The sequence below is a fragment of the Lygodium microphyllum genome, chromosome 15 (assembly GCF_053477565.2).
Source record: "Lygodium microphyllum isolate KBCC chromosome 15, Lygodium_microphyllum_v1.1.10, whole genome shotgun sequence".
In the NCBI taxonomy this organism is placed as follows: Eukaryota; Viridiplantae; Streptophyta; class Polypodiopsida; order Schizaeales; family Lygodiaceae; genus Lygodium; species Lygodium microphyllum.
This window is the reverse complement of record NC_141149.1, coordinates 73541727-73613815: the sequence shown is the minus strand read 5'-3', so window position 1 is coordinate 73613815 and position 72089 is coordinate 73541727. Positions and strand designations below refer to the sequence as shown.

The following is a 72089-nucleotide window of genomic DNA, read 5'->3' as shown; positions in this document are numbered from 1 at the left end:
ACCTTCAAGTATTTGATAGTAGTGGCCTGCAAAATGGAGCTAAATTTTCCCTAGCTCTAGTTGTACTTGGTGCGATGCACTATCTACCGTGTATTTCATAGTTTTGCAATGCTAAATCCAATATGTGATATTCTATTTTGACAATGTTTCGCATTGTGTGAATTTTCAAGTTTCCAATTTTGTAAGTAGTTTTGTTGAGGATAAATTCAATGTGCAACCACGTACACATCGGTGATCGGTTGTACATGGGCGGATGCACTATATCCTTACTATATTTAGTGGTTTGGCAACAGTATATCCGATATGCGATATTCCATTTTACCCATGATTTATTTTTTGTCAATTTTTAAGTTTCCAATGTTTCGCATTGCGAGGTTGACAATACATTTAATCTGCAGTTGCGCACACTCATTATCAGTACATTTAATCTACAGTTGCGAGGTTGACAATACATTATCAGTGCAGTATAATGCATTTAACGCATTTTCAAAAAAAGATTGAACCGTCAAATTTATAAATCGGAATCTGGTGAAACTTCACCCTCATGCTGGGCATTAGAAAAACTCATTTATATTGAAAATTTGGCCCCATCAGAAGCCTCTGGGTCACCTGTCCGGAGGCTCGCGTCTGGGGCCCTGAATCTGGGCCTCCGGACAGGTGATTCAGAGGCTTCAATTGGGGCCAAAAAAATTTTGGGTGGTTGATGTGTCCTTGAGGAGCCTATAGGTAAAATTTCATGTGAATCGGAGCACTGGTGATATTTTTCCAAAGCATGGATTCATTAATTAAAATTTTAGGGTTTTTGAAAAGTTTGGCTATAAGTTTAAAGTTTCACCTCATTTTACACATTTCACTATTGAGTTCTGAGTTCTCTCTCCTAGAAGACATGGTACGCACCAAGCAAGTGGCCCGGAGATACCCCCCTGGAAATTCCATACGGCAGCCACGTCCTCCAGCTCCACCACCACCACCACGATGCTAGCATCGCAAGCGTCGATGGAAGCCAGGCACAGTGGCTCTTCGCGAGATCTGCCACTACCAGAAGACCACTCACATCTCCTGATACCGAAGGCTCCATTCCAGAAGTTGGTGCGGGAGATCATAAAGGGCATACTGATCAAGAACAACAGGACCTAGTTTCCAGATACATCACGCACGAAACAACCGGATCGTTGGACTGCCCAGGCCCTCCTCACACTACAAGAAGCTGTGGAAGCCTACCTCATCGACTTATTTGGAGACTCAGTCTATGCAGCGGTGCATGCAAGGAGGGTCATCGTCACCGACAGGGATCTGCGGATAGTCAAGTTCTTTCGGCGATGGAAAGATAGTCCTCGCGGAGGTCAGCAAGGATAGAGGTGTACAACTCAAAAGCACATGGAATGTAGCTTCTGAAGACATTTTATAAAGCCTTGGTTGTAATGGACCCCATGTAAAATTGTTATTAATACAAATACAAAGTTTTTGGTGCGTCTTATTTTTGTTTAGTCGCTTGATATTTATTTTATTTACGTCGTTGAGTTATCGTTACATGCGTTCGAACAAATACATGTTGCGCACGAATTCGATAAAGCACAGTGTATTAAATTTAGGGTACGAATCGTGTTACATATAAATTCGACAAATAAACGTAACATTCAAGTAAAAAACAACAGTAAATGACACGTATCACAAACTACATTGCACGCGAATCCAACAAACATCGGTTTTCATTACTTGAAGAGAAGATTACAAAGTGCAGTACATCAGTGATGCGATATCAATAGGCAATAAGTACATCTATTCTCTCCTAGGCTTCTTCGAGCTAGGCTTCCCATGGTTAGAGCTATTCTTGATCATAGGCAACAATACATTTTGCCCCAATAGTTCCTGTCTAATGACAGTGGGGTCTTCAACACCGGCAACCATGCCACGGGCCACTATGGAGAAAAGTGGGCCAGACCTAGTACTCATGAATAAGTAGAGTAGCTTCGAATGTCGAAGCAACACTACTTTCTCTAGGCTCGAGTTGGTCGGGATGGTCTTGAAGGGCCCAGCCTTTGTTAGTGCCCTCAACTTCAAGAAGTTCTCGGCAAAAGCAGGGGAGCATGTCTTATGAAATACAATAATGTCGTTGACAAGCTGCCCAATGTACTCCTTCAATGCCGAGTCTTGCACCCTTCCTTGGCTACCAGATCGGCCACCCTGCCTAGATGAAAACTCATCTATATAGACAATCTCCTGCAACACACAAGTTCAGTATCCGACTCACTATGCATGGAGTGTGCTGAAGATATATAAATCATATTCATATGAAACTTAACCAGTAGGGGCTCTAGGGCATCAGAAGCGCACACATGCATTTTTGTCGGGATCGGGCCCCCAGATGTGCCCTGGCCGGAGGCTCGCGTCTAGGGGCCTGAATCCACATGCGTTTTTGTCGGGATCGGGCCCCCAGATGTGCCCTGGCCGGAGGCTCGCGTCTGGGGGCCTGAATCTACAAGATTATAAGATTCATGCCCCCAGACGCGAGCCTCCGGCCAGGGCACATCTGGGGGCCCGATCCCGACAAAAACGCATGTGTGCGCTCCCGATGCCCTAGAGCCCCTACTGGTTAAGTTTCATATGAAATCGAGAACATTAACTTCTATGCATCATCTATCTGCTGCTGTAATGGAGTATCCAGGTCTGCTACTGCCCACTAGGCTGCCCTCATCTCTCTCCTAGGTAGGCACTGCATAGTCGGGTCGAGGACCAAAAAGGCTTTCCTGCAACCGCTCAAACTCCTCATCAGAGATCTGATACTGTGGCGCCGCATCCTCAATCTGCTCCTGGATGCTCACAATGGCAGAGATATCATCAATGCTCGTGCCATCATAACGAGCCACCTCATCAACATGTGGTGGGGCATCCTGTAAATCAAAATCTATGAAATCACTAGGTGCATCACGCACCATGATACATTATAGTTCTTCTTCCCTAAGCTCCAACAACTCTAGCACATCCTGCATGAGTAGATATTCCACCCCCTCGATGGTGATAGCATGGAGAGAAGAGAGGGGTGGCTCTTCGCTCGTGGGCATCTCATCAAGGCAGGGAGAGGGGTGCACAATGGCCAAGCTCTATGCTGCCTCAACACTCAGATCGAGAGTGATCTCCTCAAGCTCCCTCTCAAAGTACTCTAGTAGTGGCCGAGAGGGTGCATCGATGTCCTCGTCACTGTCCTCTTGCACCTCAGTGCACATAACATATATGGCAAAGGCGGCATCCCTCTCAATGAGATCCATCGTGATGTGGTCCTGTGACGAGGTGGGCACTGCTCTAGCGCAGAGATGTTGCCCCACATGCACTAGGGCTCGACTTATCACCTTTGCATGGCTGGATCCGGCACACAAACTATACAAAAAATCCATGGGAACCCACCTGAGAGTGGAGTCGGGAATAGAGCAAGTGAGAGGGTTCACTACATCACAAAACGATGCTAGTATACTAGAGTCAGGGTCTACAGTGAAAAGCGAGCTCTCTAGACTCAAGGTCATGTAAAACCTAGGGTATATCTGGTCCCCTATGTGCGCGTAGCATGTGGAGCTAATCCATGCGGCGAAGGCGGGAGTGGTAGCCATGGCACACAAAGAGAGAAGGAAGGAGAGCACGTGTAGGGAAGTGGAGAATGAAAGTGAAAATGAGTTTGGAGTTATAGCTTTTATGTGTCTAGGGTTTTAAATAAAGGTTCTTTATAAAGTTATTAACTCTAAAGTTTCAAATTAAAACTCTTACCTTAGTTTCTTTATTTCAGTACTTTAAAGTCACTATTAAAATTACTCATACAGACAAACGCTTCGTTCTACATTATTATATCCTCGAATATGTTTGGGTCGCTAAGTATATTCAAGTCTAACGAGAGAAAATATATAATTTTTTAAAGAAAATAAATCTAAAAGGCCTTGAAATTCCCTTTGGATCCAATTTAATATTAAAATTTAAGAAACGAGCAGCAGAGATGCGCTACAATATATCATTGTGCAAAGACAATATTCTCTAGATTATAGACCTCTAACCTGCAATTTAATTATGATTTTTAACTGCACGATTGAGTAATTACAGTATGTATTATCGCACGCTTGGATCACAGTAAACTAAAATTTAAAGTACTTAGAAGTTCAAAAAAGGTATGTATTCGCTCTTTATAAAGTTTTTTTACAAGGATTCCACTATCTCAAGGATATGTGGAGTTTACATGTCATGGATTGCTCACTACGAGTCCTGACTTTTCTATTATCTAACTTGAAATAGAAGTTGTAGAGGGGCTCACTGGACATTAATTGGATTTCTTGTCTCAGAAAATAAATGGGCCAATGACTCTCTGCGCTGACTACGAAAGGATTATGACCACTCCACAAGATTACCACATCTATGAGCGCTGTATGTGTGTCATCTCGGATATCTTGATCCAAACTGATCCACTCCCCTCGCAAAAGTCGCCATCTTCTATATCGAAAGCGAACACACAGAGTTTGTCTAGCAATGAAATACCTGTAATAAAAACAAAAATAATGGTAAGTGATCAATGCGACTAACATAACAATTCATCTAAGCAAGACCTATGTCAATTAAATCAAGGTATGCAAAGTAGTAAAAAAGTTTTACCTGAATGTAATATCAGATTGGTTGACCCTGCACTCAATCGTCTCATCAGAATGTGTTCTTTTGACTTGCCAAGACTCACCCAATAGCTGACTCATCCATTCCTCGGATGGACACTTGCATTGATAAGTAATCTTTGTTTTCTTCAAAACATCACATGAACCAAACAAATGTGCAAACAATGAGAATGGAATAAACCAACTAAGATGCACATCTTTGGAGCCTGTGGTGGGTTTCATAGCACTATTGATGTCAGATTTTATCTTCGACTTGCAAGCTCCTGACAACTCCAAGCTACCAATGAACCATTCACCACTAGACAGTGGCGGCAATGGGACATGCTGCAATCTCTGGCTTTCTACCACATACAATGAATTATAAAAAAAGATATTTTGAGTGGCAAGTTGACTTGCAGAGGTATTATCATAGATCAAAGAACCTATCTCTTCATGCCAAACATGTATCTTGCCGCTTAAACATTCCACATTTTGCCATTCATGCAAATTTGATGGATATAGAGCTGTCAATCAAACAAGACCGAATTAGAATACTGCAAAGACTTTTAAAAACAACTCTGATACAAAAGAATAATCAATGATAAAATTTAACAACTTACTGTTTTGTTTATAATTTGCAATGTTGTTCTCGTCATGTACAGAGATTTGTTTATGCGTATAAACATGTTGAATCAACACTTCTGTTACTGCACTTGTGCCATTAAACACTTTTCTGAACTCTAGAATTCTACCTTTCCAATGTTTGCTAGGGTTTGCAACATCCGTGTGCTTGACCTTGAAACTCCCTCAAGTACTTGGGTGCATCAAAATCCAATCCAACTTATAATACTTATCACAAATCCAATTACCGCCATTATCTTTCCTGTTGAAGACCTCTAGTGCAAGTATGCTACTGATATTTTTCCTCCGTGAAGACATTTGTAACAACCAAATACAAAAGTTACCTATCAACATGTGTATAATTTGCAAATATTCTCTCCAAATGAAATGAAATTTAAATGGATCAATTTAAAAAAGAAACATTGTACCTGTAATTTATTTCACAAAGATCCCTAGATATGTTGAACAAGAAGTTGACTTATTAGCAAGACCATTGTTCCTTCACTGGACAGATTCCTGCAGTACAAAAACAAAAGAAATCTTGGGTCAACGCATACATATAACTTATATAGGCTTTGTCCAAATGCGTTGAAATTTAACCATGGAACAGTAGTAAAAAATGGCAATATACATGTGGCTTTCTCTGCAAAAAATCCCAAAGATGTTGTAGAAGTTGAGTTCTTAATAAATCATTGTTCTTCACCCTCGGAGATTCTTGGAGTAAAAAAACAAAGGAAAGCTCAGTATGCATGTAACTTGTATACATTTTGTCTAAACGAGATAAAATTTAACAATGGAGCAACAAAAAAACAAGACAATATACCTGTAACTTTGTTTACAGAGAAACCCTAAGATGTTGAAGAAGAAGTTGAGTGTTCAAAATCCCAAAGATGTTGTAGAAGTTGAGTTCTTAATAAATCATTGTTCTTCACCCTCGGAGATTCTTAGAGTAAAAAAACAAAGGAAAGCTCAGTATGCATGTAACTTGTATACATTTTGTCTAAACGAGATAAAATTTAACAATGGAGCAACAAAAAAACAAGACAATATACCTGTAACTTTGTTTACAAAGAAACCCTAAGATGTTGAAGAAGAAGTTGAGTGTTCAAAATCCCAAAGATGTTGTAGAAGTTGAGTTCTTAATAAATTATTGTTTTTCACCCTCGGAGATTCTTGGAGTAAAAAAACAAAGGAAAGCTCAGTATGCATGTAACTTGTATACATTTTGTCTAAACGAGATAAAATTTAACAGTGGAGCAACAAAAAAACAAGACAATATACCTGTAACTTTGTTTACAGAGAAACCCTAAGATGTTGAAGAAGAAATTGAGTGTTCAAAATATCACTATTCTTGACTGTAAGAGACTCCTAGAGCATCAAAACAAAAGAAATTACATGTCAAAGAATGCACATAACTTGCACAGGTTTTCTCCAAACGAGATAAAACTTTACCATAGAACATCTATGGAAGAGAAAAATATACCTGTAGAGTTTTGTGAAGAGAATCTTAGGGCTTTGGTAAAACAAGCTCTGCTCTCATAAAACACATGAAACTCTCTCTGTGCTTGTGCAAAGCAAATGAAATTTTACAGGGTTACAGACAGGGCAAGCAACAGTGAGGCTGTAAAATTTCGTCAGGAAAGAAGAAGTGGGGAAAGAGATATGACAAATTTGAGTTCCGCCTAAGAAAGAGGAGGAAACTGGAAAGGGGAGAAAAGAAAAGTCAAACATAAAAAATAAGAAAATGAAAATTCGAGGCACAAACTTCCAAGAAGTGACAGCATTGTACTCCCCACATTTTCCCTTATTTTATTGCTAAGGGAAGATTTGGTCCAAGATATGGCTAGAAGATTCATGTTACATGAATCTGGAATCCCAGCTCTCTCATTGGTTAGGCCTATATTTGTTTATTCACTCCTTAAGGGGCAAAAAAGAGAGTCCATATTTCTCCTAATGGCCCTTGAGAAACACTCCTTTCTGGATTCCTTCATCCAAATGATGATTGGTCCATCTCTTCAAGATGGATTCCATTCGCGAGACATAAGCTTCTACTCTTTCTCCAGAGTACTGACTTAAATTCATGAACTCCTCTCGCATCCGCTCTTCAAAACCTTCATGCCTGAATTTAGTGAGGAAGGCCAACTTCAAGTCGTCCCATGTGCCAAAAGTTCCTGCTGCTTGTCCTTCAGAATCTGATATGCTGATGAATTCTGCAATAGAATAGACGAAGTTGCTGGACGTGCGAGGAGAAGAGGACGAACCCTAGAGGTCTTTGAATGTTTTCCACCTTCATTATTGTCTTCAATTGTGTGGTGTGTGTGTGTCTGGTTAGCAATTGGCATGCTCAAGGGCTACTGACATAGCCAAGGACTATATCCAAGGATGACTTACCCAGGAATATTGTAACGTCCGAGAATTTGAATGCTTGATAGCTGTTCCTGAGACAACCGTCAAAAGGGGCAATCAATATCTAGTCGGGCCCATTGTTCTTGGATTCTTTGTTTTCGTGGTTATTGGTTCAGCTCTTTGAGAGCGAACACAACAGGGCCATCGTAATTCAAAGGGAGCCTGTCCAGCCATGACGACCTCCAAGTGCCTTGAAGATGAGGACCGAATCCTGTATCTCTTTGGTGAAGAAGATGACGTTTTGGAGTGGTAGATCGACTCCTCCGATGTTTCTTGGATGAGAAGCGGTTGAGTAGTTTAGTGTGAAACCTGAAAAGCTGGTTAGTCTAGTGCAAGACCATCAAGCTGAATACCTTGTAGAATTGGGTGGAGTTGGAGGCATTGTCTATAGGTTTCAAACCAATCTCAGTAAGGGTATAAAGAATGACCTCACAAAGTGGAGTCAGGAAAGACAGTTTTCAGGCCCAATTCTTATACCAGCCCTTTCTTTAGGCCTAAGTATCAAGAGTCATGGTGTTGGGGAAGGCTGGTATGATGGTATGAGCTTTACCGTTGCTGTTCTGCTTGTTATTCTTGTTACAGCTTTCTTGTTACAGCCATCAGTGGCTACAAGCAGTCTCTCCAATTCAGGGCTTTAAGTGAGATGTCTAGGTTCAAATTATCAGAGGCAGATGAACGAAAGTAGTGTCTATCTTTGATGTGGTAGTGGGTGATATTGTTCACCTCATCATTTGGAATCAAGTTCCCTATGGGTTTATTGTTAAGTATGTGGATCCATAGATCCATCCTTTGGCTGATGCTGCTGAAAGGACAATGCTGAAATTTCTGTCTGTAGTTGCTAACCAGATTTATACTGAAGGTTCCTATGTTGAAGGATGAGTTCTATGCTCAGCTGAAAACTTGCTTTCGGTCCTATCATTGCTGCATAGACGAGGTCTCGTTGGGAACTTGGCAGATCTATTACTGCTCACAAATCCTCTCATCTTGCTTATTTGTATGATTGATCTTCTATCCTGAAATTAGTCAAGGTCCTTTATGGTTGCGACTTTGCTTTCGAAAACCCTTCGACATCTTTGGTGAACCCGACGTAAAAGCGTCGCATAAATTTCAGGATGGGAGATACTTCAGCATCCATTTCAGCCTCTTCTATGATTCATGTTGTGTCCTCTACTTCAGCTCCATCATTGGCTGCTGCTCCAAGTACTTCAACGGATGATCTAAAGTAGATTTTGTAGAATATGTCTATGTATATGCAGCTTCAAAATCAGCAGACACAATTGTATATGCAGCAACAGCAACAATTGCATCAACAATAGTTGTCTCAACAAAGGCAACTATATTCGGAGTAGGAAAATGCAATCAGTGCAACTAAGGCGATTGAAGCAGTTGAGAAAGAGAAGAAGCTATTTGATGGCCATAATGTTTCAGCTTACTTGAAGACGTATGAGATCAAGATGGGATTTTTTGGAGTACTAGGTGGACTTATGAGTAAGTATTTCCTTTGTTTTGTCACACCCGCCTTGAGGGCAAAAGTGACTGATCTTTTTATTCAAAATTCACATTAGCAAGATTTTAAGAAGGCCCTGAAAGAAGAGTATTTCCTTGAGGACTTTGGGATGGCTACACGGTGGTCATTCCGAGAGTGGGTTTACATGCCAAACAAAGGTTTAACTGCTTCAGAGTTGATACGAGAATTTGAAGAGAGGTATAGTCAGCTTAATGCCATTGAACAAAGAGCATTGGATGTTGAGAAAGTTGAGGTTTTCTTGCAAGCTACAGATCCTGCACTTCAGGAAGAATTAGGAGAGCTTCTTGAGAATCGCACGAAGCCTATGGGTCTTAAAACGGATTGGCAAGATGCCCAGGATGCAGTCTCGACTTTGACCAAGAGGAGGATATGGAAGACTCACCTACAGAATGGATCCATGACACCGATGCCGTCTTTTGCTCCTATGCCTGTTTCTATCCATGTTATTTCTTCTCTTCCTCAACTAGTTTCTTGGCCTATGCCAGTGCCTACTGTTTCTACTCCTCCTATTCCTCCTGCTCCAAGACCGATGCCGGCTCCTTCTGCTCCAAAACCATCCACTTCGTCGGTGCCTTCCTCTCTTGATGATATAATCAAAGACATAACAGATTTGACACTAGAGTCAGTTAAAGCAGAATTGGTGGGAAAATTGAAAGAGCAGTTTTCTTCGACTGCACCTACTATTTCTTCTAGTGCTCCTACTGCACCTAGGAGTGCTCCTAGTGCACCTAGGAGAGATCGAAGATGTATTTGGTGTGATAGTACGGACCATCAGCATTGCAGGGATTGTGAATCTTTTCAGGATGAAAGGAGGAAGAATTTGGTATTTTGGGGACAAGATGGTAAGATTTGGTTGACTGAAACAGGAGCTCCGCTTGCTACCAATTTTGGGAAAGGCGGAATGAAGAAATTAGTGGATGACATGGCTGCGCGTACTTCTTATGTGGCAGCTAGAGGAGATGCTTCTGCATATGGAGTCCAGATTGAGAAAGGATCAGAGAATCAATCAGCATTATGGACTTATGCTATGGAGATGACAAACAAGGGAAAAATTCAGCAAACTGTTTTGACTAGTGCAGGCTCTAGCGTCAGATCTGAAACAGGTTGGGATTCGCCTGTTGACAGGTACACTATTTATGACTACTTGGCTAAATCTCAGGGAGCAAATGTACTTGTTAAGGAGAAGCGTAAGAGGGATGAAGAAAATCCAAGTGCAGCTAAAAAGACTAGAGGGGGTGAGTTTGTTACTCCACCTACTGCAGGACCGTCTTTGAGACCAGGGCAAGAACGACAGATGGAAGATGCTCAAAAGAAAGAAAAGAGGCAAGAGCCTAGAGAGAGAAAGCATCCAGGGTTTAGATTGATGTCCGATATTGAGACATCTACGGACATGAAGAAAATCTTTAATGACAAGATACTTGGCAGTGAGGTGACTTTTACTATTTCTGAGGTTTTGGGCATCTCAAAAAGAGAGTTTCAAGATCAGTTCCAAGAGGTCCTGAAGAGGAAAAGATATGCATTGCCTAGTAGTGATACACAGGGAGTTTTGATTGGGGAGTTGCATGAGGATGAGGATGAGGTTATGGTTGAGAATGCTTCTGTTCTTCCACAGATAGAGAAGAGGGTTCAGCCTATGCATTATACTGAAACTGATGAGCCTGTCTTGGTACCACGTAGTCACTTTTCGGGGAGTCATTGGGCTAGGGCAACTACAGAAACGATGGTAAAAATTGGAGAGAAACAGGTGCCTTATGTTGCTTTGGTGGATCATGGTTCAGAGATTAATCTCATAGTTCGTGGAGTTTATGAAAGTAATAGATGGCCTATGGATGTAGAGCATGGGTGGCATATGAGAGCCGCCAACAACACTGCAGGTGATTTGTATGCTGCCTGTCCCAGTGTCAGGGTTTCTATTGGAGATGTAGAGGAGGATTTTCATTTCTTTGTGCAGGATTCATGCTCTTATCCCATAATTCTTGGACAGCCATTCATTACAAAGATGCGCATGGAAACAAAAGTAATGGATGATGGATCTGCTTATGCACGGATTCACAGTAAAGATGGTATGAGAGTAGTTCAGTTTATGACTGTGTGTGTGAACCATGTTAGAAACAGGGATACTCTTAGAGATGCACCTTTGCCCACTGTGAGGGATTCGGGTTTTCATTAGGTACCGCTGTTTTGCAAGACGACGGTGGTACAGAGCAGAGGAGATTGGAGTTCTCGCCTCCTGGTAGCAGTGTTTTCTCCTCCAGTTTTGTTGGAATTTCAGCAAACAGTTCGATGAGTTATCAGAAGACTTCTAAGTTGCCTAAAAGAAGCTGATTGATACATGTCCAACTAATGTGCTAGGTAATTAAATAACTAAAAAAACCCGAGGAAAGTGCGGTGGATGTGGCCATAGGTCCGTCCTACAGATGGGTGGTCCCGGTTGGCCGGGAACTTTTCTCAAATCACGATGGATAGCCAGAAGATCGTCAAGAACACGCACAACCAAATCGTTGACCTAGAGTTATGATTGATCCCGATTTACGCTGTTTAAGGAGAACGGAATGGGACTATGCCTTATGGCAGAGAGGTCGAGCCTTGCATCCCTCTCGTTTCCCATTCTCCTTGAACCAAGTGCAGCGTGAATCAGCTTTGGACCTGGCGTTTCTGCATAAAGTAGTTTGCTTGGGTCTCACGCTAGTTGCTGTTAGGAAATGACCAATCAAGAAAACCCTAATTCAGATCGATTCTAAGTGGGAATGGCCGGAATACTTCCGCTACGTGGCAGACACGGAAAGCCCTAGATCGCAAACCCCTAACATTCCATGGGAGTGCCGGGCGGAGCTTTCTAGACATCCTTTCCGATGGACTGCTAAGACGTGTCCTGAAAATATAAGTGGACATGTTACACAATTTATGGCCTGTTTTCAAAGAAGAGCCAAGAAATTTGAGATTTGGTTTAGGTATGGATGGAATCAATCCATTTGGCATCAAAAGCACATCATACAGTATATGGCTAGTGGTATTGGTGAACTATAATATTCCTCCATCCATGGCAATTAAAAAGAGACATGTAATGTTGTCCCTTCTGATTCCTAGAAAGCACAAGGTAAAAAACATGGACATTTACTTAGAGCCTTTGATTGAAGAGTTAGAAATGTTATGGGAAGATATTGAGGTGCCAGATACAAGCGCATCTGCATCCTCTAGAGATTTCACGTTGAAGGCCATGTTGTTGTGGACCATGCATGACTTTCCAGGGTATGAAGAGTGTTCAGGTACATGTATATAACTTTATATTTGAAATTCAAGACTTGAATCAATTGCATGTTATTAATTCACTTGTTTGTTTAGGTTTAACCACATCAGGATATCATGCATGTCCTATTTGCGGTCCCTCTCTAGTTTCCTCTAGGCCGACACGTTTAAAGAAGGTTATCTATGACAATCATCATCGATTTCTTCCTATTTACCATCCCAAATATGTTCTCCCTACTAATGAAATGACTCCACAATCTCTAACCATTCGAGATTGGAAGGAGAGATGGATTAATGCCGACAGCCACCCTCCACTCGGCATGAGTCGGTAAGAAGTATATTTCTCTCGATTGACTTTAAAGTATTTAGCATGATGAATTGTTTACATAATATATTGTTTGTTTGTTAGGTTCTCTATATTTTTTTGTCTTTAGTATTAGACTGAACCCAAGATCAATCACCTATTGGAACCCCATGCACATATTCAAAAATGTTGTATCTACATTATGGGATCACTTGATAGGGGCTCATGATTCAGTCAATGTAAAGGAGGATTTACGTAACATTGGTCACATGAGATGAGCCTGGCCACGCATTGGACCTAGAGAAAAGATTGAGCTACCCCATGCACCTTGGATGTTGTCAAAGAATGAGGAAAAAATAGTGAAGGAACAAATATGTAGCTTTCGAGCACCCACAGGATGTATCAGATGTCTCAAGGGAGCCTTCATAAAGAAAAAGAAAAGAGGTGTGGAGCAACTATCTCGTTTGAAGTCCCACAATTGGCACAAAATGATTCAAGTAAGGGTATCTCTAACCATGAATATAGTAATTAGTGGAGTAACTATGTGTAAACTTTGGGGTATGATGACTTTTTCCTCAACTAATCATTTGATCTATGAATATTATTTACATTCAGTTCGTACTTCCTACTAGCATATCCCATTGTGTATCCAAAGATGTACGTGATATCATTTACCATTATATATTGCATACATCATATAGTGAACCTCTTTGAATTTCTACACAAAAATAAACAATTGTCAAATACATCCTGACAGATATGTGAGCTCGAAGGAAATTGATCCAAACACATTGCAAGATGCTCGAGTATTATCTGTTGAGGTGGTTTGTTTGGTGGAGGAAATTTTTTCTCGCTCCATTTTGACTACTCAATTACATTTACTCGTACATTTGATTGATGAGATCGCACTTTGTGGGGCAGTTCATGCAAGGTGGATGTTTTTTCTTGAGCGCCTCATGAAAACCTTGAAAGATTTTGTGAGGAAAAAAGCACGGCCTTAGGGAAGCATCGCTGAGGGTTGGTTACTGCAATCATTCCTTGTTTATATCTCTAAATATCTTGCTAAAGTGGACCCCTCTCAACCACGATTATGGAAAGATGATGAAGACTTGAGGATGACCTCTATAATACCTCAAGGAAATGGAATGAATAAAGTGCCAACAAAAGAAGAACTTCGTAAGTTAAATAGTTTTTGTGTGCTCAATAGTGATGTAATGAGCAAATGGGTGACACTATATAATGAAGCAAGGGCAAGAAGAAAAAGCAAAAGACAAGCATTTCGCACCAGATATGGACGTAATGTCTCATTTTTAGATCATCTAAATGCGCTCCCATGTCATATTAATATAGATTGGTTACATGAGGAAATGGAGAGAATGGAAAAAGAGGAGGAAATTAATATATCTCAAGAAGAGTGGGAATACGCACAAGGTTACTTATCACAGGTGAGACATACTATCAATTAATTTGTTTCTAGTCATATTTTATAGATGAAAAGAGAAATACCCAAGGTTGTGGTATCCTTGCTCACTTCGAGGATGCCAATGGTACCATGGAAGGTTATTGTGGCTTGATCCAAGATATTCTGAAGCTTGACTTCAGACGATTCTTTATATATGTACATGATGTGAAGTGGTTTAAAGAAGTGGTAACAAATGGTGAGCATTGCACAATCAGACATCATCCAACTGGTTTTGTAATCATTGACTCTACAAAATTTCACCAAAACAAGAATGACACATTAGTACTACCTCAACAATGCGAGCATGTATATATGTAAAAGCTAATTTTTTTATATGTATACATGTGATACATATACACAATATAATAAGTATTTAAGTTTCTTGCTTTTGTTTTTCAAATATAGGTTGTGTATCATCCAATGGTAAACAATAACCGATGGTGTTATGTCATCCATATATCTAATCGTTCAAAACCAATATATGGTAATATTACCGACATAGAGATAGCAGATGACAATCCAAGAATTAATGATGATATACATGATGACACCATAATGGATGATATGCGTGATATAGTACAAGATGAACCTCGCGAGGATGTTCAAGGAAACGCAGAAGATGACAATAATGTGGTTGACGATGATGAAGTTATTGAGCAATATAGCAACGCATCTGATAGTGGGATAGACTTATTTGTTTCGTTACCTCTTGGTAACATAGACCTAGAAGTGGATAGTTTAGCAAGGGCTGATCTCATTTAAGATGAGATGGATCATTTATTGTAACATACTTAATTCGCTTAATGATTCAATGTGTATTCTTAATTCTATGGAAAATATCATACGCACATGTGCATACTCAAGAATCAATAGTCAAGTTTAAAGCTAAATTGAATTTTCCATAATAAAAAGAAAGTATTTTTTATCATCTTCAAGTAGAGAAATTACGAGATACATGCAATGTTTGCTACTAATTGTATAATAAGGTTTGTGTCGCTTGCGCTAATTACTTATATCAGGCTTGTCGACTGGAGGAACTGCCATTCATTAGAGAGCAATGCAAAAATAATTATTAACTCTGGTTTTTTTATTATATTAAGTCCAATTTCAAGTGGTTAAATAATTGCACGTCTGCAAATGCGTCTATATTCACGTCTATCTGCGCGGTAATATAGATGCAAAATTTGCGTCTATTCACATGCTCTTTTACACGCGCATATAGGCGCAATGGTAGACGCGCCCGACTTTGCGTGTCGAACATGCACGTCTATGCCTTGTTTTTGTTATGGTGGATAAATACCCCAAGTGCTAACTAGGGTTTAGCACGTTAAGGATTTGGCCTAGTTTCACACTTGTTGCCAAGTCGAAACCCTCATACCCAAAGGTCCAACCCACATTCACGGAATGTAGGGTCAAGAGGATGCTCATGCAAGTAACGATCTAGGGTTTCTACCTTGAGGATCATTCGTTCAAATGTTAAAACTCGGTTTGAGTTTGGAAATCCCTAGGACCGTGTCGACCTAGTGCAATTAGGATTGGATTGGGTAAGAAGACACCCTAGACCCTGCTTCTTGTCTAATCATAATTCCTTGACCTGAAAACACCGTTCAATGGGTGAATCAATCCCTTGGAATAGATGCGACACTTGTGCAGCAAATTGCAATGTCACATGATCTTGTGGTTTGATCACAAGAGAATTGCAATTCCCTTGAATGAGATTGGTAGGTTCTTGTGCAAGTTTAACTTGCAAGAGGATGAGTAGTCATCTTGTTATATCACCTTTCTTGGGAAAAATTGCCAAGTTAAGGGAAATTAGGTATTTGCTTGAAAGCAAAGAATCAATCAATAATTTGGAGCAACATCGCCAGGATTTACTGTTAATAAAACCTAAGGTATTGGTTTAGTTGGGTTAAGAGGGTATGGCTCTAACCCAAGGACAAAAGGGTGAACAAACAAACCCTTGGGGATCTTGCCAAGTCGCAATTGATCCTGGATCGAATGCTGGATGCATTCGGAGAGAAGGATTCACTCCTTAGCAGTTGGCCAAATAAACGACCACTGGAATTGATTGTGCTTGTAACAGTTTAGGAGCACTGTTTGCATTGTTTACTCAAGGAACTAAAGGATGGAAAGATATTTAATGCTTCACGTTGAAGGCCTGAAGGGAGAGGCAGCTTCAGTTCCCCCCGACTGTCTATGTGACCCTAACCAAGGGGGTTGTTAGCCGCGCCGGGACGTGGATCGAACCCGCCACCTGAGGTCTCTCCGTTGAGCGCTACTTGGAGCAAGAGGATGCTTGGGTGTCAGGGGGGGCTCTGGCCGTAAATCCCTTTCCTTTGGGGCCCTGCACAAGAGGCCAACATGACTCGGGATTGGATCTTCAGGCTCCCATACTAGTCTACGGGCGGAATCTTGGATTAGTAATCCCTGTGGATTGCAAGATAGCTTTCGGGTGGATTATGGATTGTCTTCAGGCACATTATAGATTAGCCTACGGGCTGGATTTTATGGATGTATTCCAAAGATAAGTAAAATAACCTGTTGAAAAGGAACTTGTTTGGCAATATTTTTCTATGTCAAGTGCTAAGATTACGTGAAGAAACCAGTGTCTAACTAGCTAATTAAGGAAGCTGTTTTATGCGTGTCTAACTAAATGTGGTAGGTAATTAGACAACTAAAGCAACCCTGAGGAAAGTGTGGTGGATGTGGCTATGGGTCCGTCCTACGGATGGGTGGTCCCGGTTGGCCGGGAACTTTTGTCAAGAAAAATGGACACCAAGGAACTTTCCTCGAAGGAAATGAACAGTAGGCAACGAGCACCTAGTGTTTATGTTTCTAGAATCCCTATTTATGTTGTTTTAGGGGGAACAGAATGGGACTATACCTTATGTGCAGAGAGGTCGAGCTTTGCATCCCTCTCATTTTCCATTCTCCTTGAACCAAGTGCAATATGAATCTGCTTCGACCCTAACGTTTCTGCGTAAAGTAGTTCACCTGGGGTTCGACGCTAGCTACTCCCTAGGTACTTGACCAATAGGGAAACTCTGATTCAGGTCGGTCCTAAGTGGGAATGGTCGGAATACTTCCGCTACGTGGCAGACATGGAAAAACCCAGATCGCAAACCCCGTAACACTCCATGGGAGTGCTGGCCGGAGCTTTCTAGGCCCTCTTTCCGTTGGGCTGCTAAGACGTGTCCTACGTGCAAACAGGTGGACATGTTACAATAATCATCAAAAAATTACAAAGTACACATCTTTTTAGACGAGCAGTTATACGCATCTATAGATGCAGAATATGAATATATCTACTTTTTTATAAATATGATTATATATTTATGGAGCACGTCAATACGCGCGTCTATATGCGCGTGTAGTTTTTACTATAAGTGCACTTGTAGACACGAAATTTGAGACGCGCTAGTAGACACAGTAATAAACGTGCCCGACATTTTTAAACACAATTCAAATATTGCGTCTACAAGCGCGTCTATGGAGTCTTTTTGTTGTAGTGGTATGAGTAACCACCTCTTCTATGGACATCTCTATATATGGTCAGAACGATCTTTATAGTTAATTGGGTGAGATAGAAGCATTGCATGAAAGATTTATTTCTCTTGCGCATCTTAATGAATTCAATTGCAGGCCTTATTACATCAAGAGGTAGGAAAGAAGAGAATGAAAGCCCTTCATGACCTTCGGGCTAAGAAATATAAACTTCTGAAAGGCAATTTAGTGATGTAATATGATGCTCATTGTGAGCTATTTCTTGGTAAACTAGAACCCAAATGGGATGGCCCATATAAAATTGTACATGTAGGCGAGAATGGCTATACAAACCTTTTAGCAAATGTGCAAGATTTTGAGTTTAAAAATAAAGTTAACTTTAATAAGTTGAAGCCTTGCTACATGTAAGGGTTGACGTCGAACTTGGTGCTTGTGCAAGTCCTTCATGATTCAGCTTTAACTTGCAGTAAGGTACCAAGACAATCGGATGGGAATAATCATTCCTTATCTTGAGCATCCATATTTAGAGTAGTGTTACCACCAAGGTTGAGTGATCTAGTGGAGCAAAGGTTATCAAGTTATTGAGTGGCAAGAAGATCCTTCACATGGGATATTAAGGTCTATTTCCACCATTGTCAAAGGATTCTTATGAGTATTCCTATTTGAGTTCAGCAAGGAAGGAGGGAATGTATGTGCCATACATTCTCTCTCTTGGCTTTGACTTTGATGATCATAATTATGAGTGAGCTTATCAGTATGGTGTGGCCTATCAATATAGATTGTATTTTGACAGAGCTTCTAGAGAGCCCCCGCTAAACATGCGAGTGTTGGCGTAATCATTAAAGATACCCGAAGTAGGGTTGTTATAAAAATGGGAGTATATCTAGGACACTCTTTTACTAATAGGCACAATACAAGGCCTTGACTATAATGGGGCTGAATATAGCCCGACGTGGTGGTATTAGCTAGTTATTGGTGAAAGGTGACTCATAGTTATTGATCAACCAATCAAATGGGACCTATAGTTTGTGGGATCCCATCCTACGGATGTATCATCATGTAACCTTGGATATGTTGCATATTTTTGAAACGATGACTTGTCAGCTAGTTCCTTGACAACCGAATCACTTTGCAAATTCCTTGGCCAAATATGCTTTTGTTGAAGATGTCTTTTTCAATTGTGGTCCAAGGGAGCTCTGACCATTACCTTCTAATATTAGCCCATGCCTACTTTGGGGGCTTTTTGCTGACACGTCCTATTTTGGCCGTCAATGGCTAGTTTAGATAATGAGTTAGATAGTGATTGAGCCCTTCTTATTCTGTCAAGAACACATAGGATCATTTATCATCATATCTGTCAGACACCCCTTGCTATTTATGCAGGTGATGCCAACAGGCATATTCCACCATGGATTCCATGAGACCACGGTGGTTTCCTTGAGATTTTGCGGTGGATTCTGTAAAATTATAATTATTTGTTGGGGCTCGTACATAAGGTGGATTCGTTGTGCAACAAGTTGATGGGGATGCCTGTCCTTTTCGAGCGTCATGTTAAGTTAATGTTTACGTAGGTGATTCCATGGGAGGTGATTCTGCAAAATACATATTTAAATTAATGGAAGTTTATGAGTTTAGACTGCACTCGTATTAAGTTGAGGTTAGGACATAGTTCTAACCTATTTATTTATTTTGTAGCTGAAGATTGCTAGGTATTCACTTTTTTTGTTTAATTTTATTATTTTCTAACAATTGTGAATGCTTTAGTTTACGTGTAGAGTAGGCAGTGGTGGCGTTGGGAAGCACCGGCGATTGCGTGTATTCAGATTACTTAGAAGAAATTATCAATTTTGATGGACGTGCGCCTTATCATTAAAGGTGTGGCGCTAATATTTATTTAGGTGCACTTATTTATTAAGTGCTTGACAGAAATTTATTATTTTGTATGCGTATAGGCGCTCAGTTTAAATATTTTGTTATCGGACATTGTATTTGGGCATAGCCCAACTTCTGGGGCATCCAACCGCTTTATTCTTTATTTGGACAAAAGCAAACAAAAAACCTAAAAGCATGCTAATTGTAAATTGGGCTATTTTTTAGCTTGAAGATTAATAAATTTATAAATATATGCCTTGTGGAGTGCTCACAGAAGGCATGGGGGGAGATTATACCCAATTTGTCTTTTTGTCTCATGTCGTGCAAACTCTCTTCTTGATTTTATGAAGTTTATGTAGAGTTCTTTATTATTGGGGACCTTTCCATACTCACTATGCACGCATCCAGCATCTGATTTGCGCACTAGTGGTATCAGAGTGAAGCTGAGATCAAGGGCTTCCAATCACTTACCATCTAACGCGGAGGCGAAGCTGCTGGAACGAACAGACTCTACAAGTAGTCTCGCGATGAACCATCAATACCATCGTGTTCTTGGCGGTGAAGAACCGCTTGCTGTGTTGTCCAATCCTGAAGGACCACTCTTTGGCGGTGGAGGATCACTTCCCAAGCTCTTTTATGAACATGTTTTTTTTTCAGAGTTAACAGAGAAGAAAAACTTCATTAAGTTGAGCTTAGCTTACAAAGCTTGAAAGAAAAAGCTTAAGCCTCAAATTCAATCGTCAACGGCGGGAGTATGATTTGAATGACGACGAGACTGACGTCGACATCCCATTGCCTGCGCGCTACCAATAGATTAATTGAAGCTTTTTCTTTAAAAAATCTTAAAGCTAAGCTTTACTAAAGTCACAATTCAATATTTAAATTCCCTTCCTAGTGGATGTTCACATTGAGTTTATCATGAACCAATTTTGCAACTCCAACAAGCCCCTGTTTGTACTTGCACCTTGGTAGAGACAATTTCCAACAAGCAAATTGTCATACGCATACTATATAGAAGACGTATATGCTTGGAAGAGGATCTTCATCAATTACCGTACTCAAAAAGAAGCAAGATGGCAAAAATACATTTTTTAAAAAAACCTTGTAAACCCAAACTTGAGCCACGCTCATCCCTCTAATGAGATTTCGAGTGTGTGAGATTGTTTGAGATTTTGCAGGATGTCCGATCAAACCATGGAAGATTTTATGGTGAAAGATGATTTACCGGAACCAATCATGGAGTAAAAATTGGACCTAACCATGATGCAACTACAAGAGGAATGAAGAGCATGCCAAACTTTGCAAGCTCAAAGGGCTACTCTTCAATGATCCATTACTGATCAAGATGGACGCAACCTGAAGATATTATTCGACATACGATCGATGTGAAACTCGAAGCACAGTCTCTTAGGAAAGAAGCCAAGATAAGTAAAAGAAATGTAAAATTTTGTACTTTTAATGGGCTATGTGATAGCAAAACTGTTCTCGCTTTTATCAGTTAGTTTGATGATTATTTCCATAAAGAGTAGTATGCTGAAAAAGATAAACTCAAATGTGCCACTATAACCATCTAGTGGATAGAGCATCGTTATGGTGGACTATTGTCCACAAGAGTATTGATTGTCCTACTACTTGGGAGACCTTTCAAAAGAAATTAATTTGCAGAATTTTCTTCCACCTCAATTCCATGAAACCCAACAATCAAATAGTGGGATCTTCTGCAACAAAGAGATTGTGAATCCATACCACAATACACTGAGCGTTTTTGGAGTGTCTTATTGCAACTTCGAGTGCTTGAAGATGTTTCTGAGGTGATCCACAAGCACAAGTATATGTCTGGTTTGCTTGGTTAGTTCTATGCGAAAGTGAACATGTTCAAGCCAAAGACTTTGGAGGATGCAATTTCTTCAGCCCATGATGCTGAAGATAAAATTTGTGGACAAGAAAAGCAACAACAATAATTTCAAACTAACGATAACTTTGGTATAAAGCAATTCAATTCTAAATTTTGAAGATTCAATCAAAATTGCTTTGTTTCTTCTTCTTTTCATAAATCCTAGACTTGATCCCCTCCTTTACCATCAAACACAAATTCAAATCTTAAGCTATCTTTCCAACCAAATACCAATATACCCAAACTTCCAACCATTACCAATAATATTTTCAAAGCAAAGTCTATAGTTTTCTTCAAGTGTCATCAACCTGGATACTTAGCAATGAATTGTCAATCCACGAAGCTAGTTGTTCAAATCAATTACTTGGGAGCGACTGAAGATGAAGACTATCCAGATATGCCAGATTTCACGAAAGATGATGAAGATATCAGTGATGCTTTAGATATTGTACCTGGTATGCCGAATCCTCATTCATTATTAATGATGAAATGTCTTGTGCATGGTTAGAAAAAGATTATTTTGCATAATGATGGAACCACACATGATTTTATTTCTACAAAGTTAGTAAAAGAATTGAATTCACCTACTGTTCCAACTCATTATCACATAAAGGCTGCATTCTTAGGCACTATATACAATGATATCCAACAAGTTCATGATTTAGAAATTAAATTTGGTGATTATGTTGAGTGCAAAAATTTCTTGGTTGTGCCTTTGCAAGCTAGTGACATTATTTTAGGATTGCCTTGGTATCACAAATATAATCCCGATATAGATTATTCCACACATTCCATAAAAATTCATTCTAACGGAAAACAAATCATATTACCTGAAACACACACATTTGATAATTTTTCCTTGTTTAGTCACACACATGCTAAACATGCATTGAGAAAATATAGCAAATCATACTTAGTATGGGTGAATGAAATTGAAGCTAAGAAAAATGAGATGTATCCTAGGCATGCACAACTTCTTTTACAATTTAAAGATTGTTTTGCTGCTGACTTACCACCTAGTTTACCACCTACAGGTCCTGAAGATCATAAAATACACTTAATCCCAAGTTCTCAACCACCATGTAAAGCACCTTATAGACACAATCAGATTAAACAAAAAGAAATCCAATCACAAGTTAAATAATTGTTAACTCGAAGACTCATTAGGCCCAGTAGTTCTCCTTTTGGTGCACCTGTCCTATTAGTGAAGAAGAAAAATAATACCTATAGGATGTGCATTGACTATATTCGTGCCTTAAACAAGATCATTGTTAAGAATAGATATCCGATTCCTAGGGTAGACGACCTCATGAATAAATTACAAGGAGCCACTATTTTTAGTAAGATAGATCTTAATCAGGATATCATCAAGTACGATTGGATACACCTGATATTTTCAAAATTTGATTTAGAACTCAATTTGGTCATTATGAATTCCTTGTTATGCCTTTTGGTTTGACCAATGCACCAGCTACATTTAATCGTATGATGAACTGAATATTTTTGAAGTATCAACATTGTGTATTGTTTTCTTTCATGATATATTAGTTTTTAGTAATAATGAGAATGAGCATTTTGGTTTGACCAAGGCACCAGCTACATTCAGTTGTATGATGAATCGAATATTTTTTTACCAATGCACTAGCTATATTATGAATTCCTTGTTATGCCTTTCGGTTTGACTAATGCATCCACTACATTCAGTCGTATGATGAATCGAATATTTTTGAAGTATCAGCATTGCGTAATTGTTTTCTTTGATGATATATTGGTTTTTAGTAAGAATGAGAATGAGCATTATGAACATCTATCTTTGGTTTTCAAATTTTTGAAAAAGAATCAATTGTATGCTAATCCTAACAAGAGTGAATTTTTCCAAACCCACATAGAATACTCATGTCATATTGTTTTTTCTGATGGTATTCAAGTTGATCCTAAAAAGATAGAAGCAATTTTGAATTGGTCAATCCCTAAAAATGTGCATGAGTTACGTTCTTTCTTAGGTCTTGCGAGCTTTTACAAAAAATTTGTGAGAAATTTTTCATTGCTTGCATTACCTTTGACAAAATTATTAAAGAAATGTGTTGTATATTAGTAGTCTGATAATGAAAAAAAAGTATTTTAAATTATTGAAACATGCTTTAACACATGCACATATTTTGTAATTACCTAATTTTAATCAACCATTCTTTCTAGTAGTCACACAGATGTTAACGAATCAGGAAAATGAGCTGTTCTCATGCAAGATTCACATCCCATAGCCTATTCTAGTTACAAACTTATACCTTTTGAGTTCAAGTATTCCACCTATGATAAAGAATTGCTAGTTATAGTTCAAGCCTTATGTCAATGGAAACACTATTTGATGGGTTTCGAATTTATGATTAAAACTAACCAGCAAAATATCAAACATCTCCTTAGTCAGCCACAAATCTCAGACAATCATATAAAATGGACTGCTTTTATCCAATATCAACCCGAAAGAGAGAATGTTATTGCTGATGCATTGAATAGAAGACCAAATATCCATAATATTTCCATTCTATTTTTTGATTCCCTTATTCCTATGAAGGATACTTATGACCATGACACCAGTTTTCAAGGTGATTGGAACAAAGTAGTTACTAATAACTGGATTTCAATTGATTCTTTGTCTTATTCTGATGGATTTATATTCTATGAGAAAAAATAGTGTGTAACTGTTTCATTTAGATCATTTGTGTTGCATGAAATTCATTGTTCTCCATATCAAGACCATAGAGGTATTATTTTCACTTTAAGAACATTGGTTGAATATTTTTACTGGCCATAAATGAAATTTGATCTTTCTAACTTTGTTTCTGAGTGTTTAATTTGTCAAAGAGTCAACTGACACAATGGTAAGAAATATGGTTTTTTAATGCCTTTACCAATTCTTGAATGACCATGGGAACATATTTCAATGGAATTTATCACTAGTTTACCTAACACACAAGCTAATCATGATATGATTTGGACTATTATAGATTGATTTAGCAAAGAAGCATATTTTCTTTCATGCAAGAAAACATTAACTGCATCTCAAGCTGCACAACTGTTTTTAAAGACTGTTTTCACTAACCATGGTTTGCCAAAAGTTATTATTTTTTATCGTGATTCTAGATTTTGCAATAACTTTTGGACTACTTTGTTTGCTAATTTAGGTACTAATATTGATTTTTCATCTTCATTTCATTGTAAAACCAATGGCAAACATAAGCTACTAACAATACAATTTTAGATATTTTGTGTACATATAAAATTTCAAAACCACAAACATGGGATACACACTTGCATCTACTTCAATTTGCATACAATAATATACTACACACAACTATACAAAAAGAACATTTTGAAATCATTTATGGACATAGATTGTCTACACCTATTACATCATTATTGAACAAAGTTAAAGTTGCTGATGATATTGCCAATATGCATGCTACTATTTAGGGGTATGATGCCAAGAGGTATATTCCATAGTGGATTCCGTGAGGTTTTTATTCCATGGTGGATTCTGTGAGGTTTTGCAGTGGATTTCGTAAAACTATATTTATTTACTGGGGCTCATACACAAGGTGGATTCCTTGCTAACGAGAACGCCTATCTTTTTCGGGCATCATATTAATTTAATGTGCACATAGATGATTCCATGGCAGGTGATTTTACAAAATACATATTTAAATTAATGAAAATTTTTGAGTTTAGAGTGCATTCGTATTAAATTGAGGTTAGGGCACAGTTCCAATCTATTTATTTATTTTGTAGTTGAAGACTGTTACGTATTCACTTTTGTTGATTTAATCTTATTATTTTCTAACAATTGTGAATGCTTTAGTTGATGTGTAGAGTAGGCAGCGGTGGTGTTGGGAAGCACAGGGCGATTGTGTGTATTCAAATTACTTAGAAGAAATTATCAATTTTGATGGACGTGCGCCCTATCATTAAAGGCGTGGTACTAATATTTATTTAGATGCACTTATTTATTAAAGTGCTTGATAGACATTTATTATTTTGTGTGCGCATAGGTGCTCGGTTTAAATATTTCATTATTGGATATTGTATTTGGGCACAACCCGACCTTTGGGGTATCCAACTGCTTTATTCTTTATTTGGAGAAAAGCAAATACAAAAGCTAAAAGTATGCTAATTATAAATTGGGCTATTTTTTAGCTTGGAGATTAATAAATTTATAAATATATGCCTTGTGGAGCGCTCACAAAAGGCATGGGGGGAGATTGTACCCAATTTGTCTTTTTGTCTCATGTTGTGCAAACTCTCTTCTTGCTTTTATGAAGTTTATGTAGAGTTATTTGTTCTTGGGGACCTTCTAGCACTCACTATGTGTGCATCTAGCATCGGATTTGTGCTCCAACAGGGGGTTAGCCAATAACTTGATGCATTTAGTGTAGGACCTGAGGAGCCCTTATCCTTAGTCGGGTCTTATGCTTTAGTGGAGTTATGTCAGGACCAAGGGTTTCTTTCAGCAATACACTATTGAATGGTCGTTTTGTGGATTATTTCATTAGGCCAAGAGGGCCAGTCATTTTGTAGTGAAATGTGACATTTCATTAGGCCAAGCGGGCCATGTGTCTATTGAGTGCAGGTGTGGGTGCGGGTACGAGTGCGGGTGCAATTAATGGGTATTGTTTTAGTGTTGTGCTAGATAGATTTTGTGGAATCTTGAGGGAGCCTCTTGCTATGTGGAAGCTTCTTCTAGCCAAGTCGAGATGATATTTTTCCTTTACGAGTACTTTCTCTCCATGCTATATGTATTTATATCATTTTGGAGAAATTTTCTTTTTTTTAAGATCAGCAATCAAGGCATGAAGTCCAGTGTTAGGTAGCATATATCTGAGGGAGGTTCGATTAGTTGTCTATCTGCTGTTAAGACATTGTTAGACATTCTAAGACCTATTTTTAGAAGGCAGTCCTAGTGATCCTGTTCCGCTAGCCTGCTAGGCAGTTTTTTCTTGGAGCTTTTGTTAGTGTGAGGTAGTTAGACACTACAAGGATACAGGTGCGTAGCGATGTGGTTTCTAATGTAAATTAGTGGTGTCGCTATTTGTGTCGCAAATAGTGATGATACTCAAGCGAAACAACGTGGGTTGAAACTCGAGTACATCATTTTGCACAAACGAACAAAAGAGAGAGCGAAAGGGAGAGCAAACTGCATCCTGCATTATAGAGAGAGAGGGGGAGAAAGAGGAAGAAGGAAAGCTTCTCATCGCCACCGTCCTTGCGAAGAGGAGCCGCCGAATCCATCCTCGGGCCTTTGCGGTAAGTGCATTGTTCCTTCTTGCTTTGTTTTTGTTTTTTTTCCTTTTTTTTTTGCTTGTTTTTGTTAAGAATCATGTGTATTGAGAGAGAAAGAGAGAAAATGAGAGAGGGAGAGGAAGAAACAAGAAAGAGAGGGAGAAAATATTAAACATAATAGAGAAAGAGAGAGAGAGAGGGAGGGAGAGAGGAGAATGAATGAATAAAAAACAAAGAGAGGGTAAGATTATGTTCTTTCATTTCTTATTTTCTTGTTTGTAGTGGTAGTAGTAGTAGTGGTGATAGTAGTATTAGTTCTTTGATTTCTTCTTTTCTTGTTTATAGTAGTAGTAGTGGTAGTAGTAGTAGTTGTTGTTGTTATTGTTGTTGTTGTTTTATTTCTTATTCTCTTTTTTCCTTTTTTATTGTTATTATGGTAGTGGTAGTGGTAGTTGTTGTTGTTTAATTTCTTATTTTCTTGTTTGTTGTTGTTGTGATAGTCGTAGTAGTAGTAGTGGTAGTGGTAGTGATAGTGATAGTAGTAGTAGTTGTTGTTTAATTTCTTCTTTTCTTGTTTGTTGTTGTTGTGGTAGTCATTATTTAATTTCTTCTTTTCTTGTTTGTTATTGTTGTGGTAGTCATAGTCGTGGTCCTAGTTATCGTAGTTATGGTTATAGTAGTAGTAGTAGTAGCAATTTTCTTATTTGTTGTTATTGTTATTGTAGATTTTTTTTCTTTTCTTGTTTATTGTTGTTTAGTTTCCTTGTTTATTGTAGTAGTAGTTGTTGTTTCTTTTTTTCTTTTCTTGTTTATTATTGTTTAGTTTTCTTGTTTGTTGTAGTAGTAGTAGTTGTTGTTGTTGTTTTTTTTTCTCTTTTCTTGTTTATTGTAGTGGTAGTGGTAGTGGTTTGGTGTTGTGGTAGTTGTAGTCGTCGTAGTCGTGGTTGTAGTAGTAGTCGTAGTAGTAGTAGTAGTAGTAGTAGTAGTAGTAGTAGTAGTAGTAGTAGTAGTAGTAGTAGTAGTAGTAGTAGTAGTAGTAGTAGTAGTAGTAGTTTTCTTGTTTGTTGCTATTCTAGTAGTAGTAGTTTTTCTTTTTTTCCTTTTCTTGTTTATTGTTGTTTACTTTTCTTGTTTGTAGTATTAGTAGTAGTAGTACTAGTACTAGTAGTTTTTTCTTCTTCTTCTTCTTTTTTTTTTGTAGTAGTAGTTGTTGTTGTTGTTTTTTCTTCTTTTCTTGTTTATTGTAGTGGTAGTGATAGTAGAGAGAGAGAGAGATGTTTAGTTAAAGGAAATGAGAGAGGGAGAGAAAGAGAAAAAGAAAGAAGAAACAAGAGAGAGGGAATAAACATTTAACATAATAAATAAAGAGAAAGAGAGAGAGAGATGGAAGGAGAGAAGAGAATGAATTGATAAAAAACAAAGAGAGGGTAAGATCTTGTTCTTTAACATCTTCTTTTCTTGTTTGTAGTAGTAGTAGTAGTGGTGGTGGTGGTGGTGGTGGCGGCGGCGAGGTCCAGTACAATACTACGAGATGGAAAACACTTCAACATACGTTAATTTGTAAATGGGTAGAGATTTTGCATACGTTAATTTTGTTGAGTTACAAGAGAAAAAATCCATTCTCAAACAATATTTTAAGAAAGAAAAAAAGAATGATAACAAGAACAAATTGTTTGTCGTAACATAGACCAAATGGAAAACAATAAAGGTTGTGATATTCAAGATCGTGAGGCGTATCTTAATCAGCGTGTCCTATGTCCTTGCTCTCAATGTAAGCTAACAATTAGATGAAAATGTCGATTGTCTATAGAACACGTACGATGCTTCGATGAGTTTCAGTCAAAGATCATTGATCAGGCAATCTTAGATTTTGAGCAAATGATAAGAAAACTGTATATCAATCATTCATTGTATTCGCAAGCTAATTGAATATCATATACAAAAACATTGGGTGTGGTTGGCAAATTTTCTATCCAAGGAGGTGACGTCTCGTCCCAAGAAGGAGTGCACCCTTTGCGGCTAGTTAGAAGAGTTCGTGGGTATGCGATGGATGGAGTGCCTGAGCCAATCCACTACTTGGAAGGTACTACCCAATCTATACCATCAATACTAGAGGAGACATGCAGCCTTCTAGACTTTCCTACAATCTTGGAGCTTGAGACGGAGATAATGACTGATGCATTGATACCCATGGATGTCGAGACATATGATCCACTTAGAGAGGAAGCAGCCATACCATTATATGATGGGTGCCGTATATCTCACCTGAAGACACTGCTTGCACATCTAAGTGTACAAGCAAAATATGGGTGGAGTGATACGAGTGTGACCGAGTTATTCAGGTACCTTATATGTATGCTTTGTTGATTTCTTTTCGGCACTATCATAAAAAACATGTGCTTTTTCAAGGTATTTTATGATTTTTTTTTCAGGTTACTGAAGTATCATATATTACCACTTACAAATACCATGCCTGAGTCTCGTGATGATGTGCAACATGTTTTACGAAAGCTTGGCATGGACTACAACAGCATCTATGCATGTATCAACAATTGCACATTGTTTCGAGAAGAATACGACGCTACAAGATATGATCCTTATACCAATGTTTAAACCGATGAAAATATTCATAAAGAAAATTTTTCCCATTGTTGCAAAAAATGTCGTTATTGGCGATGCCATAAGATAGTCAATATTAGTGTCATTATTATTAGTAATATCTATGGAATAATGACTTTTCGGGATTCGGAGAGTATGCAGGTAAGTAGGCTTCTATTCTCGTTGGTAATATCTATCATAGCTCATTTAAGTTTGTATTCTTTGGATAGAGGTGTTGGGATAGGTCTGGTTACCTCAGGTTATTATGCATCTCCATTGTGTGGGTCACAGTTAGACTCTCAAAGGTCACAAAACATCAAGAAGATGGTATATCAAGGTCACACTGCTTTCTTGCCAGAGAGTCATGAACTCAAGGAAGGTTTTCTTGGATGATCTCCAGCACGTATGAATGCCCAAAGTTAGTACGAGCTGAATATGGTCCACATGGACTCACATCCAAACAGAATGCGATGGTTCTCAGTTTTCTATGAGTTGTCGTATATTGGACCCACTTATAGATCAACCACTTGTTGGATCCCATGCATATATTTCAAGAACGTGGGTAGCTTACTATGGGACCACATCACAGGAAAGAGAAATACTATAGGGGCTTGAAAGGATTCGAAGGAGGTAGGTAAGATGGACGCGCTTTGGCCACAATCGAGTGTTGATGGTCGCTTACAGCTACCTTGGGCTCCTTGGGTTTTGTCCACTAAAGAAGAGTGCATTGTGAAGCAAATAGTCAAGTCTATCCACACTCCAACGGATATGATGCATTCTCTCAGTTCCACGTTTTCTAAAGACGACCAATTATCAGGGATAAAATCCCATGATTGGCATAAGATATGTCAGGTTTGTACAATAAATGGATTGTAAGTGACTTGCATATTTTTCTATTTTGAGTGTAGTCGTTGTTCATAATGCTTCCTCGTTAATGACAATTTGTACTACCGATTGCAATCGCAGGATACCTTACTCTAGAAATATGTGGGGTGATTTATAGGTTGTCAACTTTAGTGTAATGGATCTCACATAAGAAGATTAAGATATCCTCTATTGAATCCGCAAGGCGAGAAGCAGTGAAGATGGTCTGTCTCTTTGAGAAATGCTCATAGAAGGACCTATCCATACGCGATGGATATTTTCTTCTTAGAGTGCTTCATGAAAACCCTAAAATTCTTTGTGCGACAATGAGCTTGGCCAGAAGGTAGCATGGCTGAAGGTTGGTTGGTGTCTGAGGCGTTAGTGCATATTTCACAATGGCTACCAACGATGGATTCAGACAACAATATGCTATGGTCACTGAAGGACGATGATAGATGACTGGAGATGTGGTGGTTGGAAATGGGTTATAAAAAATAATGGATGGTGCAATGGAGGAGAAAGTGAATCACTTTTGTATGTTGCACCATGCTTCCTTGGATACATAGCTCGCTAGGTACCACCAAGCTAGGAAAGATCAAGCGGAAGTGTGATCTAAATTTTGATGTAGTATGCGCCATCAACCAATTCAATATCCCGAGTGCATTTTATGTCAACACGATGTTTGCATAGACCTTTGATTACAACATCTCATGAAGGGGCGGAGGCCTCACCCGAGGAGTGGGAATTCTCGAGAGGATGTAGTCCAAAGGTGATCACGTGTTTAGGATTTGTCGTATCTATATTTTATGTGCGATAACTAATTGATTATTTCAATATACACTATAAAATATATAGTGTAGCGTGGTTGATATTGCAAGGGGTGGAGGCCAATGAAAGCTTGGAGCATGTAGAGAAGCCAGTATCGGGTAGCAATGATGGAAATACAAGAGTCCAAGAACTCTTTGAGAATGAGCTGGACTCATCCTTTTGTGGTGATATGTTTATCGATTTTCCAGTGTATGCGGAGTTGTGTCAAGAGATTGACATGGGAAATATAGGGTATTTAATACTTGGAACATCCACCTACTCAATTTGTTGACGAATCGCTTATAAGGGTACATAAGATATGCATTTTAAGTAAGATGATTTTTTTAAGATTTATATTATTATGCTTTATATGATCTATATTGATTATGCTAACATCAATTTCTGTCTGTGTATATGACCTTTGTGGATATTTAGATCAGCACGATGAGTCAAGGGATGAGCGACGAGGAGCTATATGAGATCTTCATGCGTATGTCTCTAGATTAGATGGCTTGATTCAAAGATATGGTGGACTAGGGGCTGTCTCGAACACCATCAGGCCGTTCTATTAGATCTATTTCGGTGCGCTCTGATGCTTTAGTTTCCAACCGCTGAGGTCGATGCTCCAAACTTGGGCCAGACGGAGGGAGTGGTCTAGGGGGATGCTGTGGAGAGTGGATATAGTGAGTCCGCGATCGTCTCGGAATACATGTGCTACTCCTTGCTCTCATGGCGGTTCCAGAGAGCGTGGCTCAGGTGGTTGTTATGGAGGTACCGATGCAGTGTCTCCGTCTCGTTGTTCTTCTTGAGTTGCGTCACCCGTAGGATTTGTCACACCTGTGGGGATGTCTACTCCAGTCTCTCTAGCCGTCCATTGGTGGCACCCCTATGGGTGTTTCTCTGAGAGATAGTATCCCCGTAGGTACACCAGATGTACAGGGCTCTCTTGGATATGCCGAGGAGTGTGGTCGCAGAGAGGACACATCTTAGGCATACCCTAGAGGGGTATGGATACCTTGTAGATGATAGGACAAGAGCCATCATCATGAATAATGAGGGGAGGAGGGTGGTGGATCGTATGAGAGAGTTGTGCCAACGTTTTGGGCACAACGTCTTGGATCATTGGAAGAATATACCGGAGGGGAGAAATGACTATATAGTAGCATCTGTGCATGAGGAGTTTCCGGTACTAGAGCCGTATAGCAGATAGGTTTTTCATGGGTTGGATGATGAAGTACATACGTACGTACATGTCACACATGTTAGCTATATATAGTCTGTCTATATATAGCACCCCAGGTCCCCTCTATATATTCCTATCATATGTGCTCAGTTGACACACTTTTGAGGTTTCACTTTCGGTGTGTCATATCTCTCTTCTCTCCTCTATTCCTTTCGTCTCTCGTCTTCCTCGCAGTTTCCTACATGGTATCAGAGCGCACAAATATGCCCGAGCTGGAGGAGAAGGAACGAGTGCTCTCCATCAAGGGCCTGCTCGACACTTGCTTATGCGGGCCGTGGGACTCCTCCCCGTCCATCTTCATGGCCTCCTGCCCCCTCTACAGCCTCAAGCATGATGCCTTCGTTTTCGAGGTCGTCGCCATCGGCCCGTACCACAGCGAACTCGGCCCCCACCATAGCTCCTTCCTGGACAATTAGGAGACGGAGCACAACAAGGCTGTCGTTGCTAAGGAGATGGAGAAGCACAAGGTCATGGCTTGCGCCTTTGTCACCAATTCCCTCCCCTCAGGTAACTTCTCCCTCCTTACCAACAGGTTTCTTTCTATCATACCGAAGGTCAGGGCCGAGTATGACACTGAGATCTCTTGTCAGACAAACAACAAGCTCGTTGCCCCTTGGCGTGGCCTGGGTTGTGCATCTCTCCAACCTCCACATCAGCTCTTATCATCCCAACAGATCCCTCACCCTCAAGCGTATCGTGGGTCCTTTGCTTGCTCTCATCAACCCTGCCCTTGTTCTCATCACAGGAGACCTCACAGATGGAAAAACATTGGATCGTGCCACTATGCGGCAGGATGAAGCTCAGTGGATTCAATACAATGAGGCCATTTTTTCTATTGTAAGCAAAGTGGTCTGCCACAGTATGCATTTTTTGACATGCATGGCAATCATGACAAGTTCAAAGTGCCAAAAACTGGGGGTCCCTTGGATTAGTTCTCCAAGTACAGCATCAATGCCTTGTAGAACCGCATTGGAAATATTTAGAGTATCACATTGCTGGTGTCGTATTGCTTACATTCACAGAACCATTTTTATCAAAGGAAAAGTTATATATATGTCTTACAATAACAACTTGTTAATGTTTTCATATAACAGCCTCAAGTTGGCTGTATTTTCTAGTGCAGAACAAATGATAAAATTTGTATTAAAAATATCTCTTGTCAGACGGATGACAAGCTCGCCTACATGCTGCCCCTGGATGCCTCTTTTGTGGTGGAGGTCTTGAAATACTCTGCTCAGGAGAATGGTAGCACCATCCTGTCTGGTTATGCGTCATATTACAACCTTCGGTTCCCTCGCCCTTTGCGAAAATCCATCCTCCAGGACTTTTTCCTATTGGAAAATCAAATCCCTATGTTCTTGCTTCTGGAGGTCATTAGAATAAGCATGACAAAGGACAACAATGCGCAGGACTCAAGTGCAGAAGCACTCAAAGTATTGGGAAATTTGGTCACCAAAGTAGCCTGTGAGGTTCTTCCATTTTATTTCAGCTTTGAGGAAAGCTTCCACGTTGTCGACAACAACATACATAGTCGGAAGCACTTGCTAGATTGCCTGTATGGCATTGCCACTCAAGGCTCCCAAACTCAAAAGCTTGTGGAGAAGCCAACCCACTTCCCATCTGCAGTTGATCTTCAGAATTGTGGTATCAAATTCCAACTTGTAGCACCAAGTTACATGAACTCATTCAATTTCTATGCTAAGAAGGCCATTCTGTATTTGCCCAAAATAAGAGTGGGACATGATACAGAGAGGTTGTTTAGAAACCCGGTAGCTTACAAGAGCCACTTAGCAGATAAGCTTCGTCTCTCTCTCTCTCTCTCTCTCTCTCTCTCTCTACATTTCAACATCAACATTACTTTTGGATGTTGATATTGCCATGCTTCATGATGATCGTCCTCGTTCATTATTCCATTGATGAGCGTACATTTCAACATCAACATTACTTTTGGATGTTGATATTGCCATGCTTCATGATGATTGTCATCGTTTGTTATTCCATTGATGAGCGTCTATATTCTAGCTGATGATACATTGTTTCATTTAAATTCTTTCCAGCTGATGAGCATCTATATTCCAGCTCATGACAAATTGTTTTATTTAAATTCTGTTCATGGGGCCCCATATGTGTTATGTTGTCTATAGAGCGGCGTCGCAAACCGTCTCTATAGACCTTGTGTTGTTCTAATGTCACTGTAATGTTTTTCTTTAAGTTTTGATGTGACATATATACTACTTACATCCCAAGTTCAGTTGAAGGAATTTCTTGGAGATTTTATCTTTTGCAGTGATGTCGCTTATCCTTATTTTACTCCTTATTTTACATGTTGTATATTTAGGAGTGATAAAGCTCTTTTGATGCCTCTGAATAAGTTGTTGTAGTTCAGGAGTGATGTAGCTCCTGAGTGATGTAGCTCCTTCTCCATTGATGTTGTCATTCACGAGTGATGTAGCTCCTTTGATGCCTATGAATAGGCTCTTGTAAGTTCAACTTTGTAATTTTATATTTTGAATATTAATATAACTACAGGCCTATATAGAGGTGTGGGTTTTTCCCTTGAGCCCCCAAGGGTTTTTTCATCCATAGTAAGGGACCTTTATTTGAGAAGGGGTGTTAGCTATATATAGTCTATCTATATATAGCGCCCCAGGTCCCCTCTATATATTCCTATCATGTGTGCTCAGTTGACACACTTTTGGGGTTTCACTTCCGGTGTCTCATATCTCTCTTTTCTCCTCTCTTCCTTTCGTCTCTCGTCTTTCTCGCAGTTTCCTACAACATAGACGATCGGACGCACGCAAGACACTTAAGAGTGGAACCTCAAAGCCCAAGTGGCTAGACGCAGACATCTAGCGCGGACTTAGGGAGGGGACTAGAGATTCTCCAGGACGTTGGAGACAGCAACGCGAGGCAACGAGGGCACGACTAGAGGCAGGAGTGGTCCATCATCTTAGGAGTGGTGGCCACAGGACATATCTGGAGAACTTTGTAAGTTTTTCTTTTTTTCTGCTTGCTTATTTTTTTGCAATATCCCTTGTGGTGACAATCGTGTTTCTCACAATTGTATTTTGTTTTCTTTGCAGCACTCCATTACAAACCGCGATCCCACCAGCCTAGAGAGTCGATATGCAGAGAGACACAATCTCACTGCATTGATCGACTGATTGTATGGACGCGGCGGCCCTGTAAGTCACTCATCTTTCTTGTCCGTAGTTACTAAGTTTAATTAAAATGCATTATTATATAGTGGACTGATATGTAGTTGTTTCTTTTTTTGCAGAGTCCGTTCGATGCTCCTTTGCGGCACGATGAGGTTTAAGATGGCGAGGATCTATAGCTCGCACTTCGATCTCTGGAGCTCACATACTCTTCTTTTTTTGTCACGTGATTTGGGTAGGTATTTTCTATGTAGTAGTAGTATCTTGCCATGATTGTACCGGTCACTTTCACTACGCGATCATGTATTTATTTAATGTATCAATGTTATGATTCAAGTACACTTTGCCTTTATTTACACGAGCATTGTACACATTACTGAAACTATTTGTATGGCCCAAAAAAAGCACGTAGTGCTATTTGTGGCACAACAGCTTGCTGCATTGCCACAATTTTTTTTTTCTCTATTACCGTCGCTATTAGTGTCTCAGATTTACTGCAGGCGTCGCTATCATCATCACAACATGCGTCACAAAGCATCATTATCGGGTCGCTATTTGCGGATATGGCAACGTTGATACCGACTGTTCTATGGCGTCGCTAATACCGGCGTTTTTTGAGATGACGGGGGAAAATTTCTTTATGAAAATTTTCGTCGCTATAAACATTAGTAGAAGGCCTGTATCTTGTAGTGAGAGAAGCATATTACAATAAAAAGAAGAGACAAGTACGAATATACTTGCAATATAAAAAATATAGAGGAGTGTAAAAAGGGATTCTAACCCCTAAAATAGAAAAACAAAATGAAGAACAATTTTAAGAGAAGTTGTTCGTCACCTTACGAAGGGTTGTAGGTAGGTTCCTGGGGTCGATGCCTTGTCTTCCTACGGATGGTCTATTATTGGAAAAGAAATACTAAGAAATTTTTGAACTAAAATAAAAGTGAGTGAAAGAGAAAAAGATTAAAGTTGTCGCTTTGTGAGAGCTTGGTAGGGTATTGAGTTAGGAGACTTAAGGCCGATACCCTATTCTTCTTGGGTCATTATGCTTATCTCCCTTCTTTTTACATGCCTGAGTATGGAAACCTTGAAAGAAAAATGTGGTCAAAGAAAATTTATGATGACGAGGCTATAGTAGTCCTCGCCTAGTAGGAGTTCTTGGTCTAGTTATCCTTAGTTGGATCCATAGTTTAGGCCACCACCTAGGATGACTTCTTTGATGGTTCTTTTTAGCCAATCTTCTGTGTTGGAGCACGTATTTGGTTAGCGACTTGCTATGGACTTTTGTTAGATTATGTTGGGCCTATCACTTGAGGATTTTTATGCCTTGATTTTCAGTCAGGGGATAGGGTGAGAGTTGTGCTTGTGCTTTGTTATGTATTTTTTTTTTGTGGTAGCTTGATGCTTGTTATGGTTATTTTTTTATACAAATCAGTTTGTGGGGTTCAATGTGCTGAGTCACCCTATCCCATGGTTGCCAATGAGAGAAAAATTTAAACACCCAGGAAGTGTAGAAAAGGAGCGGAATGATGCAAGTTTAACATAGGAATTCAAAGCTGATGAAAGTGGAAGATGCGAATTCAACCATTTTAAGAGACTCTGCAGATAGGATTGCAAATTTTGACCATTGCAGCGGTTGTGGATTTTTCATAATTTTTTTGACGATTGGGACTGAAGAAAGATTACTTCTCAGCTGTTTGGGACATCAAGCCAAATGCGTCAAATTTTTCAACTTGTCAATCAGCCATCTGGCCGGACGAAGAAATTATAGGAGACTAGACATCTCAAAGGTCCAAAATTCACCAAAATGAAAAAAAAAGTGGGCATGGGACTTTAGAGAGTCTAAAGGCCGCTAATTCTTTATATGGGAGGGGGGGATTCAAAATGACATGATCAGACACGCCGCTCCCCCTACTGGTGACGATTTGGTAGAGGGAGGATATAGAGGTTGAAAGAAACCCACCAAACAGATGACAATAATGAATTCCCTAAATGTCTTGCTCCAAATCACATGTTCAATCGCGCTCAAAACTAGAAGCTTTTAGTTGCTCAAACATGGAGTAGAAGGAATGAGAAAAGATAGAGAGATGGAGCTTACAAAGATGCATATACAATAATGAAATGCTTGTGTCATTTTACACATAGTGTCATTAAAGACATAGTTGCCACTTATCATTCTTAGCTTCACTTTAATTTGCTATTCTTTACCTTTTATTTTAAGTGTACATGCTTTGTAGAATATTGCGTTGTGTTTTGAATGTCGTTTTGTTGATTATGTTGCATTTTGATAAGGCCAACGAATAGGGTCTTGTTCCGATTGCAATATGGGATATTGTTAGGGACAAAAACAATGGTAAGGAATTAGCCGCACACATATATATATATATATATATATATATATATATATAGCTACTTACAAGCTGATTGAATAAGTTTGATAAGTTATATCATTTGATGTGTAGCTGGCTTGAGGGGATGCTAGGAACTCTTTCTTTGCCCACTTTCTAAAGCAAGGGACAAAGGTGTACTTTTTGCAATTGCAGCAAATAAAAAATATATATATTTATCACTTTTAAGTTCTTTTAACAAAATCTATCCTCTTGGTGCATAAAAGTATTATTCACGTCTAACTTCAAAAAGTGCATTCATCATCATTTGGTGTGTAACCAGCCTCGATTATTTGTGATGCAGTGGAGTCGCCGAACTTCTACCCAATGTTACAGTTGGAAAGTTGCAAAGATACTTGAAATGCACGTAATAGCGTTAAGCGGGAAATAACGGGACCTTTTTCTTCCTTTTCTGGTTTGCTTTCCATTCCACGGTGACGACATTTCGAGACGTCAAATACGCGCAAGTCCACTTTTCTTTTAAACATCGCGGGAAAAGCAGACGGCTCGATTGCTGCTTTTTGGCCTCATTTAAATACGTACATCGCAGGAGAAGCACGGTCGAGGAGAAAGAAGCAAGAGTTGAAAGGCAGAGTCAGAAGTACTTCTACAGAGCAAGGTCTGCTACACAAAGTACTTCTATCGTCTTGATGGATATTAATGGTACTACGAGGGACGTCTATCATAAGACAACTGACATGGATAGCCATGCTGCTCGTGCATTTGATCTCATGAAGGAATTCACTGCTGCGGCGCCACGTCATGGAGACAAGAAGGTGCTGGGCCGACACGATATTGATCAAGAACCTCGTCTGCAACCAGCTGCCAGATATTCGTCAGGGGGAATAAGTCGGTCACCGGTACGTACTACGCGACGGCGAGAGTCTTGTGAACGTAATTATAATTATATCAATGGTACGCACAGGCGACGGCGTGATTGCCATACAACCAGAGGTAACAAAAAAACCAGTAAAGTACATTTACGTAGTCGAATAATTAGCTGCTATTTCGACCATGCTAATCTAAATGATGACCGTCGCTCTACCAACCATCAGCAAGCCAGCACGGTAGAAGGTAAGCAGATCAGGGAGCTGGAGCCCAACGCCTGTAGTCAAATTGATATGGATGGTACCCAGCCCAGCTTAATGGCGCCGGATCGTATAATAATTCCGGAGCCGCGCGCCGCCGGCCGGACCTTCAAGAGGCCCAAGGTCAGGCACTCCAGCAGTAGTGTGATGCAGGCGCGCAGGACTCAGGCACGCGAGGCCTTGTTGAGGCTGGAGGAGGAGTACAGCAGCAGAGGACTGGAGCAGGTGATGAACATGTCGGCGTATGAGGTCGAGCGTCACATGCGCCTCTGGGGCGCCCGCCCTCATCGCTACCACCTCACTCGTCTCTTTGGCCTTGTCCTCAAGCAAGATCTCGATTAATGCTAGCACTAAGTTACTATTGCAGATCATGGCCATGGCCAGGAATGGCATTTTGAAGTCCTTGCCATCAAGCCGTGATCCATGACTAATGCCCTGAGACGCAAATTTTTGGAAAGCATAGAATGATTATTCTGTGATTTATTATTCCAACTATATGGAAATCCTCAAGTAGTCGGGCCATTTAACTCGGTCAAGGTTGATGTATTACATGCTTCCCCACATTCGACATAGCTACTTAAGTGAGTATTGTGTAAGAGGCTCTCTTGAGTACAAAGACCTATAATTTTCTATCTTTCACTTGAGGTCCAAGTCTTTATGCTTTTATGTTAATGGATAGGCTCTTGGATAATATTAGCATTCAATATTGCATTCTAGAGGCATTATAGTGCTCGGGGACAACTATTAATGAAGAGGATTTTGTAGTTGGTACTTCAAGTTTTCGTGGTAGGGTTTGAACTTGGACGATCTTGGATTGTTCATTTGCACCTTAAGCTATGGTGGCTCATCTACCAAAGTGTCATCAAATGAGGGCAATGATGTGGCTATGTTGGTGATTCCAGTAGTGGTGCTTCTTTTGTAGGAGCAGTGTAAGAAAGTAGGCTAAGGTTTTGAACATCTTTAACTAAATGGCCTATTTGAATCTAGCTCTCAATAAGTCTCCTTGTATGGCCTCTATTCTTCTTGAGGAAGTTGAGAAGTGGTGTGATGGATGGGTATCTATAAAATGTATGCTTAAGTATTAGGGTGTCCACATAGAAATGTTGCATCACACTCCTTATACGTATCTCTTTCATGAGTCATAATTGTAAGATCATAAAACAACTTGATACAAGATGCTTGTTTGCGTCCTCCAAACCTTGTTGCTTTGTCTTGTAGGTCTTCTTTAATCCTTCAATGCAAACATTGAGTGATTTCTTGAGCCCCTTCATTATTAATAGAATCTATTAATGCATTTATTTATGAGATCAATCAATTATATCAGGGTTTTCTATCTCTCTTACACTCACTCTAGATCTACCTTTAGTGTACCAATCTCCTAATTGGCCTCTTCCATAATTTTATTGCGAGTAGTGATCTTCATCTTTTATCCTTCTCTTTTTCTTCTAATTACTACTCTGTCTACTTCAACGCTATAATAATTAAGTCCTTCCTATCAAGAACCTCTTGCAATTGTGTTTCATAGAGATCTAACACCTCATGGACGTTGTCCAACTCGTATGATCTTTAATGAAAGCTAGATCACCTTGAGCTTTCCAATCATTTTATTTTTTCCATCAAAAGCTTTGTTTAGCTTGGATAAGGGTAATGATTTATTCCTGAGGGTTCAAGTTTTTGGAGGTATGATAAACATGGAAACCATCTCTACTAATGTCTCTTTTACTCTCTTCAATTTTCCCATTAAAGTATGGACTCCAAAACATCTTTTAAAGAAGATATTAGAGGGAGGATTACTTGTTCAGATTGGTTAATATGGTTGAACTGAATGCTATGATAATAGAAATGTTGGTTTTCTCCATGAAAAGTGGTGGTTTTGGATTGCAAACCACGTAAAGAGGCTCCTCTCTTGATAAATTTTATTATAGGCCACGTGTCCTAACAATATGGGTCCTTAGATTTGAATTTTGAGATAATTAACAATATGTCTCATTTTCGCATTCGAATTGCTACACTGTCAAGAAGAATGGGTATGAGCTATTGATAAATTAATGCATAAACTAAAAGAATTTTATCATGCCCAAAGGCGTATGGTTTATTGGAACATCTCATGCACAATGTTGTAGAACATGTGGTCTTTAACCATTGGCTTGTACCATATATACATACAAGCTTTCTATTGGCGTGTGGTACTGCCCGCCTACCCAAAATCATAAAGGTAGCTGGAACATCCCATGATCACAATCCTATTCATATAGTCTAGGACCTTAGCATTGAACTAACTCTACATAATCATAGGCTAGGTTTTCCTAGGGTCACTAACATAAACAATACAACAACTTATATATACCTATAAGTGAGTTACTAATATATGCATGGTGATGGATCCATAATTTTTGCTTTAAAACATATTGCATGGAGATAGTTAATATTATACACAATAAATAATTACATTTCCATTTTAGGTAGAATGAGAGGTCCGTGATCTTAAGCTCTAGTTAAAGCTTTTACCTTGTATATATTGTTGACTTTCCCAAACTCCTTAAGAGCTACAAGCATTTCTCCCTTGATCCTCAACCACTTCTTTATCAAGATTAAGGGATCTTGATTCTTTCAAACAACCTCTCATTTCCTTCCCACCTCTATCCCCAAAAAGAATTATTTTAGTATGCATTTTTTCATGAGATCCATATCTCTAAACCTGTGCTTGAATTTTCCTCAACACCCTCTTGATCTCATAACATTCTCAAACCAGGTGTCTGATAATTTTCTAGCTCTTTTCACAAAAAAGGATGATTGAGGGATAATAAAAAAATTATCCATTTCATTGTCGAGAACTTGTTAATTGTCACCTTCCATACAAAGGAAGTAACACTATAACAAAAAGGCTACATAGACGCACTTGTAGACGCAATATTTGAACTGTGTTAAAAAATGTCGGGCGCATTTATTACCGCGTCTAAAATTTCGTGTCTACAAGCGCGCTTATAGTGCAACCTACATGCGCATATAGATGCGTCTATTGACTCGCTCCGTAAATATATAATCATATTTATAAAAAAGTAGATATATTCATATTCTGCGTCTATACACGCGTGTAACTGTGCATCTACAAAGGCATGTACTCTGCAAATTTTTGACGATAATAGACATACAGTTTTCCTGCAATTTAGACGCGCTGATAGACATACAAAACAGAGGTATAAAAAAAAAACCAGAGAGCATGTGGCTTTGCAAGCCACATGCTCTCTGGTTCTTTTTCCCCCATCAACATCAAATTGTATGCTTAGAGAAAACAGAGAAAGATTATTTCAAAGATTTTTGTACCATTAAGCAAAACAATGTATGTAGAATACGAAATTTCATATATATAGATGAAACTTTTTTACATGATGAGTTCTAGTGCTTGTGACCTCAAGCATGGTCATGGTCGCAAGCACTAGCTGAAAGTAATACATATCAAAAATGAAAACTACAAGCCAAGGGGAGGCATACATGCATGGGGCTCCTCTACATCTCCTCAGAAGAGGCATCATCATCGCTACCACCACCGATGCCGGTGCTACTGCTGCTGCCACCATCGCTATCCTCAACTGCATCAGGGTTCGCCTACACAAAGGATTAAGGTATATAAATACCATTACAAACAATAACTTAGAGTTACCTATACTTTTCATGTAAAAAATAAAACATACCTCTTCTGGTTGTGGAATCCTCATGGCACGATTATATTGCTTCTCCGTGATGAGTCCCTCCTCATAGAAATGCTGCCAAGTGGACAACCGGTTATGACCTCGATGGTAGCCTACCTCTCTAGGAGTAGGCATCCTACCAACAATATTATACTATAAAATAATTTGAACATACAACGTATTAGAACACACTACATGATAATGAATTGAAACAAATTACAAAATTTAATTTTAAAAAAGAAATCAAATAATACTTACAAACTCAGCCTCCCATGACTCCCTGCCACTCGATCCACAATGCGACACTCCCACGGTTGCCATCTGGATACGTCACGCCTCTGCATGCTGGCGCCTTGTCCTTTTCTCTACTGCTCTCTTCTTGGCCTCTTTCCACTCCATGTAGTGGCAATTGGGTGGTTGGCCATATCCAAGGCGCCCCTGCTTTTGTCTCCGCAATGACTTCTTGGTGCGCGTCATAAGGTGAGACCTCTTGTTATGAAGCGCGTCTCTCACCTTTGAACGTTCCTAATCATCTGAGAATCATGAATTCTCGGGATTAGGGTACCTTCTATGTACTGCCCACAGCACCTCTTGCCACAAACCATTTTTTTTGTGCTTGAAGGGGATCATACAATCTTTGTATGTGGCATGCACGACACTCCTCAAGTAGGCTATCACTTCTCTCCCCTCACGGTTATGCAAGAAACCACCAACATCAGTGATAGAGTAGTATATTTGTGGAGGCTCACTTCTCTCATTTCTCAGTGAAGGGAGATCAAGAGCCATCTCCTAGGCAACCCCCACAAAGCCCTCGACCTCCTCATCCTCCCACAAGACTCTCCCTCCTCCCTCGACGGCGGGCACTACCCTCTACCTCACTCGATGCACGTGCTTCTGCAGATGCACGTTCTTTGGTCGATCCATGTACTTCAGCTAATCCCTGTGCATCAGCTGATGTGTGTGTATGCATAGTGCGTGGAGTACCTGTTAGTAGAGGTGTACCAAGGTTTGCTGTTTGTGCGGTAGTGCTGGGCAAAGATGTGATAGGTGTGCCATACATGACACTAAAAACCTCCTCTGCAATGGGAGGGCAACCAAGAGAACTGGTCATCTCCGCTAGAATTTCTCCTTATTTGAAAAACCTCCAAAAAAGCTACTAACACCTCTAGAAAACTCCGTTAAGGTGTTGTTCATGCATTCCAACTCAGGATCAGTGCTGGAAGATCCAGGATTCCACATCTACACAAGCAAAAATCCATTACTACCCTGTGTAGATAAAACATATTACATACTGTGTCTATACCTGTGTCTGTCAGCGTGTCTATTCCTGTGTCTATACGTATGTCTACATGCCATCTAGATACGCTGATAGGCGCGCACAATTGGACCACATTTTGCAAAATGTTATAAAAAACGCGCAAAAAAACCTCCATATATGACAATCTAAAGCATGTAAAGAGAGAGAGAGAGAGAGAGAAAAACAGACAAAGATAAAGCAAACAAGATTGAGAGAGAGAAGAAGAACTCACCTTCTTTGCTTGTTCCGATGGGTGGCAGGCTAGATTGCAAGCTCCTTGTCCTCCTTCTCCCTTCCCTTGGTAGGTTGCTTGATTCTTATTCTCTTCCTTGCTGTTTGGCTCTTGTTCTTTACTCTTTGGCTCTTCCTTCCTCCTATCCTCTTTTTACTCTTATTTCCTTCCCTCATTGTCTTCATGAAGTGATAGATAGACATGATTAGTGATGTCGAGCTCGAATTGCAAAAAACGCGCAAAAAACGCGAAAAAGCACTGGTTTGAAAAGAAATCCACAACTTTTTTAATATATTTTTTATATTTGTGTGGTGCGTCTGTAAGCACGTATATATGCGCAGATAAGACATATTACACGTGCTAATAGATGCGCAATTACAATTAAACTGATTAGATACTAGCTCTTGGTTATTTTTGGATCAACATGACTTTCCTAGTCTTTCAATATCAAAATGTTTGCCTCCATGTTATAAGTATCAATGCATTTAGGGAATATGACATATATACCAAATGAAATCATATATGTCCTTATGATTCAGGTGTAATTATATCATCATCTTCTACTAGTATGGGACATGTTGAGTCAACAAACAGTACATCCTCCAGTGAGGATGAGACATTGCGTCTTCACAATTGAGACACTTGGCTACGACAGAAAAGCAAATGTATGTGTGATCGTTGTTGAGGATGTCTTTTTCGAGCACGTCGAATCACAATGTCACACCTCAGCATGTACGAAGAGTGGGACCAAGAAAAAGACCCAATAATTTTTACTACTTTATTTACAAAAATATTATTGGTCTATGTTGCATCTTCACCATTAAAAAAAACCTCACTTTTTTAATTGAGCACGATGCGGTACCACATCCTCAAACGGTACCACTTTTTTAATTGAACAAGATGCGGTACCACATCCTCAAGCGGTCCCTCCAAGGCATCGAGAGGCTGCAAAGTGTCGATGCAAGAAGGCAGAGTCCTCAAGAAGAGTAGAGACTGATGACGACGATATCAGGCCTCTTCAAATGCCCCATCAAGTTTTGGAGGAAGATATTTTGGACAATATGGTGCACGATTTATTTTTCCATGAGGTTCGGGGGGAGGGCACCACTAGAGAGACAGATGACCCGCTACACATAGCATCGAAAAATCCATTGTATGAAGGTTGCACCTACTCCGTTCTACGTGCGTCTCTCGAGATACTGAACTTGCAAACCATTTATGGATGGAGTAATGCTAGCTTGAATGCATTATTCAAGTATGTATCATTTGATATTAATTCATAAATGCTTTTAGATAACATTCACGGTTTGTTAACTCTGTTTGCACAATATATGTATGTTATTGTCACAAATGCTTCCAAATGGAAATAAACTACCAACTAGAAGGGAGCAAGAAAGGTGTTTCTTGACATCTCTTGGAGGTCTCGATTACATTAAAATCGATGCATGTGCTAATGATTGCATCTTGTTTCGTGGGGATCATGCATCTGTACGACAATGTCCTATTTATGGTGAACCAAGATACAACCAGGAGATGAAATCAATGGATGTGCCTCGTAAGGTTTTGGGACATTTTCCTATTATTCCACTTATTCAACTTATGTTTAAGTGTGAATCTATTGCGAGACTCATGTCATGGCATGCTAGTTACCATTCAAGTGATGGAAAGTGGAGAATTCTTTCAGACACACCAGCTTGGCAACACGTAGACAATTTGTGGTCTACTTTCAAAGAATATGCCAGAAATTTGAGATTTGGTCTAGGATTAGATGGAATAAATCCATTTGGCATCAAAAGCACCTCATATAGTGTATGGCTAGTGGTATTGGTGAACTATAATATCCCTCTGTTCATGGAAATAAAAAAAGGACATGTAATGTTGTCCTTTTTTATTCTTGGAAAACACAAAGAAAAAAACATGGATGTTTACTTAGAGCCTTTGATCGAGGAGCTAGAAATGCTATGGAGAGGTATTGAGGTGCAAGATGTGAGTGCATCATTGTCCTCTAGAGATTTCACTTTAAAGGGCATGTTGTTATGGACCATGCATGACTTTCCAGGTTATGGAGAGTGTTCAGGTAGTTACATACTCTATTTTATTCATTCTTATCCTTAATCAAATATATGTCATCATTAACCCACTTGTTTTTACATGTTTAACTACATCAGGATATCATGCATGTCCAATTTGCAGTCCCTCTCTGGTTTCTTCTAGACCGATACACTTGAAGAAGGTTATCATCTATGACAATCATCATCGTTTTCTTCCTATTGACTACCCCAAATATGCACCCCCCACTAATGGAAGAACTCCACAATCTCTGACCATTCCAGATTGGAAGGACACTTGGACACACTCCACTATGAGAACGAGAAATAATATATTGTTTGTGCCTTAGTTTCTCTATTTTTTTTGTCTCCCATATTGGACTGAACTCAAGATCAATCACCTGTTGGACCCCATGCATATATTCAAGAATGTTGCCTCTACATTATGGGATCACTTAATCGGGGCTTGTGATTCTGTCAATGTAAGGGAGGATTTAGGTAGCATTGGATGTATGAGACGATCTTGGCCATGCATCGGACCTAGAGGAAAGATCAAGTTACCGTGTGCACCTTGGATGTTGTCGAAGACCGAAGAAAAGATGGTAAAGCAGCAGATATGTAGCTTTCGAACTTCCATAGGATATATGACACGCCTCAAGGGAGCCTTCATAAAGAAAAAGAAAAGAGGTGTGGAGCAACTATCCAGTTTGAAGTCTCACGATTGGCACAAAATGATTCAAGTAAGGATTTTCATAGCCATAAATATATTAATTAGTGGAGTAACTATGTAGATTAATTAAAAATGTATGAATATTTACATACACTTCATCCTTCCTATTAGCATATCCCATTGTGTTGGTGGATGTTTTTTCTAGAGCACTTTAAGAAAACCCTAAAAGATTTTGTAAGGCAAAATGCACGGCCGGAGGGAAGCATGGCTGAGGGTTGGTTAGTGCAATCATCCCTTGTACAAATCTCTGAATATCTTACTAAAGTGGACCCCTCTTTACCATGACTATGGAAAGATGATGAAGATTTGAGGATGACCTCTATAATACCTCAAGGAAAAGGAAGGAGCAAAGTGCTAATGAAAGAGGAACTTCGTAAGTTAAATGTATTTTGTGTGCTTAACAGTGAAGTGATGAGCAAATGGGTGACACTATATAAAGAAGCAAGGGCATGAAGAGTAAGCGAAAGGCTAGCATTTCGTGCTAGACATGGATGTAATGTCCCATATCCAAAACATTTAATTGCGCTTCCATGTCATATTGATATAGATTGGCTACATGAAGAAATGGAGAAGATGGAAAAAAAGAAGGCGATGGATATATCACAAAAGGAGTGGGAATACACACAAGGTTGCTTATCAAAGGTGAGACATACTTATAATTAAATTATCTTTAGTTATATATGATATAATAATTTCACATGTTTCATCTTTAACTAAATCATTAATATGATCTCAACAATGTACTACTAGTGCACATTGTTCAATGCTATTTGGTGTGAAGGTAAACATCAACATATAGATGATAAGAGAAATACCCAGGATTGTGGTATCCTTGCAAACTTTCAGGATACCAATGGCACCATGGAAGGTTATTGTGGCTTGATCCAAGATATTTTGAAGCTTGACTTTAGGCAATTTTTTATGTATGTACTAGATGTGAAGTGGTTTAAAGAAGTTGTAACAACGGGTGAGCATTGCATAATTAGACGTCATCCAAGTGGTTTTGTAGTGATTGACTCTACAAAATTTCACCAAGGCAAGAATGACACATTTGTACTACCTCAACAATGCGAGCAGGTATATTAGAAGCTATTTATTTTCATAAATATTACTTCTTGATACATTCTCAAAATACAATAAATATCTAAGTTGCTTACTTTTTATTTTCTAAATGCAGGTTGTGTATCACCCAATGGTAAACAATAACCGATGGTGGCACGTCATCCCCATATCTAATTGTTCAAAATCAATATATGGCAATGCTACCAACATAGAGATAGTTGATGACAATCCAACAATCAATGATGATGCATATGATGATGCCATGATCGATGATATACACGATGAAGTGCAAGATGATCCCCGCGAGGATGTTCAAGGAAGCGCAGAAGAGGATAACAATATGGTTGCAGACGATGATGAAGAAATTGAGCATAGCAATACATCTGACAGTGAGATAGAGTTATTTGTTTCATTGCCTATTGGTAACATAGACCTAGAGGTAGATAGTCTAGCAAGGGCCGATCTCATTGAAGATGAGATTGATCATTCATCGTAGCATATATAATTAGCTTTGAATGATTGGACGTATATTTGTAATACTTAGAAAGAAGTAAAGTTGGTAATGTATTCAAAAAAATACTAGCTGTTAAGATGTTTGATCATAGTTAGGGACTTTATGAGAAATGAAAAATATGTGTGTTTATTTTGCATCTATAAGCATGTTTAAAAACGCGGGTATATAGACGCATTTTATATAATAGCGCCAATAGACGGTTGATAAACGCGCCCACTATTTCTCGTGTACAGTGCGTGTCTATAGGGCCTTTCTCTTCTAGTGTAAGTTAGTAGTCCAAAGCATTAGAGTTCTCCTACAACAAGTCTTCTACCTAGTTTGTTTTAAATTAAGAGGAGTTTCGTAGTTGGTGCAACAAAAAAAGAGCAAAAAGCTTGTTGATATTTCCTTACTTTCAAAGTGGTACACTCAAATTTGACTATATCTATGACTCATGTTATGAAATCAACTTCAACCAAATGGGAAGACTTCTTGAATCCCTTCTATAAACATGAAATCCATTTGACCCCAATCAAAAAATCTTATCCTTTTTGGAAAAATCATTGGATTGCTCACACATCAACAACTTCCTAGCTACTACTACCAAAAAACTACTGTTATTGCCTTCATCAATTATTGTCAAAGTGAGCTACTCAGATTTGACTTTGTTTATGATTCTTGGTATGAAGTGAGCTTAAATATTGCTCCCAAGTTGGAGATTTTCTAGAATCCTTTCTTTAGACATGAAATCCTCAAATGCGTAGGACTTAATGCTTATATATTGCAACTCCCTGAGAACCTAAAGGCTCACAATGTATTCCATATCAGCCTATTGAAGAAATATGTACCTAGTCCTAACCATGTACTTGATGACCAACAAGTTGTAATGGCTAGTTAAGGAGTCCTTGAACTAAGGCTTGACAGGATCTTAGATGTTAGGGAGAGAAAATTAAGATCTAGAACCTTGAGAGAATGCCTCGTCCAGTGGAAAGATTATCCCAAAGAGGATGCCACTTGGATAGATGAAGGCACTCTCAACCATCAATATCCCCAGTTTATCTCGAGATGAGGACATCTCGATTCCTCTAAGGGGGAGAGAATGTAATAACTCCGAAAGGATAAATAGAACATTCGTATATGAAACCCTCTTAAGGGTAGGATAATCATAGGGATAATTCCTTTTAATGATATGAAAGAATTTATTTTTAATTTCCCCTCTCCTCCAGCCGATAGACGTCGAGCTGGAGGAAGAGGTGGATAAGTAAGTAGGCAAGCTCCTTGCTGGAGCTTTCCAAGGGCATTAATACATGCCCGTTGACACGTTAGGAGAGGGAAGCATTGTAATGGGAGTTGTGCATGAGCACACTTCAACCACGAAATTTAGCCTATAGATAGATCGTACATATGGACCGTATAACACGGTAGCAGGTGGGAGCTATAAAATGAGGCATGAACATCTACCTTCCCTTAGATTACAACCATGAACTCAATTTACATGTTTCAAGATTTGTTAAGAGTGGTTGTCTTACGTAGCATTAGTTTATCCATGACTATTAGACTTTGTAGGATAGTTGTTAGTCTCATGCTTTAAACATGGTAGTGTTTGAAGACGCCAGTAGGTTAACATGGTAGGGCCTTCTTAAGGAGGTTTTGGCCTAAACAAACATGCATACATGGCTATGGAGTGAGCATTATCAAAAAGATCGCGGAAGACGAGGTAGAGGCTGCCGCTTGATGTGCCACAAGGAGGAAAGTCCACATGCTGCTGACGGAGACACCGTGACGATTAAAGAGGGAGTTCGCTACCGTCGACGACGCCTTCCTCCTTTCCACGTGCAGTCTCAAGAGGCCTTGGAAGCTTCTTGGAAGCTTCCAAGGTTGGCTTTTTTTGCCTCTATTACCCCCCATCACCCCCTCCGTGTTTTAACCCTTAAGCCCCCTTTCCCTTGACTTTGGAGTCACCCCCCTCCCGTTTTAACCCCCTATAAGCCCCCTTTCCCTTGAGCCTTGGAATCCCCCCCCCCCCCCCCGGTGTGTAAATTCCCTTATCTCCCTTCCCTTGTGGCATATTGAGGACCCCCCCCCCCCCTCTTGTTTAATTTCCCTTAGCCCCCTTCCTATGGGTTTTAGGATTACCCCCTCCTCCCTCCGAGTTTGTCTGTAAAGGCCCTTAGGCCCTTTCCCTCATTCCGAAAGGTATAGCCTTTAAAGGCTACTTTTTTTCCTTGGAAGTTCTCTCTTAAGATTCTATAGGGCCCATTTTCTCCCGAAGAAAATTTCACCTTAGCCCTTTCCTTTCCCATGCAAAATACCCTTGGAGCCTTGTTTTTTTCCCCACTCGAAAAAAGAAAAGCTCCACGATTCTTGATGCTAGCTCAAGCATCCTCAAACCACCTTCATCTCCAAGCTCCATCCTCCATAGCCGCGCGCGCAAGAGAAGAGAAGAGAAGAGAAGAGAAGAGAAGAGAAGAAGAGAAGAGGATATGGTGAAGAGCTTCACCCTCTTGATCCCTCACTCCCACACACACTCACTCCCTCACACACTCACACTCCCTCTCTCAAGAGCAGACACAAGCAAGAATGAGAGAAGAAGAGAGGAAGAAGAAGACTCTTTTTTGCCACACACCAAAAAGAATGAGCTTCTCATTCACTTTTCAACTTTATATACAAAAACCCTAAATCCCTTTTGGGCTGTCATCCCCTTTTTCCCTTTTTTACATGGGCGACCATAGCCTAGGCCCTTTTTCCCATTTCCCACCACTCTACTTTTATCCTATTCCCAACTAATGCGTACAATTTGCACAAGAGCGAGCCTGGTGCTCTTTTACAAGGATGCGGGAGCGCTTCCATATTTAAAGGTGCGCCTTTTACTCTTTTGTTGTCTTGGGGCGACACTGAGACTTTTTGAGGGTCGTGCCCAAACATTTAAATTTTTCAAGGTTTAGTTACCGGTCAAGGCGCCTTTTTCTGCTTTTATCCTGCGCCTTTTTTGCTATTTCCTTTTTTCCGTTTTCTGCTCCTCTGTGCTGCGGGAAAAACGGTAACATTACCCCCCTCCTAGCCAACTGTCAGTCCCATGGCACTACGGTGGGAAGTAGTGGCTAGTTAGGTCTGCTGCGCTAGGCGGAACTGGTAGGTGGATGACACTGCTTCCAAGGTGGTTGTGTGAATGAGAGGTGATGGAGTTTAATGATGATGACCAGGAGAGATTCAGGCTCCATAAAGATACTTGGCATCTTTCACACAGTTGTGGTGTCTGTTATGTAGCCGGTCATCCCTTGAGCACCAGAAATGCTTGAAGCAATAAGCAATCCCTTAGAAGGATGGTATTGGAGGGATTTATCCTGGAGAAGCCCCCCTCCCCCTCCGAACTCCGCCTTGACAATGATATGGTTTGTCTTCGCATTGAAAATCTGTGTCTTTGATTTGAAGATCTTTGTCTTTGAGTTGAAGGTCTTCAGTGCTGCATTGAAGATTTTCAACCTTGCATTGAAATTCTTCAGGCTTGTAGAATCAATAAGTGATCCATAGATCTTGAGACGTTGGGCATGCATCTTTGGAAGATGAGGTTCCAAGATATATGCCAATGGCAGATCTATTACTGGGTACTCCTTTTGCTTGATTTGGTTCAATCATGGTAGCCATCAGTAGGTAGATGGTTAGCGGCATGAAGCACATTGGTCCGTCCACTCCAATACAGAAAAGCTCCTGAAATAGCAGCAATGGTGTCATGTCCGGCATATGGAACAGATTTTGGTCATTCAAGGATGCCGTGGGGTATCTTCTTCGGCTGAGTAGCCAGTTCCTGAAACTCAAACATAACCTGCAAGAAAAGTTGTGCACTCCCTAAGGGGTGTGTCTACCTCTCAGTGTGGTGCGTGGTGCCCGTTGGTAGTGGAACTAGGAGATGGGTCTAACCTTGGGCAAGCCCTTGGTAATGTCCCACACTTGAAGGACCCAGTTCGTGTGTCGTTGGAGGTGCGGTGCAAGTCTTAGGGTGACAGGTTTGAAAGTCCTGCTCTTGATGTGCCCTAAGTGTGAAGTGGGGAGGGGGCTAGGGAAAACCCTAGGTGCAGTGACTGTGGTGCACTTCTCTTTTTTCTTTTTCTTTTTCTCTTTTTTTTTTTTTTGAAATGATAAGCAGGCTTAATTGTCTTCATCGGAATGAGGAGGGGAAGGGGGTGGGATAGATTTGCTCAAAAACTAGCGACTTTGCATGTAATCTTTCAGATTCATGTGGACATGAAGAGAAGTGGTGGAGAGGAAAGGGTGATTGCACCTAGTGAATTGGTTGTCATTCATATCTTCTAGGAGGGCTAGGCAAAAAGATGGAAGGAGACTAGCCCTCATCATAAAACGAGCCATGGCGCAGTTGTCTATAGCGTTAGGGTCAAAGAATAGGGGAGGTAGGCCGCGCTCTTGTGGAGTCGGGTCCTGCTTAAGGAGTAGCCTAAGTAACCTAAGATAATTACAGGTTGTTACAAAAGCGGGGTCAGGACATGAGGAGAAATCCGCAAGAAAGTGCATCATAGATTCATCTAGGCTTTCGGCGGTAAAGAGAAGAGCATGCTCAAAGGATACTACAGTGGAATTATAAATAATAGGGAAGTCGTACCGCCCGTGAAGGGTGGCATCAAAATCCACCCCTACCCTTCGAGGGTATGCCATGTAGGCAGGGTTGTTCTGCTCGAATGGCAGGGTGTTACAAAACGCCATCCAGGCGAGCATGCTAATGTCGCATACTCGCCTCTCCACAAGGGTTGGCTTTTGTAGCCCTGTACAGTGTGTGGGACTTCAAAAACTTTATTCTGGCCTAGTAGTCAGCCGCTTCTGTGCCCCAATAGGTCGGGGTCTTTTCTCCCTCTTCTAGCCATCTTTGCCCCAACCAACCACCGACCGCGATTACCTCATCTATCACCTTGAGTGGCAAGACCCTCCGCAGACTGTTGGGTAGGAGAAAACTAAAGGTGAATTAATCCTTTCCTTGTTCCTGCATCTCCCACAACACTAGTTTTACGTGGAATCCCATGGCGAGATCATCAGGGCATGGTGGGAGAGGTACGGACGATAGCGCGGCTGGTTTGGCTCTCAGCTGTTTCCTGGCTACCTCTACTAGCTTCCTGCGTCTTTCCCTAGAGGCGGCTTTTCTTTCCGCAGATGGGTCCTCTTGTTGTGGCTCTTGAGACTGCAGCGAGGGGGGTTGGAAAACTACATCCTCCCTGAATCGGTTCATGTCGACTTCAAGTTCTGCTTCCTCCCCCTGTCGTTCTCCCTGTGCTGCTTCTTCTTCAAATCCGAGGGCGTCGATTTCCTGGGGGTTAGGCCGGCCAGCAATAGGTATTTTCGTTGCTCATCCAAGCTCAGTCTAACCTCCGTAGGTAAGGGTGGCATCTGCAATCCAACGTGTAAGGCTCTCCGCGCCATGCCGAGTTTTCTCTGCGTCACCTCTAATGACTCTCCTTGCGCTGCATGGGTGGTGTCCAGGATGGTGTCGAGGAAGGCCTTCTGTTGAGTGTTAAAGGCCACTTGGGCAGCTTCTGCCTTGCTCTCTGCGATGATTTTCTCCTTCTCTACCAAAGCAAGGCACCTCGCCAGTGTTTTCACCCTCTTTTCATTGTGTGCAGCCCACTCCTCTGCTCTTTTGTTCATCTCTTCCAAGCTCTCTCCTTGCTTTAGGGTTAGCATCATGAGTTTCTGCTCATAGTCTTCCAACTCCCTAACCAGCCTCTCTTGCTCTTCTTTTCCAGAGTTTAGTTGATCTGTCAGGCACTTGAACTCCTCTTGCTGCTCCTTTATGCCTTGTTTTCTCTCCTCGTCCCTGGCATTCAGCCCAGCCCACAAGCACATCCACGTGAGCAGATTTCGTAGCAAGCTCCTGGTATTGCACTATCAAGAGCTTGTGCTCTCTTTGCATTTTGACTAGTTCCTGTGTCTCGTTTTCGAGCTGTTGTCTCCAGTGCTCCTCCCTATCATCCTTAGCCTTCATTTCTTGTTTGAGATCTGCGATCTCCCTCTGTTGCATGGCAATCATCCTTGTTTTATCCAGCTGGAAGGCGGCCCACTGATTCCTTCTCGGCTGCCAACTCAGCCATGACTATCTTGCATTCCTCCTTAGCTTTCTCCAATTGGGAGAGAAGTTCGGCGACGTACTCGTCGTAATTAGCCGATGGCGTCATCGTTCTATGGATGGGCAAGGTTAAGGTTTCTACCTTCTGCCTTTTGGGCTCCTGCCTGGATTCCGCATCCGTAGCTGGCCTCTTTTGTCCTGTGGCCATGGTTTATGTGCTCTGTCCCTGGCCCATCTCTTTATTGATGAAGTATTGCATCCACGCCACAAAGTTTGACACGTCAGCACTAGTCGGGATGCTAGGGGTGATTGTGGTGGGTTCAGCGGAAGGCACCAAGAGGGTAGGAATTGGATGAATCGGGGCCTTGCCCTTTCCCTCAGGGACTGGAGGTGGCACAAACTCCGGCACCTATATGCTAGACCCTGGCCCTTCTTCTCTATGCGGGCTTAGGTTTCCCAGTTCATCTGCTCGTCTCTGTTGCTCGATGGACCGGCGTGTGGCTTCCGCCAGGTCCTCTTCCTCCTTCCTTCGCAATTCTTCCTCTTCCTCACCTGCCTTTCTCTTTCTTTCCTCCTCCACTTTTCTCTACTCTTCCTTCTTTTTCCCTTTTTCTTCTTTTTCCTTCCTTTTCTTCTCCTCTGCTTCTTGTTTTGACGCCTTCTTTGCTTTCTGTAATGCTTCTTTTTCCTTCTCCTCCTCTTGTCTCTTTGTCCTCTCTCTCTCCTTGGCTTCTTTTAGGGACTCTTTCTTTGCCCTTTCCAAGTCTTGTCTCTCCTTCTTTCTGCCTTCGTCATCCTTCTTCTTTCTCTGCGCCACCTTCTTCTTGGGTTTCCTAGTTGTCTTTTTACTTGTCTGTCCCTCCCCTTCTTCTTCTATCTCAGTTCTATCGGTGGACCTATCCTTGTCCTGGTGAGGAGGTGACCTCTTTGGCATTTCTCCTTCTCCTTCTTCTGCCTCCTGCGCTTTCTTCACTGCCGCCTGGATGAGTGCAGTCAAGACACCTCCATACCCGATGAAGGAGGCTTTGGAGGAGGCTTTCTTTCTTTTTGTAACTTTAGAAGTTGGAGATTCTCCTCCTGCTAGTACACTTCCTAGGGCCAATGCTTTGGCTGCCTGATCAATCATTTTTCCCACGTACCCGTTCCAATCTACTTCGTCTATGGTATGGGCTGCTACATTCTCCAGCACCGGTATGCTAATTTGATGCATCAATGAATTGTATGCTGGCTGGAGAAAAGCATATGTGTCAGCTTGGCCTACATCCTGGCTTCTGCATCAGGGATATCCTGGATGCTTATGCCGTCATTTGTGAGCATATCTTCCTTTTTCATTTTCAGCATGGCATAAACATCCGTTTTTTGTTTCCTCTCCGTCTTTGATACCAATCCCAAAGCCCTTTTCCACCAAGGCTGGGTCTAATCAGACCTGTACCTGCTTTGCATTTTCTCCTCTGCCCACTGTTACAATACCACATTCTTGATCTGGGTTGTATGTTCTGAGGAACTCCACGCACTTCAGGTGGTCCGGCTCCTGCGAGAACTTTTCGAGATACTTCGTGAGGTTGCATTGTTCAATCACCCTCCTGGCTGTTTCCTCCTTGGCCACCACGACTTCTATGTTGTGGATGGTTTGGAATTTGAGCTGGCTGAAGGCGCGGTTCTCTAGATGGATGCGGTATTTCTCCCTTTTCTCTTCTGTGAATGGGAGTCGATGGGCGCGGTCTTGCTACGACATTTTATGTTCCTGCCATAAATCGTAACTTTCATTAGTATTTTCCACCTATCAATTCGTTGATTGCTGGAAAAGAAAAACTCTATGCTTTTTGAATGAATTCATTAGGAAGCCATGTAGATTTTCCTTTTTAGACTTGGACTTTTTGCCCTTTACTTCAAAGTTTTCCTGCCCATTTTCCTACCCCGTCTGTTTTTTCATACTACTTGTTTATGCTTTTTGCTAATTTTACTTTGATTTTATCCCCTTTGATTCATTTCTCATCTGATTCATTCCACCTTACCCTCTCCCCTTCCATCTTGAAAAGAATCCTTCCTAGGATTGAGGGTCAAAAGGTTAAGGACTTTCGGCATGTTGGGATAGGAGTTACTTGTGAAGGAGCCAAGTATAGAAATTTGGATTGTATTCTAGTTGGGCTGCGCAGTCCAAATCAAAGGGCCGAATTCCCACGTGCATGATGTATGTGAGAACATCTGTGAGGAAGTCACCAGAGTCGACCCAACTCGCAATGTGGAGTTCTTCCTCTATTAAGAGGCGGTCAAGGTAGGGATGCCCCTTAATGTGCTCTTCCATGGGTCGGCCCCGAAGAGTGGTCAACACTCTATACGAGGTGGGTGCAACGTAAGTGGGATCATACTCTGTTGTTTTGATGGCGCAACGTTGCTCGGCGTTGGTCATTATGCGACATCCTTCAACCACCCATTGCAACCTAAGAGCGTACCACTGCCTCAAGAAAGTTGATCCCGTATCAGCAAGGTGTGATAATCTCCGTGATTTCTTGGTCAGTGATAGAAAAAGCGGTTCGTGGATCGTATGCCGTGATAAGGCACTGTTTGATGGCTTGCTCCTTGGAGATCTCGCCGTTAATCAACTCAGCAGCGGAGGAAGAAGCTTTTGGAAATGCGAATTCAAAGGTCTCCCAAGAGCAAGGCATATTGCACACTTCCGTTGCAAAGGGTTCTTTCAATAGACCTAAGTCCAAGCGGTCATAGCTAAGGGCTAGTGACACGAAGGTGGCATCGAGTCGTTTAATGCATTCCACCACGTTATCCCCGATGTCCTCCGCAAGGTCAGCGGCGGCTAGTGCTAGGAAGGATCTTCGTTCCGTAGGAGGGCGTAAGACCGACAGATGGTTGAGGTTTGTCAGAACAAGCACTTTTGACAACGAAGATGGGCGGTTGGGAGTTTCCTTGAGCCTGCAGTTGCGCTGTTTGGAATATGGGTGGATTAGGATCCGCTACAACAGATGGACTACTGCATTCGAGTTTGCACTGGGGAGTTGGATTGACTTGGTCGGATAATGCCTCCTGTGACGGTGGCTGTTGCTTCGGCCAATAGGCCTGTGCAACTCTCTTGGCCCAAAGCGTAGATGAGTCGGATGGTTGGGGCTCTAGAGAGCACTACGGCTTATGGTTTTGAGGTGTGATGGGACGTGGTCTGATCAAGCTTGAGGGTGGCATATGAATAGTGCATTTGGCTGTGGGGGCCTTAGGGATCCAGAGCCAGGTATTTCCCTCGTAGTAGCCTTGCGCATGCAAGAGAGCTTTAGGGACCCATCTTTGCTTGATCACGCGGCGCTTCTTGTGATTGCGTCTTGGCCTCCTAGGTTTAGAGTTCTGGGTCTTATGAGAATAGGAACGTCGACTCCTAGGTGGTGGTTGCGGCTCTTTAGGCACCCATTGAAGGCGAGGCTGTTGGGCCTTAGCTTTGGCTGCTCTGGGTTGCGATTTATAGTATTCGAGGAGTGGCGGCCGTGCACTACCCCTCTCCTTAGTCTTGCCTATGGATGTTTCTACCGATGGCTTTTTGGACGGTAATGGTGTCGCGAAGCCCTTGCTGAAAGCTGTGACAATGCGCACATTGCCTATTGCTAGGTGGATGCGCTGCGACTCATAATCAACATTGCAGCAATTCTGCTTTTTGAAGGTTCGCCCCAATAGTGACTCCGTGCCTGCGTTTGTACCACTTGGCAATACGTAAAAAAGCATTGGAACAGTCTCAAACTTGATAGAAACGCAGGCATCCTATTCAAGCACCACGTTTGAATAGAAACGTATTGCCTGGTCAAGCACCACGTTTGAATAGAAACGCTGGTTAAGACATTAAAGTCTGCTCCGTCGTCGATTAAGGCATTGAAAGCACATGTTTGCTTGGCAGTGATCATGATACGGAGGTAAGCGGGTTCTACGGCTTCCTCCTCCTCTTCGTTGATTTCAGTGATTGTAACTACTCGTACTTTGACCGGCGGTTCTAACAATGGTGGCTCATGCAAAGGATATGTGGGAGGGTAGTACTTCTTGACAGGACTACCATTGAAGAAGCCTATTCCGTCACCGTCTAGTGTCTCAAGCTCGACATTGCCGGTTCGACTGATCGCATCAACCTTGAAGGGTCCGAGACCTCTGAATTTCATTTTTTACTTATGTCCCTTAACTGAATAAAGGAGCACTAAGTCACCCTATTCAAACGTGGTGCTTGACATGCTTGTCAAACCAGCTCTTGCGTCAAGATTTCTCACAGATAAGCGCGTGGGTGGCTAGAAGACAAGTCTCTGATAGGCGTTCAAGCTCGACCAGGCATTGTGTCCATGCCTCCTTCCCTCCCCATCTTTCTTGAAGTGCTATTCTCAGGCTAGGAATGAAGAATTTTAATGGTAGAATTGCCTCAGTTCCATAGGTCAGCCTAAAGGGGGTTTGGCCGACAGCCGTTTTATAAGTTGTGCGGTAGGCCCACAAGGCTGCCATTAGCTTGTTGTCCCAATCGCTGCATGAGGCTGAGACTACTTTAGTCAGGACATTGAGAAGAATCTTGTTAGTTAATTCTGCCTGGCCATTCGCCTGAGGGTAGTATGGTGAGGATTTGAGATGGATAATGAGAAAGGTGGATAGGAGATGTGCTATCACTTCATTGATGAAGTGTGTGCCTTGGTCGCTAACCAGTTCGATGGGGCAGCCGAAGCGCGAGATCACTTGCTCCCATAAGAACTTGCCAGTCGTCCTAGCGTCGTTTTTTCGTGTGGCTCTTGCCTCTGCCCATTTTGTGAGGTAATCCATGGCCACAATGATATACTTGGCTTGTGAATACTGCGCCACAGGACTGATGGGCCCTATGAAGTCGATTCCCCATTTTTCAAAGGGTTGGCGAGAGCAATAATTGGGGTCAACTTCATTTGATCTTTATGAATCGGGACTTTTGTCCATTGGCACTCTTCACAATGCTCGACGAATCGCTTGGTGTCACGGAAAAGTGTGGACCACCATAGTTGAGACTGCAGCACCTTCCGCGCTGTCGTGTCTCCACTAAAGTGTCCTCCCGTGATGCCACCGTGAGCCTCTGAGAGCACGTCATGCATCTCATGCTCACACACGCATCTACGCAGCAATCCGTCTTGCCCCAGCCTATAGAGTTAGCCTGTAATCAGCTGGTAGGGCTGGATCTTCAGGATCAAGCGTCTAAGCCGGGCTTTTTCTATTGGTCGCTCTGGTAGTCCATGCTCGATCACTTGGACTATGTCATCCGTCCAATATGGCGTTAGATCAACCTTAAATGAATCTCTCTCGCTGGACAGGTGGAATAGATGGGCATCGAGTAACTTGTCAACGATGCCTTGTCTAGCGGGTTCTCTTGTGGGGATGCGTGACATGTGATCAGCCATGTAATGCTATTTTTCCTTTCGTACTACCATGGAGAAATCGAACTCTAGAAGCAAGAGGAGCCATTGAGTGATGTGCCCTATAGCACAGGGTTTGTTTACTAAATAGAGCAGGGCTTGATGGTCCACGAAAAATATGAAGGGTGTTGCCAATAGATAATGCCAGATTTTCTTCACAGCGAACACCATGGTTAATCCCTCCCTTTCTGTTGTCGAGTAGTTCATCTCCGTCTCAATGAGTTGTCTGCTAGCAAAGCTCACTGGATAATCTAAGTTGTGCTCACCAGGTTGGCACAACACTGCCCCCACGACAAACTTAGAAGCATCGATGTGCACGTGGAAGGTAATGGTCCAATCTAGGGCTCGTAGAATTGGTGCTGTTGTTAGAGCCTTTTTCAATTCTTTGTATGCTCGTTGGCATGCCTCGGTCCACTCGAAGACAATCAGCAGCTTGTACAATGGTCTGGCGATCAGCGCGTAGTTCAGTACAAACCATCGATAGTATCCTATATGGACTAAGAAGCATTGAACTCCCTTGTAATTAGTTGGGGGTGGAAGGTCAACAATAACCCTGACCTTCAAGAAGTCAGTGGCAATGCCGTTCTTCGACACCACGTGTCCTAAGATGCATCCGTGCTTTACCCAAAACTGACACTTCAAGGGGTTCAAGGGGAGATGATATAAGCGACATCGTTCAAAGACTGCACGGAGTTTGTCTAAGTGTTTGATCCAGGTCGAATGGACATACAAGTCGTCGACAAAGACCTCTAACTCCTTGCGAAGCATGTCCTTAAAGATAGTGCACATGAGATGTTGAAAAGTGGTGGGGGCATTGGTCAACCCGAAGGGCATGACTATGTATGCAAAGATGCCCCACTCAGTGGCAAAGGCAGTCTTGTGCTTGTCTGCAGGATGCACTTGCACCTGGTTGTACCCTGAGAAGCCATCTAGAAAACTGTAGGTTTCCTTGCCTACCACCCTCTCAAGCATGTGTTTGGTGTACGGCAATGGGTAGTTGTCTCTCTTCGTAGCAGCATTCACCTTCTTATAATTGATGCACACTTGGATTTTTCCATTATTCTTCATCACAATGACTATGGGTGATACCCCATCTGTGTGCTCAATTTCGTAAATGAATCGAGCTCTCATCAGCTTGTCAATTTCCTCCTTGACAGCATGAGCGTATTTTGGATTCATAGGGTATGGTCGCTGCTTGACCGGCATTGCGTTCGACGTCATGGGTATGTTGTGAGTCACAACACTCGGATCTACCCCCTGTAGTTCTTCTAAGGACCAGGCAAACATGTCTATATACTCTCGCAAGAGAGTGACAAGATTTGTTTCTTCTTTACCAGTCAAGTCGTCGACAATGAACACTAGTCGTGGTCTTTCCCCTTCCTGGGCTAAGTCTACCTCCTTGACTTTGGCTGGTCCCTCGATTGGTTTGCTCGTCTGCCCTTGACGTTTAGAACCTCACAGAACTACTACCCTGTCCCCTTTTTTGAATCTCGTGAAGCATTTAGGGAGGTCCTGCGGCTTTCGTTGTTCTTATGTTCGTGTATCCCTAGGTTGCTTTGCCTTTTCCTGCCTTAATCGTCTACGCCTCAGGTGGATGGGTAGGTCTCCCTTTGGTACGTCTGGTCGTGGGCGGCCTAGGGATCTCTGGATCACTATCCAAACTAACTTCCGATTCAGAGTCAAACCCTCCATCTTTGCTAGAAGAGGTGGTCTCCCCTGGTGGCTGTAGTTCAGATGGTGATTCAGTCCTAAGTATTGATGTCATTCCTAGCTGGGCTAGGCCTGCTTCCTCAAGGTCTATAGCTCCTATCCGTTCCAACCAAGTGCGATCACATTCCATGCGTATGACTCCTCGCTCTACTCTAAGGGTCTGCCTTTTCTGCGGCTTGGCGTCTGCTCGTATTTGCTCAATTTCTCGTCCTTTAGTGTCGTATTCTATGGTATTATCTACTTCAACCTCGCTCTCATCTCACTAAAGGATTGGTAGTCTTCGTATTCGTCGCTAGAATCTTTATCGTCCGACTGCTCATCGTCTCCTAGGGTTTGGTATATCTCGTGCCGTTGGTCAGGGACTAGGGCCCAGTTATACATGAGGTTTAAATCATGCACCCTGGTCCATTGCCACTTGGATTCCTCTAAGAGATCCTGGAGTGGTTTGAAATTTGCAGCTGGATTGCTAGCTAGCTGGTTCATTAGGTATTCTAGTATCCCGTGCAGTTCCCTTTTGTTGGATGGTACGTGGAAGGTGACATGCTTAGGCTTTCCACGGAGGCTTCCTGCCATCATGCAGACTGGTGTAGAGAGTGCTTCGTTAGACTTGCCAATCGTTTTGATGGCCTGCTCATATGCCTCATGATCTGAGAATGGCAGGTCGATTGTAGCAAGAACGTGCATCCAATCCCGATCATCCTCTAGGCATGGGATATACTTGGTCAAGGGCCCATAGGGCTTCTTGACCTGAGTGTTCCCCTTAAGCATAGCAGAGATGGCGTCTAGGTTGACTAGTGAGGTTTTCCAAGTGTCCATCTCTATTCTTACGGCATCCATTCTATTGTCAAGGAAGATCAAGCCGTTACCCCAATCTTCGATGACTCTAGCGTTGGGCATCTAGGGTCGGCCTAATAGGATATCGTAGTCCACTCCCTTCATGACTATAAATTCAACAGAGAACTGGACACTTGGGATCTTCACTGGCCAATTCTTGAGTACCCCGAACGTCTTCACTCTCATACCGTTTGCTAACATGACATTAAACCTAGCAGTTTCGACAGGCGGGTTTTCCCAAGTCTGGAGCACTGCGTGGCTAAGTAAACCCCAGCTCCCGTGTCTACGATTCCCTTTCTTGTTGTGTCGCCTAGGGCTAGGACTGGTAAGACCGTGTGCATCTCAGAGCCTTCCCAAAAGGCATTGATGTGCAAGGATTTAGACACGGAGTGCAGCGTCAAACTTGGTAATTGCGTTTCTACATCATGGTCTTGAGGGTCTGTCGTGACCTACTCTTGTGACCCTTCAACCCACTACTTAAGATCTTGCCATAGGGTAGGATGCTACTTAAGCAGATCTCCCAGGCTAAGTGTTACAGGGGTGGTCACTAGCATGGTCAGGAGATCGTTGGATACTCGTCCTTCCCCTAACCTAGATTGTCCAGGCCAATGGCCACGGTTGATCTACGGCTCTGTGGCATCAAGGCTTGGTCTTAGCGGCACTGCTTGTGGCGCAGTTGCTTCTGCCGACTTAGGTCAAAGCGGTGATATTGGTGCGCTTATGCTGGAGAGATCATCGATCCCGTCCTCTATGATGGGCTCAGCGTCCTTGAGATGCTCTTGAGCCTCCTTCACCCATTCCTTCACCTTTTCTATGGCCTCTAATTGTCGCTTCGGATGCGAGTATTCCCCTATCTTAGCGCTTCCCTTTTCGACCATTTTAGGGGTTGAAGTCTCTACCTCTGCATCTGAAACCTTCTTTCCAGCAGGCAGAGTCGTAGCACTCTCAGTTTTTAGTGCGACTTTAGCTTCTGATCTCTTCTTCTTCCACCTGTGGCTTTTCTTCCCTATCGAGGCTGCGTCAAGGTTGCTAGGTCTTGGCAAAGAGATGTCGGCCTGCTTCATTAGGGCTCTGGTCATGACCCACAATGGAATAGGTGTGGCCTCCCCATCGGGGTTTTCGATGCCAAACAGCCCTAATGGGACAGATGGCAAGTTGGCTAAGCTAGAGGATGTCTTTCGCTTTGGGCAATCTATGAAAAGATGGGTGATTCCGCACTCTGCGCACCTTTGGTCAGCCTTATCCCTGTTTTGCTGGTCTCTTTCAAGGCAGCGTGATGAGACATGGCCAGGATGACTGCAAGTCCAACAGGTGACTAAATCCTGCATCTGCCCTCCTAGGCCCCTACCTTGTCCTCTTCCTAATGCCATCACTGGCACATGTCAATAATCCATGAGGACCGTGTTTCCCTCGTCGTCGTGCGAGATGTAAGGGTATATGTAGGTCTCTTCATCATTCAGCTCCTCCACATAGCGTACTGGAGCGTTGCTCGGTGGGTGGGTCACGTAAGGACCAGGCGGTCTAGGAATGCCGGTACGGTTGATATCCATTCTAGGGACGACTAGTTTCATATCGTTAGGCGTGGGAAGAGCCAATGGGGCTCCCCTTCCAAAGAATGGCTACGGCCTGTTCGCTAGATAAGGCTGGCCGTAGGGTTGCGAGTATGGAAGTCTTCTTGGTAATCTACAATGCGCAACATCATGGCCGAACCTACCGCACTTAGCACAAGGTCTTGACCTAGGGTCTTAACACTCGGCCAGTAAGTGGTTTCCACCACAGTACACGCATTGGACGTGCGGGCGCGTTAGTTGTCTCAACATGTCTTGCAACTTGACTAATTCCATCTTGACCTCAGCCAAGCATTCGTCTGTCTTGGTGGCCTTCACCTTATCTTGGGATGATGGGATTGACCACTCACTAGAGGCTGACGTTCTCTCTGAGCTTCGCGAGTTGGTCTCCTCTAAATTTGAGCTCCTGGAGCTCCACTCTTTCAGCTGATCATCGACTCTGATGGCTTCTTCAAACACTCTAGCCACCGCATCCTGCTGCAAGCTTGAATTGCCTACCAAAGCCTTATATAACTCCTCGTATCGAATTCCACTGATGAATACAGTCGAAACTGCTCTGTCAGTCAGTCGCTCGCCCAAAGGGATTCTCTTAAAGAGACTCCTCACTTGGGTCACGTAGTTGTGGATGTCCTCCTTCTCTTTCTGTTCATCAAGCATACTAGCAGGTTATCAGAGTATCCGGGCTCGGTGAATCTCTTGACGAAGAGATCCTTGAGGTCATTGAAGTTGGCTCACTTTGCAGCATCTAGGCTTGTGTACCACGTCCTACCCTGTCGCCTAGGCAAAGCCCGAATGCTTGCGAGCGTTGAGTTTGGTTGTTGAGGCCGTTGACTTCGCAGACTTGCTCAAATTGCTCAACAAAGCTGTATGGATCGTCGTGAGGTTGGTACTTATTGAGTTTCTTGGCAACAATCGGTATCTTGGCCTAGCTCTTTGAGCCTTGGTTCACCCCTAATCCTACGAGCAGCGACGTAGCTAGTGCAGTGGCACTCTACTCTACTGTTGTATTATCAAGCAGTCATTTCATGAGAAGCTCGCTCAACGTCAAGTCTCCCTGTAGTGCTCTCTCATGGTCCGTTCAGTTTCGGCCAGCCAAGTTCAGCACTCGCTGCACCTCATGCAGCTCCATGCTTTGCCTTTGGCTCCTAGCCTGCTGATCCCTATTGTACTCAGCTATGCCTTGCAATGCCTCGCGGGCTAGCCTTCTCTCCTCTTCTAGATCTGCAATGATTGTGTCTGTTGTCCTGCCGCGGTGCTCATACCGGGCGTGCGTGTCCTAACTGCTCACCAGCTGGCTCTCCTTGCTTGGTCCTACTTTGCACTTTGATGGTTTGTCTATGTCTTGGGTCCTCTCCTATTGATGGGTTCCTTGAGTAGTTCATCTGAGTGAGTTCCTTTGGTTATTGAATACAAACCTCAATTTATGGTCACTCGGTGAGTGTGTCATTTCTTGTACACTTGCGCCCAATCAGGCTTTTAGCTTTCTTAAGTGTACTTCAAGTGCGGGAAATCAATGTGGGTGCAACAAGCAATTCCTCAGCGTCTTACACACTCTTGCTTGTTTAGGGCCTGATAGGCTTGTAGATCCATTTTCTGGCCATTTTGTTAGGGTTTAGGGTTTCCTCGTATGTCGCCTTGTTCGTTTTCGGTGAGTCAGGTTTTACGGCTCAGCGGCTCGCGTCTAAGTCCTTGGATCTCGCAACTGTCCACTTCTAGCTGCTAAGCGGCTGTGCACTACAATTTCTCTTATCACGTGTGCTAGAATCAAGTTCTGAGTGCCCGAAGGGTTTCGATAGTTTGCGTTGCTACGTATTTGCCGGGTCAAGTCAAATTTCTAAAAAATTTGACAAAAAGTTACACTCGGACCAACTGATCGGAATTGCAGGGTTTGAGTAGGTCACTCGGATGGGCCGAGGCATGGAGCCGAGGGCCGAACTTCCGGGTTTGACTCAGACGGTTTTGATTTGGATGGGCCGAACAGCGCTTGGGCTGAGGGCCGAATTTGGGATGTGGCCGAGGGCTGAATTTGAGACTTGGACGGGTCACTCAGACGGGGTGAGGTCGAATGTGCCACGTGGCAAAAAGTTTTGATTCGGATGGCCGAATGGGTTGACTCGGACAGTTGCCTCGTATGGTCCGAGGGCGGTCCGAGGGCCGACTTGGCCGAGTGGGCTGAGTAACAAGGGCCGAGGGCCGATTCTGGGACTCGGCCCAGGAAAGGCCACTCGGACGGGCCGAATGCGGCGCGCGTAACCCGCGCGAACGCGATTTCGGTCGATTCACCAAATGTAGGCCGGCGCCATGGCCATGCACTCCCAGATCCTATCTAGGGAAGTAGAGGGAGAGATTCGTATACCTGAATGGGCCGGTAAGTGCGTCCATGATGCGATCAAATCGATACAGGCTGGAGCTCTCTATCTCTCTCTCTCTCTCTCTCTCTCACTGAAATGGCAGAAATGAGCTCTCCCTTGGCCTCCTTGCTTTTATATGCCTTCCTAAGTGTGGCATTGATGCCCCCAATCACTCACTTGCCGATCTTAGGCATCACTAGCGAGCATTTTACCCATTTTGCACGATTTTTGCCCTGTTTTGCTCTGTTTTGAAACAGTAAACCCTACCCTTCTCCTGTTCGATTTCCTAACTCTAACCTACGCTAAATGCAACAAAAATCAAAGGCAAAAAACTGAAATAGATTCTCCATTCTTTCCAATCATCAAACAACCAAAATATCCCAAAATACTTACTTGTTTTTAATATCAAAAACACCCAAACTTGCTACCTATCTCAAGCTCAGTTTCGGGGATGAATCCCCTACTTCGATGCTCGATATGAGGCGCGCAAGTGCTCAAGCTTGAATCCATTGGTCCCGGCAACGGAACCAAAATGTGGGAGCTTTCGCTCAACTGCCAAGACCCACGGACCGCTTATTTTTTCAAGCATTCCAAGCGAGCTCTAATAGCTATCTCTCACCTAGCCGACGTGTCGTCGATCCTACGAGTGTAGTGAGCTTACCTTGATGCTTGATTGAGTACCCTCCTCTCTCTTGCACTCTAGTAGCTCCACGATTCTTGATGCTAGCTCAAGGATCCTGAAACCTCCTCCATCTCCAAGCTCCATCCTCCATAGCCGCGTGTGCAAGAGAAGAGAAGAGAAGAGAAGAGAAGAAGAGAAGAGGAGATGGTGAAGAGCTTCACCCTCTTGATCTCTCACTCCCACACACACACACTCCCTCACACTCTCACACTCCCTCTCTCAGGAGCACACACAAGCAAGAAGGAGAGAAGAAGAGAGGAAGAAGAAGACTCTTTTTTGCTACACACCAAAAAGAATGAGCTTCTCATTCACTTTTTAACTTTATATACAAAAACCCTAAATCCCTTTTGGGCGATCATCCCCTTTTTCCCTTTTTTACATGGCCGGCCATAGCCTAGGCTCTTTTTCTCATTTCTCACCACTCTACTTTTATCCTATTCCCAACTAATGCATACAATTTGCACAGGAGTGAGCCTGGCGCTCTTTTACAAGGATTCGGGAGCGCTTCCATATTTAATGGTGCGCCTTTTACTCTTTTGTTGTCTCAAGGCGACACTGAGACTTTCTGAGGGTCGTGCCTGAACATTTAAATTTTTCAAGGTCTGGTTACCGGTCAAGGCACCTTTTTTTGCTTTTATCCTGCGCCTTTTTTTCTATTTTCTTTTTTTCGTTTTCTGCTCCTCTGTGCTGCGGGAAACACCGTAACATAAAGCTGCTTCCACGGCGGAAATGCCTCCTAAGAAAGTCTAAGGTGCAGCTGCGGGAGGGTCGTTTCCCAACATCCACATGGACATCTCACCCAAGCCCAAGTTTTCCTTCCTAATTTTTATTTGATATTGTTATAATTCAATCATGCAAGGTTAATTGTTAGAAATAGGATATATTTTTTTCCTAAAATGCTCACGACGAAGGAACTTAGTCATTAATACTCTCAATAAAACATGCAAAATAAAGGAAGCATAAATGCATTTCTAGCAAATAGCTTTATACATTGAAATGAATTATAAACTAGATTATTGTCCATTAAAATAGTATACTTCGTTTAGGCCTCGAAGTATAAACTGCATATTGCACTATTAACCCATATCCTCTTCGCAATGAATCATCATGGAAAGTGCAAGTCATCCTTATGATGCATAACTCTAGGCAAATTATCGTTGTCAACTGCATAAACTATCAAGAAAAAGGTTGCTTGTTTAGCATGAATTTTATTCGCAAGTTATAGAAGATTAGTTGGAATTAACCTAACCTATGCGTGACCTCAAATCGATAAGTTAGGGTTGAAAAATCAATTTACGCATAGATAACAAGTCACGTGAAAATGATCACGAAATTATCTTCTAGAGTTAAACAAATTGGCATAAACCTAAAATACCTAAACCGTGGAGTAGTCCTTAAGAAAGAGTTGAATTCCAAGAAATTCACTAAGGAATTTAATACGTGACCTAATCGCACGTATTATTAAAACTGATATTTCTATACCTTAAATACTTGTCCACATTCACTAAATGTAGGGACAGTGAAAATGTAATTGGAAAATGAACTAGGGTTTGTCCCTAAGAAATCTTACAAGATGAAACTTGGAACTCTAGGACTGACAATGTCAGCCTAACGTAATAAGAAACAGATTATCTCGTGACTCTGTCAATGAGTAGAATAAGTCTCATGGTTCAATGCGACACTTGCGCAGCAAGTGCGGAGTCATATGATCTTGTGATTGGATCACAAGGGAATGGCCAAATTCTCGCAATGAGGTTGGCAGGTCCTTACGCAAGTTATCTTGCAAGAGGATGAATAATCATCCTAATTTAGTATCTTTCTTGAGTATAGAAGATTGATTGGAAACTAAAGACCAGCCGATAAACTGAAATAACTGATGAACTTAAGGTTTGACCAAGTTGGGTTAATAGGGTACGCCCTAACCCAGGATATAGGGGATCTTGCCAAGTTGCAAGTCATCCCGGATCAACTGTTGGATGCATTCGAAAGGAAGGATTCATTCCTTAGCAGTTTGCCAACAAAAACGATCAATGAAAATGTTTGTGCTTGCTACAGATTTTAGAGCACTGTTTGGCTTTGTTTGATCAATGAATTAAGAGATAAATGGATATCTATACTTCAGGTTGAAGGCCTGAAGGGAGAGGCAGCTGCAATTACCCCCGACTACCTGCCTGACCCTAACCAAGGGGGTTGTTAATCACGCTGGGCAAGTGGACCGAACCCACCACGAGAGGTCCCTCCGTTGAGCGCTACTTGGAGCAGGAGGACGTTGGGTGCCAGGGGGGCTCTGGCTGTAAATCCCTCGCCTTCCGGGCCCTGCACAAGAACCTAACGTGACTCAGGATTGGATCTCGAGGCCCGCATAGTAGTCTATGGGCAGAAACTTGGATTAGTGATCACTATCGATTGCTGGATAGCCTTCGGGCGGATTGTGGATAAGCCTACGGGCTGGACTTTTTATATTTCAAAGATAAATATGATAACTTGTTAATAAGGAACTTGTTTGACATTGTTTTTCTATGTCAAGTGATATGATTACGTAAAAAAACTAGTGCCTAATGGGCTAATTAAAGAAGCTGATTGATACATGTCCAACTAATGTGCTAGGTAATTAAATAACTAAAACAACCTGAGGAAAGTGCGGTGGATGTGGCCATAAGTCCATCCTACGGATGGGTGGTCTTGGTTGGCCGGGAACTTTTCTCAAATCATGATGGACAGCCAGAAGATCGTCAAGAACATGCACAACCAAATCGTTGACCTAGAGTTATGATTGATCCTGATTTACGTCGTTTTAGGGGAACGGAATGGGACTATGCCTTATGGCAGAGAGGTTGAGCCTTGCATCCCTCTTGTTTCCCATTCTCCTTGAACCAAGTGCAACGTGAATCAGCTTCAAATCTGGCGTTTCTGCGTAAAGTAGTTCGCTTGGGTCTGATGCTAGTTGTTGTTAGGAAATGACCAATCACGAAAACCCTAATTCAGGTCGATCCTAAGTGGGAATGTCCGGAATACTTCCACTACGTGGCAGAAGTGGAAAGCCCTAGATCGCAAACCCCGTAACATTCCATGGGAGTGCTGAGGGCGGAGCTCTCTAGATATCCTTTCCTATGGACTGCTAAGACGTGCCCTAAAAATACAAGTGGATATGTTACACAATTTGTGGCCCGTTTTCAAAGAAGAGCCAAGAAATTTGAGATTTGGTTTAGGTATGGATGGAATCAATCCATTTGGCATCAAAAGCACATCATACAGTATCTGGTATTGGTGAACTATAATATTCCTCCATCCATGGCAATTAAAAAGGGACATGTAATGTTGTCCCTTCTGATTCCTAGAAAGCATAAGGTAAAAAACATGGACATTTACTTAGAGCCTTTGATTGAAGAGTTAGAAATGTTATGGGAAGGTATTGAGGTGCAACATACAAGCGCATCTGCATCCTCTAAAGATTTCATGTTGAAGGCCATGTTGTTGTGGACCATGCATGACTTTCCAAGATATGGAGAGTGTTCAGGTACATGTATATAACTTTATATTTGAATTTCAAGACTTGAATCAATTGCATGTTATTAATTCACTTGTTTTTTTAGATTTAACCACATCAGGATATCATGGATGTCCTATTTGCAGTCCCTCTCTAGTTTCCTCTAGGCCGGCACGTTTAAAGGAGGTTATCTATAACAATCATCATCGATTTCTTCCTATTTACCATCCCAAATATGTTCTCCCTACTAATGGAATGACTCCACAATCTCTAACCATTTGAGATTAGAAGGAGAGATGGATTAATGCCGACATCCACCCTCCACTCGGCATGAGTCGGTAAGAAGTATATTTCTCTCGATTGACTTTAAAGTATTTAGCATGATGAATTGTTTACATAATATATTGTTTGTTTGTTAGGTTCTCTATATTTTTTTGTCTTTCGTATTGGACTGAACTCAAGATCAATCACCTGTTGGAACCCCATGCACATATTCAAAAATGTTGTATCTACATTATGGGATCACTTGATAGGGGCTCGTGATTAAGTCAATGTAAGGGAGGATTTACGTAACATGGGTCGCGTGAGACCAGCCTGGCCACGCATTGGACCCAGAGGAAAGATTGAGCTACCCCATGCACCTTGGATGTTGTCAAAGAATAGGAAAAAATAGTGAAGGAACAAATATGTAGCTTTCGAACACCCACAGGATGTATGAGATGTCTCAAGGGAGCCTTCATAAAGAAAAAGAAAAGAGGTGTGGAGCAACTATCTCGTTTGAAGTCGCACGATGGGCACAAAATGATTCAAGTAAGGGTATCTCTAACCATGAATATAGTAATTAGTGGAGTAACTATGTGTAAACTTTGGGGTATGATGACTTTTTCCTCAACTAATCATTTGATCTATAAATATTATTTACATTCAATTTGTACTTTCTACTAGCATATCCCATTGTGTATCCAAAGATGTACGCGATATCATTTACAAGATGGGAGAGCTTGTGAGGTGTGTATACATTGTATTTTTTCATTATATATTGCATACATCATGTAGTGAACCTCTTTGAATTTCTACACAAAAATAAACAATTGTCAAATACATCCTGACAGATATGTGAGCTCGAAGGAAATTGATCCAAACACATTGCAAGATGCTCGAGTATTATCTGTTGAGGTGGTTTGTTTGATGGAGGAAATTTTTTCTCGCTCCATTTTTACTACTCAATTACATTTACTCGTACATTTGATTGATGAGATCGCACTTTGTGGGGCAGTTCATGCAAGGTGGATGTTTTTTCTTGAGCGCTTCATGAAAACCTTGAAAGATTTTGTGAGGCAAAAAGCACAGCCTGAGGGAAGCATGGCTGAGGATTGGGTAGTGCAATCATCCCTTGTTTATATCTTGCTTGTTGAAGTGGACCCCTCTCAACCACGATTATGGAAAGACGTTGAAGACTTGAGGATGACCTCTATAATACCTAAAGGAAAAGGAATGAGTGAAGTGCTAACAAAAGAAGAACTTCGTAAGTTAAATAGTTTTTGTGTGCTCAATAGTGATGTAAT

The 72089-nt window shown here is 41.6% G+C and overlaps 1 long non-coding RNA gene and 1 pseudogene across 2 annotated transcripts; one reads left to right on the top strand and one right to left on the bottom strand.

Annotated features, from left to right (window-relative positions):
- Positions 1–5873: 5873 nt before the first annotated feature.
- LOC148024675 (uncharacterized) lies at positions 5874–6632 on the bottom strand. 2 transcript variants are annotated; one of them, XR_015693253.1, is made up of 3 exons: positions 6522–6632; positions 6064–6183; positions 5874–5954 (listed from the first exon to the last, which is right to left on the bottom strand). It is a non-coding gene; the product is annotated as an uncharacterized LOC148024675 (long non-coding RNA). The 2 variants fall into 2 exon arrangements; XR_015693252.1 differs by lacking the exon at positions 6522–6632 and adding an exon at positions 6293–6392.
- A 25792-nt stretch (positions 6633–32424) lies between these two features.
- LOC148024674 (putative UPF0481 protein At3g02645) lies at positions 32425–38435 on the top strand (annotated as a pseudogene).
- The last annotated feature ends 33654 nt before the right edge of the window (positions 38436–72089 follow it).